This window comes from Lactuca sativa, chromosome 3 (assembly GCF_002870075.4).
Source record: "Lactuca sativa cultivar Salinas chromosome 3, Lsat_Salinas_v11, whole genome shotgun sequence".
Lineage (NCBI taxonomy): Eukaryota > Viridiplantae > Streptophyta > Magnoliopsida > Asterales > Asteraceae > Lactuca > Lactuca sativa.
Genome location: NC_056625.2, coordinates 49,527,821 through 49,599,909, shown reverse-complemented (window position 1 = coordinate 49,599,909; position 72,089 = coordinate 49,527,821). Strand labels below are relative to the sequence as shown.

Genomic DNA, 72,089 nt, shown 5'->3' with positions numbered 1-72,089 from the left:
GTTTAAGGCCATAGATGGATTTCTTGAGTTTACAAATATGAGTGGGAAACTCGAGATGAGCATAGCCTGGAGGTTGAGACATAAAAACTTCTTCATGGAGAGTGCCTTGCAAAAATGCATTGTTGATGTCTAGTTGTCTCAATGGCCAATTATGTGACAGGGCAATAGAAAGTATGGTACGAATGGTCATTGGTTTTGTAACTAGGCTAAAAGTATCAAAGTAATCTCGCCCGTATTGTTGAAGAAAACCTTTTGCAACAAGGCGGGCTTTGTATTTGTCAATGTTGTCACCAGGTTTGCGTTTGACCCGGAAGACCCATTTGCAACCAATAGGAGTGTGGGAGGTAGGTGGGAAAAGTTTCCATGTTTGATTTTATAGAAGGGCATTGCATTCCAAGTCCATGGCATTGCGCCATTTTGGATCCTTGAGAGCTTGGGTATGTGTGGACGGTTCAAGAGTAGAGAGAATTGGGTGAAGAGTAGTGGAATTAATGAGAAGAGGATTAAAGTATTTGGGGTTTTTGTCTCGATGGCGATGTGGCGGAAAAGGACTGGTTCGATGATGACTGAAGGTTGAGGGAGGGGGTAACGAAGGTGATTGAGGTGATGAGGGAAAAGATTGGGTAGGAGTGGAGGAGGGATCATCAGTGAAGGATGAGTGTGAGGCCTCATTAGTGGCTGTGAGAGTCCTTGTAGTTATCATAGGTAGAGGTAGGGTTTGGACATCGAGTTAGTGGGTGTTGGTTGAGAGGTAGCAGAAGTGGTAAGGAAATAATCTATGGTAGGTAGAGGTGAGATTTTAAGGAAATAGAATCAGAAGGGAATGTGTTTTCAATGAATTTAACATGTCTTGAATGGTAAAGTTTATGAGATGTGGAATCAAAACATTTGTAGGCATATTTGGAGGGAGAATAGCCAAGGAAGATGCATTTGGTGGAGCGGGGTTGAAGTTTGGTGGATATATACGGGTGTAGCCAAGGGTAGCATAGGCAACCAAAGGGTTTGAGCTTGTGGTAACTTGGGGCATGATTGTACAGTTTCTGGCAAGGTGATAAGAAATCAAGGATAAAGGTAGGTTAACGATTTATAAGGTGAATTGCAGTTTGGAAGGCATGTGACCAGAAAGTTAAAGGTAAGTTTGCATGGTGTACTAAGGAGAGACCGGTTTCAACAATGTGTCTGCGACGTCTTTCAGCTACTTCGTTCTGTTCAGGGGTGTGGGGTGGAGTGGTGAAGTGAGAGATGCCTTGATTTTGAAGATACGATGTAGGTGCAATGTACTCACCACCATTATCTGTAAATAAAGAGATTAAAGGTGTTTAATGATATTTTTCTACCAAAGTTTTGAATTGAGGAAAGAGAGTAAATACATCTAAATTTCATTTCATAGGATAGAGCCATGTATATCGGGAGTAATAATCAACAAAAATAACATAGTAACTGTATCCATCATTAGATCGTTGAACATGGCCCCAAACATCGGAATATATAAGTTAGAGAGGTTTGGAAACAGAGAAAGAGTTGACACCACATGGTAGTTTATGACTTCTATTAATTGAACAAGCATCACAATGAAAAGAAAATTTGGACATTTTATGAGAATCTAAATTAAGACTTCTAAGAAATTGCTTAAAAACTTTGACAGATGGATGCCCAAACTTGTGATGCCAGGAGAGAAGTGAATATTTGGAAGTGGTAACAGAGTGGATTCGAGGAATTCTTTGAAAGGAGTTGATAGCCGCATATTAGATGTGATTAACGTTCACTCCCCACATTAGGCACGCCCCCATGTTCAGATCCTTAACCAAGAAATAAGATGGGAAAATTCAACATAAACTCTGTTAGATTTACATAACTTGGCAACTGAAACAAGATTATTGCGTAATTTCGGAACGTAAAGAACATCATGTAATTTTAGTGAATGAGAAAAAGTAGGAATAGAAGAATTACTGGTGTGAGAGACAAGGGGACCTTTACCATTTCCTAGGACTATCTCATCGGGGCCACCGTATTCTGATAGAGTATGAAATGATGCAGGGGTGGAAGCAACATGGTGAGAAGCACCACTGTCAAACATCCATGGTGGTGGATGAAGTTAGTCTGGCAGATAAAGTATTCACTGATTGTGAAGCAGATGATTACGTAGAGATGGTGATGTAATTTTCTTTTATAAAACGAGCAAGTTTCATGCATTCTTTGGTGTTATGGCCAAAGATTTGACAAAACTGACAACAGATACGAGTGTCACGTGATTTGGAGTTATTTCCACTCGCTGGACCTTGAAATAATGACTGTCCGGGTCTAGAATTCTGAAATTTGTTGGAGTGACGATTATCATTGGTGGTTGGCTTAGATTTGTATCAAGATTGAATCCTTTGGGTATTGTTGACTGTGGCTATAAGTGGTGCGGATGGAGTATCCTTGAGTGTTCTTTAATGGTCAAAAAGTTTGTCGAATAGATCAGGGAAAGTAATTGTTGTATCACGGACTTTAAGAGTTGTTGCAATGTGTACATAATCTTCACCGATTTGACTCAATATGTGAATAACAAGATCTTCTTCATTCAAAGGGAGAAAGAGCCAATTCATCTGCTATTTTTTTCATCTCATCGAGAAATTATGCTATAGGGCGAGTTCCTTTAGGGTTATTAGCCAAACGAGATTTGAGGGAGATAATTATGGATCGAGAGATGCTATCATAGCTATCAGTCAAACACTTAAAGGCTTGATAAGAGGACTCAGCAGAGGAGATGATGGGTTAGATTGTATCGGAGCAGCTGCCTAATAGAGCGCCAAGTATGATCAGATCTTGGCGGAACCAAGGGCGATATGTTGGATTAGGTTTCATGGGATCAGTGGCTAGGACCTTTGACGACACTTCACCTGATCCATCGACATAACTGTCTAAGCCAAGACCAATTAGGGTTGTCATGACTTGTTTTTGCCATACAAAGAAATTGGTGGCAGTGAGCTTGATAGGAAAGTGGGTGCGTGTGGTAACTTCAATAATTGTCGACATCTTAATTGTAATAGAGAAGTATTTGGATCGAAATAGAACTTAGGGGATCTATGAATGCTCTGATACCGTATAAAGGTATGATTGAAAGTATATCTCTATTCAATGAATACATGCCTTTAAATAGGCTAATTACACAGTTAGATGAAGCCTCATATACTAGAGAGATAATAGGATCTAAACTATAAATACAACAAAGATACTTGACTAAGCATATACATGTGATTGTAATCACTTAAAGTGACCCAATAGATCCTGGTGACCCATACTCCTTGATAATAACAAATTATAATCTTGGGCCTTGAGGTAGTTAATTGTGTTTTGAAGTGTATATTGTTAGAATCAGTGAAATCGATGAAATATCTTTTAGAATAATAGATTGGATAATCTGTTGACAATAAATTATGATAGTCTATGCACTAGTATTGGGCATATGCTTATTTATCTCCATACCAAAATAATGAATCATTTCCACATTCCTTTGAATGTGAGTTGTGAGGTGATATCATGACCATTAACCATCTACGATGGAAAAATGTCAAGTTAGTCAACTACGTAACCGCAATTGTATTTCCTATCACATCTATTGGAGATGGCAAAAACATAAAACATATAGTCGATGCCATAGTGTGACATCCCCATTTTTATGGCAAGAAAAGACCGATTTCGTTTATGCTTTATAATAAAATTAGAGTAACCATTTAAAGAAAGTGTTGCGGAATTTGTTCCCAAAATTAAATATGATAAAGATTTATCAAAGCATTTCCAAAGAAATTTATTTCATTATATTAAAACCTCGGGATGTCATCGTTAGTACAGATCAAAAGCATAAACAGTACAACATAGGTTTTACAACATTTATTTATATCTACTGGCCTATAATCTGTAATCCGCTCGTCAAGTAATCCAACTATGCTCTTGCCACTAACTGTAATACAAGAAACTGATTGGGTCAGGCTTAGGAATCGGGTGAGCACATAGGGTTTTCAACCCACAGTAAATAAGTTTATTAATTTCATCAAACCAAACAAACCCGATTACCCGTTCCCGTTATCCTCACTTTACGTCTCTAAAACGTCTAATATAAGGGACCTAGCCTAAGGATTATCATTGGGGTAACAACACTGCTTAGGGGATACCTCAACAATTTATGTCAAATAAGGCAACCATGAGGGGGATGGAGTGGTGAACAATGAGTTCAAATAAACACCTATAGGTTGCGAGCCTGCTAGCGTCCCACTAGACTGTCTAGAAAAGTTTGTTGTCGTCATCTATACTCCGCTAGATGACTGGATCATCGTCAATATCGAGGCCTCTCATCATTTTATTTCATCACACACCAACTATTTCATCTACCCATGTTTTACCCAACATATTTGTAGATATAAAATACATATACAGTTAGATTTGAAAAACGAAGTTTAAATATTTCCTACAACATAGATCTCAAAGTATAATATATATATATATATATATATATATATATATATATATATATATATACACATTTTAGATCTGAAAAGTCTAGATCTGAAATGAGAAAGTCTAGATCTGAAGGAAAAAAGTTCAGATCTGAAAGAAAGAGTTTAGATTCGGAAGAATAACTTCTGATCTGAAAAGAAAGAAGTTTAGATCTTTCATCCAACATTGATCTCAGACAAATTAATGTTTACTTTAAGGATACTTTTGGAATTTTATCGACAAGTTGTCTTTATCCACATTGTCAATTATGTAAATTGGCATTGTACTTGCAATGCTCAATTAATCATGGAACATCTTATTTTAGTATTAGTGCGGTAATAACTATGCACTAATATTTTATATATACCTTATCATATTTTAACAGTACAGCACAAGGGCATAATGGTAAATTTTGTATAGGGCGGAATGTGTTTTTTTTAAGCGCAGATTGGTCATTTTCCATTGGTTGTATATTTTACGATGACAATAAACAAAAGTCAATGACAATCGTTATCAAGCGTGGGTTTGTTTTTTAGACAACCAATGTTTACTCATTACTCATAGACACTTGTATGTTGCATTGTCCAGAGTTAAAAACAATGATTGATTGAAAAATATTAATTTTATACAATGACAGTAACCTTAGTAGTAAGAAATCTAATATTGTATTCAAATAAATATTTGAAAGTCTATAATTCATAACAATTATTTACAATATGTCATTACTAATTTTTATTATTTTGGGTTCAGTTACATATTTATTTATCAAAGCCTTTCGATATATGTAAAAGTATTACTATAAAAATTGTTTAATATTTATTTGTTTAATAAATTCGTGTAATACACGTGTCTCACACCAAGTTTTTAAATAAAACTTGGTCTTTCAAGAATAATACCCTTCATTTTTTAGTATTTTTGTAATTATCAATTGAGAAAATTACATAAATGGTCCCTATAGTTTATCAAAGTCTATAAACTCAATCATTGCAAATTTTTTTTTACGAACATAGTCTTTGTGGCTTTCCAAAATTTGCATGAATGATCTTTTTTGCTAACATCATTACTATCCGTCTGTTACTGTGAGAGTAATTTAGTCTTTTAGGTAGTAGAAATTGATTTTGTGACCATCGGTAAACCATAGGGACCACTAAAATAATTATAAATGATTTAATATCTATAAATGGGAAATCATAAAAATTGATTTAATTATTATAAATGGTTAAAACTAACTAAAAATATTAATAATTAATAGCAACATAAAAAATATATATTATAGAAAGTTAGGTTAAAAACATTGGTTGATATTTCTATGATTATATTTAATTGTATTAATAAATATGGTTATTGTCATTGTAACCCAACAATGTTTCGTATATTGGTTTAAATGGTCCCTCGTGATTTTTTTTTGCCTTTGAAGGGTATAAACTCATGTTTTAGGGTTTAAAAAGTCATTTTGAAAAAAAAATGAAGGGTACACCCAACATAGATATGGAAAAGTGGACGCGGGAGGGTTTGAGAAGTACGCCCAACGTAGTGTGCAGGATACCAAAACCCTAATTTCAAGGGTTGGCTCACTATTTAAAGCACCTTAAGTCCAAGGGGTGTGCCTCTCTTTCATTCCCCAATATCTTAAGCCCTAATTTCGAGTGGTAGCTTCATCCAAGAGTGTTGTGAGTCTTGTGGGTTAATTTTTGGTGGATCTTGGTGCATTTCAAGAAGTGGAAGCTTAGTACAAGGTGGTGGTTCAAGGAAGGACTTGTGGATCTGGGCTTCTTGCTACATTTTCAGCTCATGGAAGGTAAAAAGTTTTGAGCTTGATCACTAGAAGTTGATATTTATGAGTATGTGGGTTTTTGGTCCCATTTTGGCCTCCTAAGTGAGATCTAGTAGTTGGACACCACTCCAGGGGATTTGAGTTGCTACTCCTAGCATTTTCGAGGTTATAAGTCCATAAAGTTTACATCTTTGAGGCTAAAAACCATTCATACATGTTCTAGATGGGTATTATGGGGTTAAGATAGTCATTGAGTCCCTTTGAGTCATGCAAATGCATAAAGGTGCCGACTTTATGCATTAAGAGCTTCATTTGGAGGTTTCCTAGAGTTTAGACGCAGAGTGCTTAACTAGTTAAGTCACAAAAAGGCGTTTGGTGGGTCTGAGGGTACGCCCCATGTAGGTTAATGTACGCCCCGCGTACCGAGTCAACGACCCCGTAGACAGTCAATGCGAGGCAAGGGTACATCCCGTGTACGCCTCTGATTAGAGTTTCGGATTTTAGGCTTCGGGTGTAGGCCATATGTTTGGTCTTAGATTCTCGGGCCCTAATGGACTATCAGAATGGTTGTGTTTTGAACTAACTGGAGGATTACACCATAGCATAAGGCCCAATAAGGATTTTGGGCCCAATTTGGAAAATTGGGCCATTAGTGAACATTTATGGATCTTATCGTTTTGGGTTTGGGCCTTAGTTACGTGTCTTATTGAACCAGGGGTGAAATGGTCATTTTACCCCAAGTATGGATTATGGATCAAGGTTTAGAACCTAATTGCTAATTGGGTGATATCGTGCTACCGATAGCCAGAGGAGTTTCCAGGACAATAATTAAGGATTTCTTGCAGTGGACTTCAACAGTGCGAGGTGAGTTACCTTCCGGTAGGAGTGGGTCGAAGGCACCAATGTCGGCCCACTAGTAGTTGTTCATGGTAGAGATGATTGTCTTCGTGATAATTTTCAGGTGTGTCGTTATCTGTTATGATTTACGTGCTTATTGCTATGTTATTATATGGTAGTGGTAGGGTGAAATAGTCCCAGTAATCGGTTGGAATACACCGGAGGGTAGGTCGGGCACCCAAATATGCCTAACAATATGTTTATGCTATGTTATTATGTGGTAGTGGTAGGGGGTGACCGGTTGAAATAAACCGGAGGGTAGGTCGAGCACCCAGATATGCTTGACAGGGTAGGTCGGGCACCCAGATATGGTAGGTCGGGAAACCAGATATGCCTGGAAGTATGTGATTATGTGGTATGATGGGGAAACTCACTAAGCTTCGTGCTTACGGTTTTCAATTTTGGTTTTAGGTACTTCTTCTTTAAAGGAAAGGAGTTGGCACGATCGCAGCGCCTCTCACTATGATTTTCTGCAAATGAGATCTTTGGGAGTTGTACTCTGATAATAATTTCTGTGACATGTTTGGTTAATTGACATATTGGTTTTGATATGGATTGGCTCTAATGATGTTTTAGACTACTGGTTTTTATAATTACTTAATCAAAAATGAAATTTTTAGTCATTTTTGGGATGTTACATTATCAGACACATCCCTTATCAATTAAGATCTCTCTCTCTCTCTCTCTCTCTCTCTCATCCACACACCGTCGTAAAACCCTAATCCCCCGTTTCCTTCCACCGGTGACTGTTATTATTCCCTTTACCCTTTGTTCCAACACCGCCACTAATCCACCATCATCTGCCACCAGAATCGTCCACCAGGTTTAAGAAAAAAGATTCCAGATCCAGTTTAGGATTTTAAGCTATTGAACTAGTTAAATTTGTTGTACCTCTGTAAGGCTCTTTGAAGGTAAATGGAAGATTGGCTCATTCGACTCAATGCCAAATGAATTCAAGTATGATATATGGACCAATGCTCCTACAAGTGTGTTGGATTAGTGTCTAAGCCTATAACCATATTTGGTAAGTACTTGACCCGGTTGTGCATGGTCCTTTTGGGTTGCCTTCACCAAAACAACTTGACTGGATAAATAATAGAGAAAGAGGTTATTATGGTTTATTAATATATTATATGAATAATATATTAAAGGAGAAATCATATTTATTTAGTTAACATTGGTCAAGAATTAATTAAGAATTAATTTTGTGATTAAAAAAAGTTAACTAAACTAGGGGCTGAATTGTAATTATGTGATAGTTGCAAAATAGGGCAATGGATGCCCTATGGGATAGGGTGGACAAATTCAAGGGGATAAGGCGTTAGAAATCATCCATGATAAGGTTTCTAGGGTTATCCTTTGGACTGCTTGGTGGGCAAGTAATCATATAAGGATAAGGATTGAAACCCTAATCCCTGTACCTATAAAAAACACCCCTTGGCATATGGAATTCGTCTATACTTGATATCTAGGTTCCTAGAGCCGAATTTCATACCTCCCCTCTCTCTTGCCTCTCCATTTGCTCTTGGTGTTTGTGAGCCATTAAAGGTACTACACTTGTGGTACTTGCTTTCAAAGACAAGAAGATTCAAGATTTAAGTTGTTATTACAATATAACAACAAGAGGTACGTATTTCATCCTTCTTTGTGATTATCGAAATTGCTAGAAGCATACTAGATTTCTTTATGTGTTCATAATGTTGTATAACTAATAGTGATAATATAGATCCAACTCTAGGGTTGCATGCACACATAGGATTATTTGTATAAAACCCATCAGTGGTATCAGAGCCATTTGTTTTTGTTTTCAATTAGTTTTCTATACAAAAGTACGAATTTGACATATTAGGGTTTATAGCCAATAAACCCTAAAGGCATGACTTTCGAAATTAGGGTTCATAAACCCTAAATTTTGAAATTTGGTTAGGGTTTCCCAAATCCTTTCCTTAGCCTCCGAGATTTCGAATTCTAGGGTTATCCAACCCTTGAATTTCGAAATTGCCTCCTTCCCCAAGATTAGATCCTAAATTCTAGGGATTTGGATAATGCCATATCTTGTAATTATCTTTTAAGTGTTTAAATTTGGTAATTAAAGATTTTAAATTATCCCATCCCATAACTTCAAATTTTAAGGGATTTAAGGGATTAGGTTAAATTAATTGTTTAATTTAATAGATATCCTCCAAGATTTAATAATTCAAATTAATTGTTTAATTTTGGATAATTATTAAATCAATGTTTTAATATTTAAGATTTTAAAAAATTTAAAAGTTTGATTTTTCGAAAAATTTTAAATATAATTAAAACCTAATTGTTTTGAAAAGTTTCAAAACTTGCCCTCAAGTTTTGGAATTTAAATTGTTTGATTAAAAGTTTAATTTTTGAAAGTCTAAATTCTAAAACCCTAATTTTGAAAAGTTCAAATTACACCCTTATGGTTTTATTAAATTAATTAAGTGTATAATTAAAAGAGAGTTAATCCATAATGATATGGTTTATATTTAATTAAATTAAAAGTGTAATTTATAAAATTAAACCACCTAGTATTTTAAAAGTGTAAAATACACCCTTATACTATGTATAACATTAAAAGTCTAATATTATATATGTATAACTTAAATGCTAGTCTTACCGTTAGTAGGCATCTTTCACGAAGCCGATCTATAAGGGGGTATAAGGTTATGGCCTATAAAATGGCCGTTTAATGGGTGTCCACTCTCACCCACCGCTTCCTTGATTGGTGGAGGGTCGTTAGCCGAACGGGTAGGATAGGGCAAACCCTCTCCTCATTAAAAGTATAATGAAAAATAAAGTAGCTAAATGTTTTACAAAATTCCCAATCTTAGTTACTTTAGGCAAAAGTAAATTGATGCAATTCCATGGAGTTACACTTTGTACCCTTGCTAAGACGTTAGTGGAGCGTGTGTGGTTAACCGGCACACTAATTGGGTTCTAAGAAAACATGGCAAAGGGTGACTCGATGTTTGTCATAGTTTGATGGAGCGTGTGTGGTTAACCGGCACATCGAATAGGTGACTGTAACATTGGGGGCACCATGTATATTTGCATGGTTATTCACACCCTGTTTTGTGATCCTCGGCATCCCAGTTACAAATCGAGGGGCATATCGAGATTTAAACATGCCATTGAAAAGTTCAATGAATCTTAAAAGATCTAGGAGTTTTCAATACATTTAAAACTTAAATTCCTTTTTTGTTTTTCATGGTGTAAAATTAGTGAATCATCATTCACTTACCTTCAAATGTTCTGCAAGTTGGATTACGACATCCCTCTTCCAATTTGTAGGATGTTGTGTTGGATCCTAGCCTTAATATCTCATTTGGGTGTTTTATTAAGGATTCAATCAACTAACTTGAATTTTCTCCCGTTTTGTAGATGTCTAATTCTAACCGTCGTCTTCCTGAATCCCAAGGAAAAGGTGTTCCTATTGAAAGTGAAAGCTTGTTCCAAAGTGAAGGATCATCGTGGACTAGCTTGATTTCACTTCCTCCTCCTCCTCCTTCCGTTGTTCTCCTTGACCCACAAGAACGAAACCTTGAAAAGTTCAAGGTCACCGAATCCCTATTGGCAATGAAACATGAAGATGGTAAACTCGTGTGTGCTCACGTTCTAAGAATGAAATCACACATCGATAGGTTGATAATGCTGGGTGGAACATTTCCAAAGAAGTTGGTTGTAGACTGGGTTCTTCAGTCACTCATTGAATCATATAATGAGTTCATAAGAGAGTATTATATGATGGATTTTAATGAAACCCTCATTGACCTGACTTACATGCTCATTGCTGCTGAATCAGAAATGATTTGGCGAAGCAATGGAGCAATCTTGTCTGGAAACTCAACCTACCATGTTTCTGTAGATACTCCAGAGAAATCCACTTGTTTCCATTGTCATGAAATGGGGCATTGGAGATGAAGTTGTCCTGTGTACCTAAGAGATATAAGAGATGGGAGAGTCAAGACGTATGGCTCTACTTCAGGTAAAATCCACTATCTAACTCTAGTAAATTCCTATTCATTGATTCTTAATACATGATGTGATAAGATTACATTTGGATGTTTTGCAGGATCGAAGAAAAGAAAGGAAGCTTGATGGAAGATCAAAATGAGTCTGATCACGAAGAAATGGATTACGATCGCATGGATTCGAATATCAAAATTTGAGCTTAGAGAGTTATGATAGATTTGTTAGGAATATTTAGTTACATAGTTTTTCAATTTGATTTTGCATTGTAAGGACATGTTTTTCCGCTGCTTTTATAAATAAGATACATTTTGGTTTGACTTATTTATTTATACCCTTGCAATGAAATCGTTATGAAAAATTGATGTTTGCGTATTTCTAAAATAAATGGATGTGATTCTTAATTAAATTATTTATTGGAAATGTTGGAATTTTCTTAGTAAGGAAAGATTCCCATCGCCCTAGTTTCAGTTGGACAGAATCTTGGAATCATATGATTTGAATCATGTGATGTATGAAAATCTTGATAGTTAGAAATTTTAAGACTAATTCCTTGACAAAGAGTCAAGTGAAGGACTAAAAGGTCTGATACACAATGTTGTGCGCTAGTCAAGTCCACCATAAATAACAATAAGATTGTTCGTCATATTTACTAGAGGATTAGTGAATATCGTTATGCTTATAGGATTACGCATGATTCTAAACCATTGAAAAGTTTCAATGAATGGCAGAACGAATAAGAAGAATCAATTAGGCAGAAAGATAAGAAGTTTCTCCAATCTAAGAAGAAGGGAGAGTACTTCTATATCAAGTTTTATGATCGTCTTAATAATAATAAAGAACCATATTACAATTCATCCTCTAAGAACACCTTAGTACACTAGTTTGGCTAAGAAGAGGAATCAAGAATTGCTATAGTGGTTAAGACTTTGAGATGAATCATACTTCGTTCCAATATCAAATAATAAAGTTAAGATTGTGACATCGAGTAACACATCTTAAGCAAGTTTATAACACTTAAATGTGGAATAGAGAGAGTTTTCTTATACCTACACATTTAAAATTTGTAAGTAGTGATGTCTTGAAGAATACAAATACCAACTAGAACAAATTAAGTTAAGTGTTAGTCTTGATAGAATTTCACGCTAAATATTGAATATTTGTTTTGTCAAGGAATGTTTCTTGAAAAGAGAATCATATATGTCAAGATGTCAGTGGGAGTCTACATGATCTTGAAAAAATTTCAAGAACTAATCAAGAATAAACCTGATCAATAATCACTAGCACACGACTTGAGGTTCGTAACCTATCATGTTAACATATTCTCATTTATGTTCCATTCCAGTTTAGTCAACTATGCATGTGAGTTCTATGAGTTCTCAATGAATTGCATAGGGGCAAGGCACCTTGATCAATGGAAAGTACATTGAAAGGTAGGGGTGAGTTGCTCAATAACTTGGAAGCAATGGTGGGACCCTTGATGGCAAGAAATCAAGAATAAACAAGTTTTGTCCATAACAATTTGGATCTGTCACTAACATTATCTTGTGATTATGGTTATGACAAATTCACATGGATAAGAGCACATACACAATAAAAATCTAAGTGTCATAAGGTTTCTCTCCTTCATGAAAATAATTGTGAGGAAACACTTTCACTAAGAAAAGTTTTGAAGATAGCATTGTGTAATTTGGATTTCTCAGATTCAACTATGATTACGGCATCCCTCTTCATAGTTCGCATTGTGGGAAATGGAAAATGGTTCTGAACATTTTAGACTTATTGCTTTGAGTTCTAGAATCGTTTAGACACATACATATGAGCTGTCTAAGGAAAGGTGTATGAGTTTGAGAAGCTTAAATAAAGTCTTATCGAAGCATCTAGTATTAGAAATATGAACTTAAGAAATTCAATAAGCAATGTTTTTCTAGACGGACAACTGTTTTCTGAATACATGTCAAAGCTAGTAGGAGCATAAGTGTTATGTTGTTATGAATATAATCATCATGATAGTGGGAGCATGATAATTATGGCAGGTTGCAAGTTAGCAATATTAATTATAAAAAACAAAAGGTTTCAATTCGCAAAGTTGCGATGTTAAAAAGTTGTTTTGCTATAATTAAGGGAGAGAATTGTATACTTCGTTTTGAAATCTAAGAGCTTAGATCGAGAAATTTTAATCAAATTTAGTCAAATATATGAATTGCACTCTCAAAATTCGATTATGATTACGGCATCCATTTTCTTAATTCGAGTTTTAAGAATATGGCAAATAAAATTATTAAGGCAAAAGACTAGTAAAGTATCATGTCTTTATGTAAGACATTATGCTTCGTGTTCCATATGCTTCGAGTATAGGATCGATCGCATATTCTTTAATAATTTACTGTTCTAAAATTTTCCAAATGCTTAGGGCATTAAGAGGGAAAAAGGACTAGAATCGGACATGACAAAATCTATTAAACAACTATCAAAGGACAATCTAAGGTTCACCAAGGATTGGTTGTTTGTGAGTAGTTGAAAGTATAGTATTGGATGGACCATATTGACATTATTATTATTAGATAAGATTCTATTAATAATGAGTTGTCATATGGCAAATATGGAAATGTTTCTATATTGGAAGTTAGACGTTAAGAATCTATATGTCTAGATTAGAAACTTTTATGCAAAAAGAATGTTCAAAGGAATGTACTTTGAATATGAGACTTCGTATCTAAGGAATTGTTTTGCTATAATTTCCAATAGAGGACCTTGTAATTTCATTCGCAAAGTCTTTGCGACCTTGGAGCTATGCATTATGAAAGGATTGTTGCATAAAATGTTAGAATCTAACATATTCTATAAATAGCAAGAATTTGGTATTCTTACACTTTTGGTAAGGATTGAGAGTTGTGAAATGAGTATGTTTGAAAATGTGTTCAATTAATCTATTTCACAAAGTTAGGACCATAGGAAAACATAGTGTGCATGCTAAGAGCATGGGACAACTGTATTTATAATTCAAGTAATAAGTTGATTACCCGAAACAACAAATAATGAGTAACCAATATGGTGATAAATAAAAGATGTTTTATCTATACTCAAAAGTTTGGGGCCATATATGATTAGTATTATTCTTGTGTTTCACTTTGCATGTTTTGACTTCCTAAATAATTAAATTAATTTAGAATAATCAAATTATTCGAATGTTCCACAGTCACTCATACTTTAGGAGTAGATATGAAAGAAGATTGTTGTGAATTGGTGTGTAGATTGTTTAAAGTGTATTAAGCATGGCAAAGGTTTGTTGCAACGTTCATGAGTGCTTAAGAATATTATTTGAGCATTGGATTAAACCCACACTCACTTGGATCGCTTCATGGATTTTATCATGAGCGATTGGTGAGACGATAATATCTTATATTCTTGAAACGGAGATGTGTGAGTCGTATCTTGCGAGTCGGTTGCACATTGATAATATGTAAACGCACCCGTAACTTGGTGTTATAAAACATATTGTTGTGTCATGTGTGTAATTTGGTTAGTGAGTGCAAGCGAGCATTGAGTCGAAGTTTATCTGTTCCTTTTACCCAAAGTGGGATAAAAGCGATATCGGTGAGCCCCTCGATGATTTAGTGATGACAAACATAAATGCTCGGCCGGGCTAGGGCTAATTTGATTTGTTCAATTAGTCAGTCATCGTAAATCGGAAATCGGGAAACAACACATAGACTGAGAGGAATATATGATCCCTTATCTAAAGGACAGGTTACTGATAAGATCAGAGTTCGACAATGTCTTTGAGAGCTACGATTGCTAATCGAATTGTACTTGCATTTATGGTTACTAGACTTATTCAAGTGGGAGACTGTTGGATTAGTGTCTAAGCCTGTAACCATATTTGGTAAGTACTTGACCCGGTTGTGCATGGTCCTTTTGGGTTGCCTTCACCAAAGCAACTTGACTGGATAAATAATAGAGAAAGAGGTTATTATGGTTTATTAATATATTATATGAATAATATATTAAAGGAGAAATCATATTTATTTAGTTAACATTGGTCAAGAATTAATTTTGTGATTAAAAGAAGTTAACTAAACTAGGGGGATGAATTCTAATTATGTGATAGTTGCAAAATAGGTCAATGGATGCCCTATGGGATAGGGTGGAAGAATTCAAGGGGATAAGGCATTAGAATTCGTCCATGATAAGGTTTCTAGGGTTATCCTTTGGACTGCTTGGTGGGTAAGTAATCAGATAAGGATAAGGACTGAAACCCTAATCCCTGCACCTATAAAAAACACCCCTTGTCATATGGAATTCGTCTATGACTTGATATCTAGGTTCCTAGAGCCGAATAATACTTCCCCCCCTCTCTCTCTCTCTCTTGTCTCTCCATTTGCTCTTGGTGTTTGTGACTCATTAGAGGTACTACACTTGTGGTACTTTCTTTCAATGACAAGAAGATTCAAGATTTAAGTTGTTATTACATTATAACAACAAGAGGTATGTATTTCATCCTTCTTTGTGATTTTCGAAATTGCTAGAAGCATACTAGGTTTCTTTATGTGTTCATAATGTTGTATAACTAATAGTGATAACATAGATCCAACTCTAGGGTTGCATGCATACATAGGATTGTTTGTATAAAACCCATCAAAGTGTTCTCTAACGAAAACATACTTCCTTAGATTAATTGGTTTAAGCTCTGACGAAAACGATCAAATTTTGTGTACTAATGCAGTTGAAGACGATGTGGTGATATGGGAAATTGAAATCGAATATAGAATTATGCAAACCAGTGGAGGTGTGTTGAGAACCCCCTATTGAAGAATATGAATACACCACCACCACTGTCTCAACTATAAAAGGGTTAACTACTGTTGCCGACACCTCCTCCAAATGAATTTCTAAAAACTTGATGCCTCTTATGACAGACAGATCTGCACTGCTTCCCACTCCCCTGAACCTCGATAAGGTGTGAAAGTTTCATCGCCACATAGTAAAAGGGTTTGTCTGATTTGAAAGATTTAACTAATTCAAGAGATTTGTTTCTTGAGCTTTGTAAATTACCCGAAGAACAAACTGGGTGTTTGAAGCATCCATTTGGTGCATAAAAAATGACCTGAAAGATTGAATTTGGAGAAAGAGAGAGAAGCGAAAAGACAAGCAAGTTGTAAATTTGAAGACAGTTTTCTTTAATGAACTTGACCCATCCATCCTTGAAGTAGTATTTGTCTTTGATTTTAACATATTTGATACTCCACTCAACAACAGATTTGTTCTTGAGAACAACTGTTGCTCTCCTGTTGTTGTCTTTTTCTGAATACTTCTCGGTAAAGGCAGGCGACAATTGTTGCAAAATATGATGAATAACTGAAGATCTATGTAATGAGAAGCAAAAAAATGGTTCGTGTGTGTGTGAGAAAGAGGTTGTTGTGGTTGACTAAATGAGCGTAATAACTCTTGGCTTATGTGGCACGATGAGTCGACTCACTATCGAGTCATTGTTGACTCACCTGCTTAGTAGGCAGTTGACAAAGCAGTGTAACCTTCAAAAATGGGTAAAAGTACGAAATTAACCGGTAAAATACAAGTTTGTAACATTCAAAGGCAAAAAAAGTCAGGATGAACTATTTAAACCAATATACGATTCATTGTTAGACTATATTGACAATAACCTTAATAAATATGATCAAATAAGTAATTTTGAAACTAATTATTGATAACATAATTTAAATGTAACATTAAATCAAATATTATATTACTTTATTAATATGTCAAGTCGTGATTAAAATTAATTGAATAATATTATTCAAAGCTGTAATTTTATACGGTATATTAATTTAGTATATGATAATTATTATTTTAATAATTAATATGAGTGAAATAATCTGTATCAACAATATATTTATTAAAATTAAAATTACATGATTTAGCAATACTATCCGGGATAATTACCTGAGAAGGTAACTTATTTTAGCTTTTGGTTATATTTGGTCACTAAATTATTTTTCGTGATTTATTAACCCTTGAACTTGTTGAAATGTATACATTATATTAGTATGACCGGTAATAGTAGGTTTTGCCGGTTTCCGGCGTTGTGTCCGGCCAAACATGAGTTTTCTGGTCATCTTCTCCGGTCAAACTCGATTTCCCGGCGTTGTTTCCGGCAAGGACCAAAAATTTTCTGGTCACTCATGAAAACCACTGAAAACGGAGTTCAAACCCAAAAAAATCCACAAAAAAACATAGTTGTCTCAGCAAGTGTGTGATCTGTAGAAAAACATCCACCAAAAACAAAGTTGAATTTTTTTTAAGAACTGAAACATGGATTTGCAGAAAAAAAGGATGAATAGGAACACAATTTCAAAATTGTTTTTTGATCTGGTTTGAAGATTCATCTTGTTATGTGGATTTTTTGGGAGGAAATCGAACTCGAAAAACCTGGAGTTTTTGTGTGTTCATGTTCATGTTCATCTTCATCAGCATATACTGAAAGATGAAGAACATCTTCACCTTCATCTGAAAACCCTTCATCTTGAAGAGTTTTTTGTACATCTTCATCTTTTGGTATATTCTTCATCCAGATTCGAGTTCCTTCAAACTTTGATTTGGTTCCAGATTGACATTCCTTCAAACTTTGATTTGGTTCCAGATTCGTAGGCTAGGGTTTCTTAAAAAATAAAATTGTTCATCAGATGTGTGTTTGAGATTGATTTCGCTTTCAGGTGTGTGTTTGCAATCAATCATCAGTATCGTAATTATACTTCAAAATCGAAATCAATTCCAAATACCATGAAGATGAATATGAATGGGTCTAGAAACGAGGCCTAAAATCTGCCATATGTGAACTGGAGACGAGTTCGATTCTTGTTAGGCTTTCTTCATCATAAACTAAATCGATTCCAAATGTTGAAGGGTTTAAACTCGAGGATTTGAAGGGTTTAAACAAAATTGATTCCAAATATTGAAGGGTTTGAACTCAAAATCTGCCATGGATGAACTTGATTTCACATTTGTTTCAGATTTGTTCCAAAAACATGTATGAACTTGAGTTTACATGTGTTTCATATGTATATGTTCCAAAAATCTACCATGAATGAACTCGAAATCTGTCATGGCCGAAAAACTCATGCTTGGTAGGAGAAGATGATCAAAGAAGATGACCGGAGCGCCAAAAATGTTGCCGGAGGTGGAACTCAGCCCCCACAACAATTTTTACCTACTATTATAGGTTATAATGGTATGTTTTAAACAAACAAACAAGTTTAAGGGTTAACAGTGCACTAAAATAAGTTAAGTCACCAAATATGTATAAATATATAGTTTGTTACCATCTCAAGTCATTATCCCATATTATCCATCGTTATTTTGATAGGGATAATGACTTAAAAGGGTAATATATTTTTCGATTTGTATATATTTAGTCATTGAGTTTATTTTTCGTCCACGTTTACCCCTTTAATTTGTTAAACTGTACATATTTAGTCCTTATGACCGGCTACTCCAGGTTAGCCGGTAAAAATGACTTAATAGGGTAATATATTTCTCACTTTGTACACATTTAGTCCTTAATATTTTTGTACACATTTAGTCCTTAATTTTTTTTGTTGCAAAATAAATCATTTTTGTTTTTGTATTAATTCAGTATTTATGAATGATTTCTTTAGGTTTTTCTCATGACATCTTATGTGAGATAGTCATATGGTGGTGGGATAGATTGAGGTGGTCCTGCTATATGTTTAGGCCAAGATACCTGGTGCAGGTCGGCTATAAGATATAGGCACGGAGACTCGAGAAGAGCGGTTGGGTTAAGGCGGCATGCCAACAAACCCTAGGTAATGACTAATTGGACCTGTTGCATGTTGACATTCCAGTCTGATGACTGATTGGGCCAATGTATTCCAATCTGATGAGTGTGGGTCTGTTATGCATGATAATACGTTTGTTGTGTCGGGTATTTTGGGGGGAAACTTAGTAAACTTTGTGCTTACCAAATTGCTTATGTTTTCAGGTTCTATCGTTGGTCGTGGGAAGAAAAATGCATGACTGTAGACACTCATCAACAATATTGAGGATTCCTCATTTCTTATATCACTCTGATTTTCGATAAATAAATTTTGGAATAAACGTTTTTTTCTTAATAACAGATTTACAATTAGGAAGTTTTGCCTTATTTAAAAATGAAATTTCTTTGTTGTGAAAACAAGACATTACACATAAACATCCACATCCACACCCACTTCATCAATGATTGTCTCACGTAAGATGTCGTGAGAAAAACCTAAAGAAAACATTTATAAGTACTAAATGTGTATAAAAACAAAATTGACTTATTTTGAAACAAAAAAATATTAAAGACTAAATGTGTACAAAAATATAAGGACTAAATGTGTACAAAATGAGAAATATATTACTCTATTAAGTCATTTTTTTCTGGCTAACCTGGAGTAACCGGTCATAAGGACTGAATGTGTACGGTTTAACAAGTTGAAGAAGATAAATGTGAACGAAAAAAAAACTCAATGACCAAATATATACAAATCAAAAAATATATTACCTTTTTAATCATTATCCCTATTTTAATATTATCTTAAATATTTGCTAGTAATTTTGTGGCAAAGAATATTTTATAGTATTTTTTTATAACTTAAATTGATTGGAGAACGTGGCTTGTACATGTCATCTTCACTTTCGTCTGAGTCCTCTTATCGTCGATAACGTCTCAGCATTTCATTACCCAATCATGGATACGCTAATGGCATCATCCTCTTCTACAGCAGCCATTCTCCACCGTCCGCCGCCCCTTCCCTTCCGGTCCTCCAATTCCTTATTCTACACCGGTTCTTGCTCCACAGGTACGGCGGCGTTCTTCCGGAAGCCCTTATTCAGCAATCATGGTGCTCAGAGAAAACTAATTCACTCGTTCCAAAATTCTTCATCTCAATCTTCGTCGTCGAGTGTGAAAGTGCCGATTAAATGTGGAGTTACCGAGATTAACGAGAGCCAATTCCCGGAGGTAGTATTGAAATCCGACCGTCCTGTTCTTGTTGAGTTTATTGCCGGTTGGTGCGGACCTTGTCGATTAATCGCTCCCGCCATCGAATCCATAGCAAAGGTTCACATCGCTTCTCGTTTTATCTTTTCTGAAATCCTATTGGCATGAATTGTGTTTTCAAATCGAATCATGAATTACTTGGTTGATTTGGAGCGAAGGAACCCTAATTTAGGGATTTTAGCTCATCTACTGTATTGTATACTACAATTACATTGTTCATTTAGTTTTTCGACCTTTGATGATTAGTTAGGGTTTCAGTTGTTTTTGCTAAACACGTTTGCTAAAATTCAGGAATACGAAGATAAACTATTGGTTGTAAAGATCGATCACGACTCGAATCCAAAGCTAATCCAAGAGTACAAGGTGTATGGATTGCCTGCTTTGATTTTGTTCAAAGATGGGCAAGAAATTCCACAAAGCAGAAGGGAAGGTGCAATTACAAAAGCAAAGCTGAAGGAGTACATTGATGCACTACTGAAATCGGTATCAGTTGCTTAACTCCATGAATCATCACTTGTTTTTCTCACAATTTATGAGCAGCAGGGGAATTGTATAAAGGTGTAAATTTAAACGTATTACAGATCTTCAATTTCTCTTGCACATTTTCTTAATAATATTTAGGTAAATTAAACAAAATTGCAAATGGATTTTGGTTTTTACTTTCATTAGAGTATTTATAAAAAAAAAAAAAGAACATGTCAATTATATATTCTTATTGATGCTCTATGAGCCCATACTTTGTAGATGTTTTGGAATGCCTGTATGAAATAAGTAGATGTGGAAATTTAAAACAATTCATATGAAAATGAGTTAGAGCATTCATGGTATGAGCTTATTGGAGAGTTTTGTCAGTCAAGTAAGGGCTGTTTGATATTGTGCGCATTTTATGGCTGACTCGGTCTGATACATGCAGAATATGCTTCTGACCTGGTTGACACTTCCCGACTCGGTTCTATAGAAAATAGAAGCTGACCAAGTAGCTGATGGAATAATGACATTTGTGCCCTAATTTACAAGCTCTAATTAGAGTTTTTTTCACAAAGCCTTTTCGTTGCTTGAATTTACAAGCTCTAACGTAGAGTTTTTTTTCTTCACAATTATAATGCTACTCAGTTCGTTTTACATAGTTATTTAAAAAAAATCTCGACAAGAGTCATAAATAAGCTCTATAAAAAAACGTTATTATAAAGATATTTGAGTTTTTTTATTTGTTGAGTTGACGCCAAAAAAAATTATTAAAAAATGTTTTCACTGCGATTATATTTTATTGATGGGGGATAATAATAATAAAAAAAAAGGCTAAAGAGAAAAAAAAAAAGTCAAATTAAGGGGTGTTTGACTTAGCTTTTGAATGGCCAAAAGTCCTTTTAGAAAAAGTTCATAGGCAAAAGATGTTTGACAAACGACTTTTAAAAGCTACTTTTGGATTTTGGAAAGAAGAAAAATCAACTTTTTGAAAAAGCCAGGTAACTGACTTTTTGTAACTTTTCTAAAAAGATCTTTTGGCCTCTAAAAAGCTAAGCCAAACACCCCTAAAGACATGTTTTAGTTCACGGATTTAAAAGGAGTTTGAAAGAATTAGAATGCATTAATAATGGTTTGGTTGAGAAAATCAATCAAATTGGAATAATTTAAATTCCATTAAATTTTGTGTTTTGGTTAAAAAACACATTTTAGATTTTATTTTTTATGATTTATTGGAAATACAATATTGTCTTGTCACACCCCATCCACACACATATGTCACTGGCAATGCTAATTCATATGTCCAAACCAATCATGGATAACACATATATCGAGCCTGAAACATTCGGGACTAGTTTCAGGTAGGATAGATAGTTATGGGAACAGGTACAAGGTTTTTTTTTTTTTTTTTTTTTTTTTTTTTTTTTTTCAAGTCATGTAAGCATGCAAGAGGAGAATTATTATTAAAGAAAAGTAAGCAAATATTTGGTTTAGAACTTTCACTAAATAAATAAGGATGATTTTTGAGACTTTAAAAAATCTATCATAACCCATAACTTAAGAGATAATAATTCAAATCTCAAACAATCAAAAATCCTAACAATCCTTGTTACTTACCCACTTTATCGGGAAAAATGGCTATGTAGGAAATACTAAGTTATTTATAAGTTTTAAAATACAAAACCTTGATGCGATCATTTTTAGGGTTGTTAATTTCGTTATAGAATATAAGTTGTTTATAAATTTTTGAATACAAAAACTTGATGTGTTCATTTTTAAAGTTTTAAATTTCATTAGAGAAATAGATAATCGTATATAGAAATACAAGTTGTCATATCATATCGATTTTACTAACTTTAAATTATTATGTAATGCTATTATTGTGAAATCCTTGAATTATGTTTTTGTATGCTTTACTCTACCAAGTGTAAACACTGCATACCCTATAAAAAATTTCTAGATCCGAGTCCAAAGGCCAGGAGTGAACCGGATTTTTAAATTCAAGTGCAAGAGTCATCCAAAAAATATGAGCGCTCTTGCACTATACTTTTTTGCGTCACCTTATCTTGCTGGAGGCAGATTTTGGCCACTGTTTAGAATGGTTAATGGTATTATGGTTATACTCGTCTGATTAGATATGTATTCAATTCCATTTATCTCCATTTATGTACCCATTTCATAATCATTTATATTTTTAGAATACTTATAATATATGATTTTAAAGTTATATTATAATATTATATATGATAGTAGAAATAAAAACTTTGTTATGCAATTACTATTTAATTCTTAGAATAGAATTTGGTGATTCTTTTTTTTTTTATATGTTATGATTTTGACTAGTTTATCAAGAAATCAAATATTATAAATTTATGTAACATTTGTTATATATTAAACTTTTTCATGTTTAACATGCAATGTAATTATTAAAAACTTTTGTGGATGAGATTGTGATTGCGTTTTAGGTAATGAAAATTCAAATGGATAAACATTGACATATTTAGGATCATATATGAGATAACAGATGCCTGTAAATCCGACATGTGTATTTAATTAGAGGATACCTGATAAGACGAAACCGAGTTTGGGATGACATGAGATTTGAATCACCAATACTCGTTCCATACCCATCTCAGTTCCATGCCTAAAACCAATACAAAACTCCAAACCATACGATGCATTCCAAATTTTCCAACCGGCCAATTTGGTTTTTTCGAATGGTCTAGTCAACAAAAGTTCAAGAGAACTAAAGTTATTAACGTATCATTTGTTTTTAAATAGGTAAAATGTATTTATTCTTTATCCATATCCATAGAAAAAATAATGTGAACAAATAGTTTTTATCCATATATGTCGAAAAAGATGTGAATCAGAAGTCTACGGCCAACAAAAATACTTTTTTTTTTTTTTTTAATTTATGAAGTCTGTAGTATGATTTGGGCAAACAATCTAACAAGAATTTTTATAACGACACAACGTACAAAAATCTTAATAAACGATCCTAAAAAATTGAACACAATAACTCAACTACACAAGTGATGACAAAGAGATGGCTGGTTTTAATAAATAAAAATTTATTACACAAAAAAGTAACAAAAAATAGAAAAAAATGTAAAAGGGATGACATAAAAATGTAATTACACAAAAAATATAGCAAATGTGGCAAAGACATCAGAAGGAGTGAAACGATGCTGGTCGACGACGAGCATCGTAACCATCATCGTCATGAAGGGCTGAAGGACAAAAGTACAAAAATGAAACTTATGTGAAAGTGGTTGAAATTGTATAGCAAAGAGATGGTGATCAGAAGTTGGGTCGCTAGTCGGTTAGAGACGATGGGGGAGGTAGGACTTCGTCGATTTTTATGTTAGGATATGAAATCTCAGTGGCTTGTTTAGGGTTAGAAAAGGTCATCAAAAACCAAAAAAAATATCATTTTATCTTCTAAAAAATATAAAATTTCGTATATACCCTTAATAAACATCAAAATATCATATTTGTCCGACCTATTTTTTAAATATCATGTTTACCCATCTTAAGTTGTCAAAATATCAAATTTGCCCAAAATCTTTTTCTTTAACATTTTTTAATCATTTCTTGTATTTTAAAATCATTCAAAGTGAAAAAGAAATTTGAATGGACTATATTGCCCTTGCTTCTAAATCACAGGAGCTCTTTATGCAATATATGTACAGGATCATCTTCGCCATTCGAACCTGAAATTCAAGTGTTAACCTCTCGTCGTCTTACCTCTTGCCCCACTCTGCCTTCCTTCTTGTAGACGTCTATAAGAATCAAGCAATTCTAGGTAATTCTGGTGTTAACATCTCAGAATTTTAAGGATTTCTTTGTGAATTTATATATCGTTGTATGAGCTTTTGATCTATTTCAATATGTGAATGCAATCAATCAATATCTGCTCTTTTGATCAATTTTGTTCTTAATATCTAAGATGAGTTGTTGATTGCATCACTTCCATTGGGTTTTAGCTTACATGAGTTGTTGATATCATCATACTATCATAAATACTTTGCAGTGAGTTATTCTTAAACGAAAGACTTGGATGATCAGGTTTTTTTCTCCATAATATTGCATCAAACAATTAGTATTATTTAAGAATTGATATTCTATCTTGGAGGATCCCAATCCCAAAAAGGAAAAAGAAAAGAAAAGAGAACCAACCGATTGATCTTCTAAAGTTTTGAAAAGAAAATAGTTGCAACATATCATGCTTTTATATGAAATAAAGTTAGATAGATTCAAACAGAGGTTAATAATTTGAATGGTGGTTGTGTTCTTTATCAATCTTAATTAGAGACAAGGAGAAAATGAAACTGTAAAAAAATAGTTTTTGGAATTCCTAGTGGTTTGGTTTTATTTGGTGAGTTAGACTTGTATAATGAGGCATGAGATTTCTTTTTGACTTTAATGTTGTTAAATGAAACAAATTTAGTGGAAAGGTAATCAGTTTTTCCCCTGATCTGCATGCCATCTAAATCACATTTTTTGAAGTACTGGTTAAATCAACAAAAGAATCAATCACTTTATTAAAGCTTTTAAATCCTGATTTGCATGCCATCAGTTTTTGTTTCAAGATTTCTAAAGTCTTGCTTATTAACATGTTTTAAGTAAGTTATTACATGTTTTTACAGAAATGCATAGAAAAACGTCCGCACTTTACGTGGTGATTTTGTATAATATTTTACAATGTGAAATGATTCATAAACTTTAAGTAAATTTCATCAAATAAAGTAGTTTGAACTTATATTATTGAACATTTTTTATTGATTCTAGTTGCATTGGTCTATAGACTTCAAGATTCCATATTGTTATACCTTACCATTATCTTAGATTATTGACGTATTGGGGATACATATGTAATCTGGAGAATATTGCACTAATATGATGTTAGTTTGATAATTGATATACCTGTGTTTAACGTCGTACTCTTACAAATGGTCTTAATTAGACTTATAATCGTTCTTACAGCACCCCACATGAACAAGATTGTATCTTCTAGTTTGTGAAGATATGTAAGTGTTTTGTATGATGTACAAGGGTAATGCATTAGTGGTTTGGGATAGTGAGACTTCATCAATGAGCTTGTCGGTCAACTTATGTCGACTAAAAGAATCAAGACGATAGCCATATTTTGAAAAGAGACAATTACAATCAAACATAGTTTTTGGTATTTTGGATAAATATGATATTTTGAAAGTTTATGATGATTATAAATGATATTTAAAATTATATTTATAAGAGAGATATTATAGTCAATTGATAAAAAAAAGAATTAAAAATGATTAAAAAATATTAAAGAAAAAGATTTCAGCAAATTTGATATTTTGATAGGTTGATAAGGATAAATGTGATATTTACAAATTAGATTAGACAAATATAATATTTTGACGTGTTATAAGGGCATATTTGAAATTCTCCCAAATATTATTTTATATTTTACAAAAAAAATGTTTTAAAATATCTTTTTTATGTTTATTGTCACTTAGAAAACAAACGTTTTTTTTCCGCTATAACGTACACCCGGCCACGAATACAAAAAGATGAAATATATATTTTATACAAAAATAAACACAACCTAAGTGTTATTAAAAGCTGACTTGAGTCACTGGGACTTCATTTTGGTGCATTCTAGGTTTTGTTATTAGAGCAAGAGGAGGAGCAAGTTAGCAAGAAAGACAGAAGTATCCACTATTCCAGTATAGTGGAACCCTTAGGCTTTGCGGCATGGTATCTTGGAGGCTACGCGTGGAGCCTACGTGGCAAGGTCATATACACATGAACACCGCGCCCCAGGTGTGCGTAGGTGCCTTGTGGCGTAGTGTCTTCCACGGACGAAGACGACAAATGAAATCGAGAGAGAGAGGGTAACGACTGTTTTTTTGACCGTTTGGAGTTTACAAAAAAAAATTTAAATATAAATAACATCTTATATATATATATATATATATATATATATATATATATATATATATATATATATATATACACACACACACACACACAGACACACTTTCACTCTTCATTTTACACTTCGAAATAATAAAAAAATACTCCTACTTTTTTTCACTTTTCTTCAAAAAAATGGATCCAAACCAAAATACTCCACCCACTCAAACACCCCAAACACTCCAAGTGATTATCAAGCATATATGCAATTGTTGAATTCTCCAATCCAACAACAACCTTTATTCACTAACCTTCCATACAACCCACAATTTTTCCAGCAACGACGACCACAACAACAATTCACTCAACCTCAATTCATTCATAATTCCAAGGTTTTCAACAACAAGTTTCTCCAAAACTCCAAAGATAATCATCTCAAGTCCCATTAATTCAATCCCAAACCGTCAACCTCAACAACGACGATGAACTGGTCCAAGAAACACCACATCCATCTCGAAGAAGGCAACCAAAAGGAAAATGGAAAAAGAAAGTAATGACTTGGAACGAAGAAGAAGAAGAAGCTTTAACAAAAGCTTGGATTTTCATATCCTGTGATTCGAGAAGAGGCAACGCGCAATCTGGAGAAAGTTTTTGGAATCGTGTTTTGGACCACTTTCACGCGCTCTTTGGAAGGAAAATGGATCGGTCGTATGACGCAGTCAACGGAAAATGACGCGATCTTCGTGCGATTTGCACAAAGTTTAATGACATATTTGAAAATCTAAAAAATATGCATAAAAATGATTCCAACGATTTCAACATTTTATCAACAACGTGCTACCAATTCAAAGTGACCAACAACGGCAAACCATTTGGTCACCAAAAAGCGTGGGAAGTTTGCCGTCAAGGTCCAAAATGGGTCCTTAATCCAGAGACATCGCATTCGGACTTGACCACCGGCTCCAACAAAAGACCAAGAACTTCTGATTCGAATGCGGGTTTTGGGTTAGACCTCAATGATGACGTCGATGTTGCCGAGGGAGAGGGACAAAGCAAAACGGGCGTCTTCAAGCGGTAAAACAACCGCAACCAGCGATGACGGGTTTGTGGAATCCATAGATAAAACTTTAAGTTTTCTAGAAAGAAAATACGAATCAACGGAGGAATCTCGTCGCCAAAAAATCGCTCTTACCGATCTTCAAATCATAAACTCGAAACCCCTACCGGATCTCGACCCAAAAAATCTCACGATATTTCTCAAAATCCAACAACGTGTCTGTGCTAAGTATGAGGATTAGGTGCTAATATTTATTTTTTAGTTGTTATGTTGTGTGTTTTTTTTAAGTAATTTAGGATAAATAAGTAATTTAAGATTTTTTAAAGTATTTTAGGATAAATAAGTAATTTATGATTTTTTTTTGTTGTTTTTTAAATATTTTAGGATTTGAATTTGTGTGCTTTAAAATTAATGCAATGTGTTTTAATTTAATGTTTTTAATGTGTGTTTTATTTGAATTATTTTTTTTAATTTAATCTAATATTGTCAAAAAAAAAAAATGATGTGGAATGGTAATCATTTCTAAGGATTAGTGGGTCGGCAGTGGGTTTGTAGTGGAGATGATATGACGTTGATATGACATTATTTTTTGAATAGATTAGGTGTGACTATACGGTTTAGCTTTAGCCTTAGAAGTCCAAAATATATATGAAACGTTATAAGAAAAATGATTTTTTTTGTATAGAACATGGTTTGATAAAAGTTAAAGAGCATGGATCGTTTCATAAATGATCATGGACCACCATATTTAATTTAATTGATTTCTATTCACATTTCTTCCCCATTGAGACCAATATTGGATAATGTTAATATTAATTTCTATATTTGATTTTATAGAAAACTAACAAATTTAAAAACTTTCCTTTTGGTTTTCTTTTAATCATCCCTACATTCTTAGTTCTTATAAATAATTTATAAGTAATATATTTTGCTTTTGTTTTATTATTTAATATAAAAGCATAGGTTAGAATATAAATAAATAGGTGAGACCCATTTATAAACATTTGGAAATCTTTATAGATAGTGATGATAGATTTATAAAATGTAGAAGTTTACGGAGGGCGTGATTGCTTATGTAATATGTTTATTAGCTTATTTGTTTGTCTTTTATTTTTAACACTAAACCTTCTATCTAGAAATCCGTTTGAGTAATATTGTCTGATTTGAAGATGAAACACATGTTGCTTAGATGGTTAGTAAATCATGCATTTTACTTAAATAAATCAATTATGATTTTTTTAATGCAAATAAAAAACAATGCCTAGCATATATAACAATTCAACATACATGTAAACTGAAATGAGGTCGATTTAATCATGACATCCTATATCTACATTAACATAATCACGAGAAAATACTCATATTCCAAACATATAATCATGTTTTTACTGCAAATGAGATTACACGTTTGCTATTCCAAGCATTAACTTATCGTTAATTTCATTAACATTTATAAATTTGAGAAATTATTACAGTTGTTTAAATATTAGCATACTAACTCTTAAATACTAAAATATAAAATCATGAAAACTTATAACTTTAAAATAACATATAAACCACGAAAAGGAAAACTATACCCTGCATACTGTTTTTCTCTTTTATGGCAAAACGAAGGTGTTACAAATGATAGATCTTTGACATGTTAATGAATTCACACGGGATTATAACAACAATCAATTATTTAAAAATGAGTAGTCAGTGTTTATCACAATTTTATTTATTATTTTTTTTTGTCAAAAGCAAATCAATGTATCAAAAACTTTAAAAACTTACATTAGGCTACACTGTATGGGAGGGAAGTTTTTGACATGTTAATGAATTCACACGGGATTATAACAACAATCAATTATTTAAAAATGAGTAGTGAGTGTTTATCACAATTTTATTTATTATTTTTTTTTGTCAAAAGCAAATCAATGTATCAAAAACTTTAAAAACTTACATTAGGCTACACTGTTTGGTAGGGAAGTTTACACATGAAAGCTTATGTGACACATTAGGAGCGGCTCAACTAATTTATAGGCTCTAAGAAAATCAAAAAGTTAAGGCCCTTTAAATAAGCAAAGAGTTTTAAACTTGAGACATTTAGTTTTATAAACCAATGTTTTTACCACTAAGCCAAGCTTCAACTTGTCTTTATATCCCCAAAATACGTATATATATATATATACATGTATATAACATAATAAACTTTGAAATTAGGGGCCCTTTAAAATTGGGGACCCTAAGCTCTTGCTTAGTTTTTCATAATATAGAGTCGGCCCTGTGACACATATTCTTACTCGTAAGCACCATCCCAACGAGGAGTAATTGTCTTATGGAGGGGCTGCCTTCACGGATGATCACGGACCATTTGATTGGTGGAGACATCATTTTTTCTATATCTCTCTTCTTTTACCTTTTTCTCTCTCTTGTTCACTACGCGTTCACCGGTGAACATCTCCCCCAAGGCTAGTAAAGGTGTTGTGGAATAGCTACCTTGATGATGTGACATGTTCTTCATTACTTTTTTTATATGTGATGATAATTGATAGCCTTATGTCATAAACACAAACGGTTATCAATTTAACTAGTTGTCTGAATTTATATTATTTTTACATTTAATAAATTAGGTGATTACATAACGTCCGACCCAAATCCAATCCATATCTAACCGGGTCCTTAACCAATAACTCGTTCCTAAAGACTAGATGGACCAAGTTTCCTAATGTGTGCACATTTACGTTTCCATTTTTCTAGGACCAATAGACCATGATTTCAATTCTTTTCTTTTATTGCTCCTAAGGCCTTCCGGTATGGTGGCCACGAACCACGACCATGCACACCATCCAGGTGGCTCGCCGTGGGTCGTGGTCGTGGACTTTCGTACTCCGGACAACGATCTCAAACGCCCAATCAATTCATTTCCTCTTTTGACCTCCAATGACTACTTTCATTTATTTTTTTCCTCCGATATTTACCTATAAATATTACCACAAATCTTAATTTTCACACATTTCTTCTTTCCCTTTAGTCATATTCATACATTTTTGTTGTTTGAGCTTTTAAAAACTATACCTCCCAAAAATAAGAAATGGTCAGAAGAGGAAGAAGTAACATAAGCATTGATGAGGGTTTTGGAAAAAGGCGCTGGTCAAATGTCTGGTTCTTTTTGGATAATTGTTGAAAGTGTTTTTCATGGTTTAATGTGCTGTGCAATTCAAAATGTTGATGCAATATGATCGAAGTGGCGTGATATGAGGGTCAAATGTTGTGATTTCAATGGAATTTACAACTTTTTTATAAACAAAGTACACGAAGCCAATATTGATCCAGGTAATATGGCTATGGAGCAATATGAAACACAAATCATGAACGTTTTGGATATGTCAAAGCTTGACAAAAGTTAAAGAATTCCCCAAAATGGAATAACCTTACTTAAAACACAAATCATAAGTTTGGTATTTTTAGGTTTTTTATTTTAACTAATGTAATTTTTATTTTTAATGTAAAATTTTTTTATTTTAATTAATGTAGTTTTTATTTGATGTAATTTGGTATTTAAATTTAATGAAAAACTAGTATTTAAAAAAAAACTTATATGATTTTTATGTATTTTTTATTTAAATTTAATTAAAAAATAAAGTGAAATGATGTGTTTAGTGGTGATGATGTGATACCCATCATTATAGTGGTTAGTGGTGGGTATAACCGCTGAAATAAAGATTAGTAGGTAGTGATAGGGCTGTAAACGACCCGAACGAACACGAACGGAGTTTGTCCATGTTCATTCATTTAAGTTAGCCGAACAAATAAACGAACACAAACGGATAAACGAACGAGTTTTCTTGTTCATGTTCGTTCGTTTAACAAATTACATTGTTAATGTTCGCGAACATGATAAACGAACATAAACAAACGATAGCTGGAGATACATGAACATTAATGAACATATGATACACTAATGTAATCAAACACAATTAGACATATCCTTATTCTAATAAAAGAATAATTTTATTCTCCTTTTGACATGTGTTACCATATTATGTCTCCTAATTAATGCATATTTTATTCTACATTTATCATGTGTCACCTTATTATATCTCCTAATTAATGCATACCACTTGGAAACATATTGGTTTTTCTTTTCAAATTTCTAATTATAAATTTCTACTGTAATTATATTAAATTAATAACATTAGAACAAAAATTAAAATAAAATTAATATAAATTATAAAGTGATATAATTTCACATGTTTATTTAAATAAATGATTATAATTTTATATAACTAAAAAAATTCGTAATTAATAATTTATTTAAAATAATTGATTACTAATTTTGAATGTAAAAATTTGATTAATTTTATAAAGGTTCCACGGTATCAACTATCAACTAGTATATAATATAAAAGAATATAAACGAACCATAAATGAATGTTCAAGTATAAAATTGAACGAAGGGAAAATGACTTATTAAGGTAACTAACTATTTCAGTTGTCCATATATAGGTAATGTTTTTTTTTTTGTACAAATTAAGATAACTAACTTGTTTTGTTTGTTCACATTTAGGTAATATGATCGACTATCACCTGTTTTTGCTTATGTGGCATCCACCTGACATATGACTTGAAGACGTTGTACCTACGTGGCATGGTGCATATATGGGAAAATGACTTATTAATGTAACTAACTATTTCAGTTGTCCATATATAGGTAATGTTCTTTTTTTTGTACACATTAAGGTAACTAACTTGTTCTGTTTGTTCATATTTAGGTAATATGATCGGCTATCACCTGTTTTTGCTTATGTGGCATCCACTTGGCATATGACTTGAATACGTTGCACCTACGTGGAATCCACCTAGCATATGACTTGTTTTGTTTCTTCTTCCTCATCTTATTCTTCAAAACGACAAGATGAATTTCAAGCTGATCATCCATGTGATTGCGACTTACCATCTCGTGTGAAGATTTCAAGAACTCCTGACAACCCTGGAAGAAAATTTAGAGTTTGTCAAAACTCGATGGTAAATCAATATTGTTGAATATGTTGCAGGAGTTCTTGAAATCTTCACACGAGATGGTAAACCGCAATCACATGGATGATCAGCTTGAAATTCATCTTGTCGTTTTGAAGAATAAGATGAGGAAGAAGAAGCCATCGTCGATCAATCTAGGGTTTAGAATTAGGGGTGGAATCGTATGACACAGTTATAGTGTAATCGAATGAAGACAATATATGCACCATGCCACGTAGGTGCAACGTATTCAAGTCATATGTCAGGTGGATGCCATATAAGCAAAAACAGGTGATAGCTGGTCATATTACCTAAATATGAACAAACAAAAAAGTTAGTTACCTTAATGTGTACAAAAAAAAAAAGAACATTACCTATATATGGACAACTGAAATAGTTAGTTACCTTAATAAGTCATTTTCCCATATATGCACCATGCCACGTAGGTGCAACGTATTCAAGTCATATGCGAGGTGGATGCCACATAAACAAAAACAGGTGATAGCCGGTCATATTACCTAAATGTGAACAAATAAAACAAGTTAGTTACTTGTGTAAAAAAAAAAAAAAAAAAAAAAAAAAAAAAAAAAAAAAAAAAAAAAAAACATTACCTATACATGTTCCCTTGAACGAACGATATAAACTAACATCTACGAACTTCCCAACGGTTCATGTACAGTTTGAACGTTCAGCATTTGTTGGGAATAAACAGCAAAAATTTCTTCTCATTTCTTCTTGGAGATTACACTCTCAAAACGGTTATATCATAACCAGTTTAGTTTCCATGATTAACAAGCAATTCGCCATCAGATACTCATCGTTGAAGCCCCAATTTGATAACCTTGTAATCAAATGCAAAAGCATTAGGCAATTCAAACAAGTACATGCTCAAATAATCGTTCATGAAGGTTTTCTTCCTCATGAAACCTCACTTCCAGAATTGTGTAGGCTGGCGTCTTTTTGTGCGATTTCACCTCATGGAAACTTATTTTATGCTAAAACCATATTCGATCAGCAACCAAACCCCACCGTGCAACTCTATAACGCAATCGTTAGAGGGTTTTCGGCATCCCCTACCCAGCCTCAAGAAGCCATCTTCTTGTTCCGTCAAATGCTACGTAATGGTGTAGGACCCAATAATATGACTTTCCCGTTTGTAATTAAGGCATGTACGTTGTCTTCAAGCATTGAATTTGGGATTTTGGTTCATACCCATATTTTGAAATGTGGCTTTGAGTCTGACTTTTATGTACAAAGTTCGTTGATTAAGTTTTATGCGGATGCTAAACGTTTGCCTTCTGCAAAGAAGTTGTTTGATGCGCATCCAGAGAGAGATATTGTTTGTTGGAATTCAATGGTCGATGCATATGTAAAATCCGGTCACATGGACCTTGCAAGGCAAGTGTTTGATCAAATGCCACACAGGGATGTGATTTCTTGGAACAGTATGATCAATGGCTATGGAATTGTTGGGAATCTTGGTGAAGCAAAGAGGCTGTTCGATCAAATGCCTAAGAGAAACATAGTCTCTTGGAATTCAATGTTAGCTGGGTATGTGAAATGTGGCAACGTAGAAGATGCACTCAGAATTTTCCGCCACATGCCTTACAGAGATGTGGTTTCATGGAACGCCATGTTGGCTTGCTATGCACAGAATGGAAAGCCAAATGAGACACTTGCATTATTTGATGAAATGAAATTAGCAGGAATAAGGGTGGATGAAACTACAGTTGTTAGTGTATTATCTGCCATTGGTCAATTGGGTGTTTTAGATAAAGGTTTGCACTTGCATTTCTACATAAGTGAACAAGGCATCAATATTAACCTAATTGTTGGTACTGCATTGATAGATATGTATATCAAATGTGGTAACATTACAGAAGCTTCAAAGATATTTAACTCAATGCAAACTAAAGACATTCTAGCTTGGAATACCATGTTAATTGGCATGGGGATGCATGGTTATGCAAAGGATGCTCAAAATCTATTCAAACAGATGCAGAAAGAAGGCATTGCACCAAATGACATGACTTTTGTAGGTATGTTTATTGCTTTCTGTCATGCTGGAATGATAAAGGAGGGTCAAGAACTATTGTCTTCCATGGAAGGTGCTTATGGTGTTGAACCAAAAGTTGAGCATTATGGCTGTGTTATTGACTTACTATCTCGAGGTGGAAGATTGGAGGAAGCTTTGGATCTCATAAGGAAAATGCCTGTGGAGCCCAATGCTTATATATGGGGTGCATTGCTTGGTGGTTGCAAGATTCATGGGAATGCAAAGGTGGCAGAGGAAGTGGGAAAGTACCTCCTAGATTTAGAACCACAACATGGTGGACGGTATGGGGATTTTTCTCTTACTATTAAATCTTTTTCATATATATATAATATCATTAATACGTATAGAAACTGATGATTGAAACATATATATATTTCAGATACATACTTCTTTCAAACATATATGCTGAAGCAAAAAACTGGGATGATGCAAGAATGATGAGGGATCTTATGGAAGCCAAGGGTGCAGCCAAAGTGACAGGATTAAGCTTGATAGAGTCGGAGGAATATATATATCATAAATAGTTTAGCTTTCATGGAAAAAATGGACTTGGCCATATGGGATTTGGGTTACTAACAAACTGAGTCATCTCATACCCAGGAGCAAGACTCAAGTTATGTTGAGATGGATTATTGATCCAATCTGTGAACCATTGAGTTTGAGTCCCCCTTTGCATCCCATCCATATAACCACTCACCTTATCCACCACCATAGCTTGTTTATCCAGTGCATGCATCACAACTCCTCTTTTCTTCATTTCATTAGTAGCATTTGAACTTTTACCAACACCAGTGGCCCATGGTGGTGTAGCTACAGCTTTACCGGGAATGGCTACTTTGAGAGAGTCAATCCTCCTGCAAATGTCTTTGAGGGTTTGGTCAACTAACGCACCCAGGTCATTCAAATCTGGCATGGTCAAGTTTTCTATTGAACCTTTTCCAGTCAAACATTGATACATGACCTCAGTCATCTCTTTCTCTCGATTCTCCTTCATCTGTTTCTTGAGCTGCTGATTGGATTTGGTGATCTGTTTCCTGATGAAGCTCTCCTGAGTCATCATGTTCTTGCTTCTCTCCATCTCTGGTATCCTCTTAAACTGAGCAAGAACATGTTGGATACTGATATTGTTGGGCCATATCTCGGGTTGAGCTTCATATGGGCTGTATATGATGGCACATGCATCGATGCCACATAAGGTACTCAACTCATTCACCTTCTTCATCAAACCTTTCTTCCTTTTCTTGTATGTTGCTTTCCTTGATGAGTCGTTGGTTATGAAAGCAAGCTTCACTTTCTTTCTAGTCATGGCCACAGAAGCAAAGAATCGATAGAAATATGGTATTTTTGTGTGTGGGTTGCTAATGGACATTGGTATATACATATTACAGGTACAGATTTGGCAAAATCATAATATTAAAATCTTATTCTTTTATGGGAAATCATTAATTCAAAGATTTCCACAAAATCTCAAGTAATGACCACACATTAAGTGTGAATATTACAATCCAAGATTTTTAATTGCTAGCGTCGTTAGTAATGAATGTGTTGTGATGGAATACAAGAATGTTGTTACCATGCTATTATAGTTCTCACCTGTTAATTTTTTTATTTATTTATTTATTTTTTTTTTGTAAAAAGTATTTTTGGGCTACATTGGAGATAATATGGTTTTCGTTAGTGAGGGACTTTCCTGTTTCCTGTGGTTTTTTTTTGGCATGAGAGGTATGTTGATGGGGAATTGTAAATGTAGTGACTAGTGACTCAATGTAACAGTGAATAAAATTAAAGAACAATGGATTCAGGGAAGAAGAAGATTTGATATTATGGAATGATTGCCAAAGATACAAAAATAACCAACTCCAGGGAATCTCTCTCTCTCTCTCTCTCTCTCTCTCTCTATATATATATATATATATATATATATATATATATATATATATATATATATATATATATATATATATATATATATATATATATGCTAAGAGCCAATGAAATTAATTACAACTTTTGTCCTAATGACAGACATCAATCCCAGTCAAGTGCATGCCAAATGTAGTACAACTGTTCTGTCCTATCTTGTGTAACAATTGGGCCTTAAGAGTGAATTAAATTGTACTTTAAGAGTGATTCATGTATTTTCTTCCGAATTCATATGTGTAACTATAAGTCAAATATTACATACGGGAAGTAACATCTGTAGTCTAGACTACATGATTATCACCTTGACATATAATGCATAAGGGGCTTTTGTGCGTAGGCTTAACACTTCTTTAGCCACGACAAATTGTGTAAGATATCTCATACTATTAGAGAAACACCAAGTGTTGTATGAAATTTCCCACTGCGATGCCACAAACATTTTGTGTTTCTGTGTAAAATGTATGACAAAGACAAACAGGTTTGTAAAATATAAAATTCTTCTCTGCTAATTGGCAATCAAGTTTTTGAAAAGATATATCTTGACCATATTAGACCAGATTTCATAGTGAATTTAGAAGGCGAGGTTTCCATTCATTACAGACTCGATGACTTAAAAATGAAGTTACATGATGTTCCACAAGAATATTCTTGTTTCCATGAGTTTGAATTATAACTATCAAGTGTGTCCAAAATTTCTAAAACATGAATGATGCTGATAGAATCGGTTTCTTTCAAGAAAATACATTCAAAACAGGAAAATATATATAAGTTTAACAATCAGGGAAAAATGGATGTGGCCATATGCGATTGGGACCAAGACCCAAATTTTGTTCAGACGGATTGTTCATCCAATCTGTGAACCATTGAGTAGTTTGAGTTCCCCTTTGCATCTCATCCCTACCACTCACATTATCCACCACCATACTTGAACTGCTACCACCAACAACCGCCTGTGGTAGAGGTGGTGCAGCAGCTGCAGCTTCATTGGGACTGACTATTTTGAGAGACTCGATCCTTCTTGAAATGTCTTTCAGGGTTTGGTCCACCAATTCCCCCAAATCTTTCAAATCTGGAAGGGTCAAGTTTTCTATTGACCCTTTTCCAGTCAAACATTGATACATGACTTCAGTCATCTCCTTCTCCCGATTCTCCTTCATCTGCTTCTTGAGCTGCTCATTGGTTTTTGTCACCTGTTTCCTGATGAAGCTCTCCTGATTCAGCATGTTCTTGCTTCTCTCCATCTCTGGTATCCTCTTAAATCGAGCAATCACATGCTGGACACCGATGTTGTTGGGCCATATCTCGGGTTGAGCTTCATATGGGCTATATATGATGGCACATGCATCGATGCCACATAAGGTACTCAACTCATTCACCTTCTTCATCAAACCTTTCTTCCTTTTCTTGTATGTTGCTTTCCTTGCTGAGTCGTTGGTTATGAAAGCAAGCTTCACTTTCTGCCTAGTCATGGCTAATGAAGCAAAGAATCGATAGGAATATGGTAGTTTTGTTGTGTGTTGCAGATGAGTTTTGCTATATATATAAAACAAGTGCCAGATTTGACAAAATCATAATAATAAAATCTTGCTGTTTATGGGAAATCATTAATTGAAAGATTTCCTTAAAATCTCAAGTAATGACCACACATTAATTGTAAATATTATGATTATGGAAATTTAATTGATAGTGTCTGTCATTATCATGACTCATGAATGCCTCGTGATGGAATACAACAAATGTTGTTACTATTCTATTACTTGTTAATTTCGTTTCTTTTTTTAGTGAAAATTATTTTTTTCAAAACAAATGCAATATAAGCATTTGGTTTTTATTTGCTTCACATGTTTAGATATTGTCTATATTCCTTCTGACAAGTGTAAACACAATGTACAAGAGTATCATGGATACATGGAAACTGAAGCTTCAATTCAAGTTTGAAGACTAAGATTGTTAGTGATTTCAATCTTGTGGAATTTAAAAATACTAATTTACTTGAAAAAGCAGTTCCTAGAAAGTTAGAAAGTTATATATATATATATATATATATATATATATATATATATATATATATATATATATATATATATATATAGAGAGAGAGAGAGAGAGAGAGAGAGAGAGAGAAAGGTTCAAATGAGAATCAAAAAAAGTTAAAAACTCTAAGAACTAATTTTTTTTTTACCTTGCGTTTACAAGTGGCTGCTATAATATAAACGAAAAACACATTAATGTTTTGCTTTGATTATTTTGTAATTATACAACGTACAAAAATAAAATATTTGTGGTAAGACTTGAATTAAATAGTGGTGAAGCAAAAAAACATTTGTATTTAAACACCAACAATCTTTCTACAATACAGCTTTTTGCAGCTTTAACTTATAACAATAATTTATTCTTGTCATATTTACTATGTCTCGAACCAAGAAAAAGAAAGGTGAAACAAAATTAACTTTTTATTTTCCTTTGTCCTTTCTTGTTAAGCATAAGAAAAAAAAAAGTTGTGCATATGTTTATTGAAAACAATTTGAGAGACATGGTTTTACCCACTCATAATTAAGTCTCTCCTATTAAATTTTTTATTTTCTTTTAGAGCCAATAACAACCTAGAAGACAGAAGTAAAAATCTAGAATATTATTTGGACAATCAATTCATTCGTTTACGATTTAATATAGAAATTTATATAGAATTTACAATTTAATACAATAAATTCACAATTTAATTCAGTTTATTCACAGTTTAATTTTCAATTTATTCACAACTTGATACACATAATTCACAACTTAATACATATAATTCATAACTTAATACAATATATCCACAACTAATAATTCACAATAATAATATGATGATCCGATTCAATTATAAAAATCTTATTTTTTTTTGTAACACCGTGAATTTTCACAAAATTTTCATTTTTAAATCACATAATTCTCATAACACATTTCACAAAAATCTCATTTATTTAATTTACAAACGCATCTCCATAATTGTTTGATTAATAATCCAGGATCCTCAAAGCATAACTCTTTCTCTGGTGTGTACAATCGAGCCGGTGCCTTCCGCGATCCTGAGAAAAACCTGAAACACATATCACATAACACGGTAAGCACGAAGCTTAGTGAGTTCCTCAAAATATCACACATATCCCAATCGCCTCTTATGGCTATACTTAGATAAGACCCTCCGGTCAATGTGTCTCAGTGGGACCCTCCGGTCCCAAAACTCGGGTGGACTCTCCGGTCCTAACTCAATAAGCTCATAATAATAATACTTAACATAAATCACAAAGACATAATGCAGAATATCACAATACACAGATAAGCACATAAGACATCTCAATCACACAAAGATACCACTCATGGTATGTATAGTGAGAAGACTTACCTCGGATGATGAACATCCCCTATAAACGTTGTTGCTATGCACCGACCTCGAACTCTGAGCCAAAACCACAATTAACCCAATTAGGAACTAAGTCCAAACTCTCACTCCTTAGGTTTAAAGGTAGTCCACTAACCCGTTCATCAATAACCTAAAACCCATTGGGCCCACCAAGGCCCAATAATAAATGGGCTCTCCTGAGGCCCAACTCTCAAATCTAAATGGCAAGCCCAACTCAAGGGCCCAAAGCACATATATATAATCCTCTTGTCTAAAACTCTATTGCAACAAGCCTAAACTTTAGGGCCAACACTCAAGGCCCAAAAATGAGACTTAGCCCAAAAGTCCACAGTGAGGTTACACAGGGCGTACCTCCCTTGGTACGTTCAGTGTACTCATGAATCCAGATTGGCCATCGGGGACACTGGGTCAGTACGCAGGGCGTACTGGAATTACGCTCAGCATACTTCCTAGATTCACTCTTTCTACTCATTTGGTCTTAATCAGTTAAGACCTTGGCTCATATCACAGATCTGGACTCCCTAATAGCTCTTACTCCATAAAGTCAGTGACTTTAAGCCTTGGCATGGTTGAAAATGTCACAAACACACAAAACACTCACTTTTCTATCACAAAATGCTCATATCTCATGCATGGCTTGATTCCAACGTCCAAGTCTTGATTTTTATGACATTACACCACTAAATACACTCAAAGGGGTTGATCTAAGTCTCTGGAACTCAATATCTCATAAAGTCTCCAACTTTTGGGACAAAACCCTACAACACTCTACTAAGATGCACAATTCAAAAGAGTGAGAAAGCTTGAAGCTTTATACCTCTATATGAAGCTCCCAACTCAAATATGCTCAGATCCAAGGGCCTAGACTCTCACTTCTTCTACAAAGCTTTTTCTTCACTCCAAGAACACACAAAATCACCCAAAGGCTCTCAAATGCACTTACAAGCTCTATGAACGAAGGTTTAGGGTTTAAGAGAGTTTGCAATCTAAGGATGGTGACCAGGAATGAGGCCATCTCATTCTTTATATAGGGACACCCCTCAACTAGGCTTTTTCATTAAGTGCCTAGTACGCCCAGCGTACTAGGTGGCTCCACTTAAAAATCATGCACATGAGTATGCTAAGCATACACACATGTACGCCCAGCTTACTCGGCTGCCACCTTTCTCAAATAAGGGACTTATCCTACCAAAACTTCAAACTTCCATTACTTCCTCGATATAACTCCGTTTCCACTGAACCTCATATCCACGAAAAGGTGACGAGATGCCCTACGCTTCTAGCAACTCGTTGCAACCCCGAGACTTCCTCATGCCCGGTTTGCAGCCTACGAACCCTAATCACGAACGATCTGAAACAGGATGTTACAATTTTTTTAATAAACAACAACAAAAACATAATTTTTATGTTTCACCAAGACATATTCAAAACATAAATACTATATTCAAAATTCAATAAACATATTAATTCACACGTTCACAATTTAAATAAAATCCATATAAACTTCATAACTTAATACAGTATAATCACAACTCGTTCAGAGTAAATTCACAACTTAGTAGAGTCATTCATAGTTTAATTCATCCAATCATACATCTTTCACAATTTCAGACAAAACATTCAGAAAATTTAAAAAGTATTTACTTTGTTTTTAAAACGCACATAAAAGTACAAAAAGTAAAAACTACAAAAAAACACAATTTAGTTTACACATTTCACAACTTAATCCATTCATTCACAATTTAATTTAGATTATATTCATAGTTTCATGCACATTTTATTCACATTTTATTCATAGCTTAATTTACAGTATTCACTATTTAGACTCTAAAAGAAAACTTCAATGTAGCATTTCATCAAACACCTTATATGCATCTTTTTTCCATATCTTCACCTTTTAATCTATACCACCAGAGAACAAATCTGAGAGAAATATATCAAAGAGACGAGGAGAACATATCTGATGAACAACAAAAATGAGTTTGAAACAAATCCGAGAAATAAAAAAAACGAGTTCTTGCGTAAAAACAAGTAAGAACAACACTTGTATGTTACGATGATGACATTTGCGATTTAAGCTTTGTAATGCTCCAATGGCGACAAAAATGACAGCAATAACATATCTGATGTGGATCAAACGACGCTTTAGGTGGATGTTTGTCGTAACTTTGTCAAATTTCGCCTGAAGTTTGTCAATCTCGCCAAAGTGTTTTCGATGTACTATATTTTTCAGATCAACAGCGGCTAGGTCTTTTGCGGTGGACGAAAACAATAGTTACGAGTGAATATGGAGTAGGATGACGTAGATCTAACTATTACACATCATATTTGCATATGATCTGGTAGAGTTTTGTGGATAGGAAGAGATAAATGGGGGAGAAATCAAAGAAGGTGGTAGATCTGGTGGTTTTTATTGGAAATTAGAGAAAAATATATGTAGATGTAGTGTAAGGCGGCAGCGCACGACGGGATAATGTTGGCCGGAAAAAATGGCTGTCGGATTTTGATAGAGAGAGAAAATGGTTAGGGTTTCTAGTTGTTGAGTGAGAATATGTGGTAGATCTCAGATTAGATCTTTATGAGTCTACACTATGAGTAACTGCTAAAAGTAATGGTTCTTTGGGTTTTTAATTTTTTGTGTTCTTATTTGATTTTCTCTCTCTCTCTCTATATATATATATATATATATATATATATATATATATATATATATATATATATATATATATATAGGTGTGACATCCATGTATTACATGATTTAGGTAAAAAAAATTAAATATCAAAATGTAAACATTAAATATTTTTTAAAACTAAATTTTAAAATAAGGAAGGAAAAACGTATTTGTTATATTTTATGATAATATTTATTATATTTAATACTTTACTTATATAACTATATGTATTATGTGGTTTTTTAATTTTAAAAATTAAAAAAACCTAGAAATTGACATGTAGATGTTATTTATTTCAAAAATATCATAAAATGACAAGTGTCAAAACTTATGAAATATTGATATGTGACAAATACATCTTCATTTATTAGAGTACTATGTGTAAGACTCATGTATCACATGGGTTAATTAAAAAAATTAAATATAAAAGTTTAAATATTAAAATACTTTGGACTTATAAGAAAATAAGAAAAATAATAAATTATTAAATTTGATTTTTCTTTTAAATTTAAATAAATAAACAAAATAAACTAATGAACTTTAATTTAAGAATTTTAAAATAAAAAGGTAAGTCCATTAATGAAAATGATATTCATTATTACTATATTTATTGTAATTATTACATTAAAGTATCATGTGGAAATTATTAAAATAGAAAAACCCATAAAACGACATTTGGAAAAGAAATAAATTCAAAATAACCATAAAATGACATTTGGCAAATTGAATGAGAGTGTGACATGTGGCAAAAAAACCTTCATTTATTAGAGTATATATATATATATATATATATATATATATATATATATATATATATATATATATATATATATATGAACAATGAAGTGGTGATTTGTTCAATGTTCATATAAACCGAATTAAATTATGAGTAATATTTTCAAATCAACAACACTTTTGTTTCTAAAGGTCAAATTTCAAACACGTATTTTCAGTCATCTATCTAAAAAAAATTTATTATTATATTTTTCAGCCAAGAATACCCAATGATAATCTTTATCATTTAAGCTATTATTATTACATGCTAAATTTTGTGTGACCAACATCAAATATATAAAATGTTCTAAAGAGTATGTCATGACAACATGTCAACCCGCTATTTCGAAAACCTTTGAGGTACTGCGCAAGCCAAGACAAAGTAAGGCACGTGATGGTGCATTATGACAAGAGTTTTTCATACAACACATTTATCGTTTTTTTATCGGGCATCAAACCATTATGTTTTTGTTAATCTTTTGTTATTAGTTGTTGATATAACAAACCCTAAAAACTTGATATATTTGATATAAATCTCTAATTATGTGTTTCTAATGACTAACTCCACACCCTTAAATTTACTCTTTGGTCTACATAATTGTACCAATCGATATGTCTCCTCGTGACTCATAAAACTTGAGACTTTGACATTTCTGTCACGCCTTAAATTGTTTGGAACCTTGGGTATATCATATTGGTCTGTTTGGAGTGAACATTGGCATATTTTGGAGTGGACCATTTTAGATTAAACTCATTTCATTCGGATTAGATTACATCCATATTTCTAACACCTAACCATTACTAAAAGCTAAATAACAACTTAAATGAAAATATTCAAATTATCAAATGTTTTCTCTTTTAAAATCGGTTTTCAGGTGAAAGATTGAAAATGTAAAGTCTTTTATGAAATTTTCACTTTTCAAAACGATAATGTGATCTTAAGAATAAAATCATCATCCTAAAACTTACGATTTTTAAGTAATTTGCATTTCTCCTTGACAAGTAATTTTCTTACAACTCATTAACTACTTTTTTAAATCTGTTATCCAAAACAGAATGCTACAATTTCAATTCATGATATGACACATGTGTGCGTATTTGTGTCTAGTGTAAAAGCACAGACGTGGGTCCGGTTGTCTTTGTTTTCACAATTTGACAGGATATTAACACATGTTTCTCATGTTTTCTATGATTAATCATGAATCAAGTAAACTAATGCATAATCGTTATTTTATGTTTAATTTGTCATTTTTTAATTGGTTCTTTTTTTTTGTTAGTAAAAAAAGAACAGAACAAAGTTGCATCGTTTTCGTGTTATATAAAGAATTGCAGTGTCGTGTGTCAAATAAAAACACAACACGATTACCCAATTTGACACCCCTAACTTGACGGGTATTAGTAAGGCAAGAATAAAACTTGCCCAATTATTCAAGTTTCATCAACAAATTGTAAATGTATATTAGCCTATGCTTCTTTACCTCTCCATGCATATTATTCTATGAGTTGCTACAAAAAAATGCAGATTGTAAATGCACATTCACTCGTTTATGGGATTGATGTTGAGGGAAGCCTTCAATTTTGCAACCAAATGTGGCAATGCCTTGACATGTTCTTCAACTGTCTGATTATCACATGATTCCATATCCTTTGTTGCATCAGTCCTCATCTGTTGCATCTTTGCAGACTCAAACTTATCTTGGCATACCATCAGTGAACTATTCAATCGTTCCTGTATTCCACAAAACATATGTTTGTGATCTCTGAATTCACTACAAATCAAGATGCATAATGCTAAGAAGATTCGGTTTTCATAAACGACGTAGATAACAAGATTAATAGTGACAAAGTACCAGAAACTTGGTGAGTTTGAATTCAACGAGATTCTATGAGCTTGAAGAATAGGCATACTACAATTCTCAGCACACATGCTTATGTCTTCCTGCCTCCTCCTCCTGTCAAAGCACTCGTACGCACCTCTAAAGTACACTTTCCGCAAATCCCCAACTTCAAAAATTCCAAATCAAGTGCGTGCATATATATATATATATATATATATATATATATATATATATATATATATATATATATATATATATATATATATATAGGCTTAGATATTGTATTCTAATTAATTATTATGTGGATGTAAGGATGAATGTAGACCAATGGTTTTAATTATTTTGAGTAATTATTTACCTATCTTTAAATTAGTAGACACATGTTTAAATTAGGAAACAAATGTTTAATTAATGAAAATTTCGGATTTTAAGGGATATTGATTCTTTTAATTTTGAATTGTGATTTTTTTTAATTAATTCATTTTTAATTCTAACATAATTATTAATTATACTCGATTTTATTCTTTTAGAATGCAATTCTATTAGAACGATATTCTATGAAAATGCCAGAATATATTATGATAGAATACATATTTTTATTGAAGTAACTTCTTGTAGAAAAACAACATTCTTGAACATTCAGTTGAAATATAACATGATCCTTATATATTCAAAATTTGTAATGCAAATATAGATTCACACATATTCTTACAGAATAATAGTCTAAATAACATCATTAAATATACAATTATTGAACAAATAGATTTGATTACTAAAATTAATTAATATATAACATTAAAAATTTACCTTATTTAATTAATTCTTAAACTATTTTGCCTAAATTAAAGGATTAATTAAATATTTATTTATTTACTAAAATTAATTAATAGATAACATTAAAATTTTACCTTATTTAGGTTTTGAAATGATTGGCTTACATTGATTCCTACATCCACATAATAATTAGTTAAAATACTTGAACCTCTCTCTCTCTCTCTCTCTCTCTCTCTATATATATATATATATATATATATATATATATATATATATATATATATATATATATATATATATATATATATATATATATATATATATATATATATATATATATATATATATATATATATATATATACTAGACGAATGTATGCGCGTTGCGCAAAAACACCTATATAGTTGAAGTCCTTACAAATATATGTTTTTTTTTAAATATAACAGTAACGTTGTTGTTAAATTCGATATAATAATTTTTATACTAAATTGATATAATATATTGATTATTTTGAATTATATGATAATATACACATCTAGTATAACTTTTTAATCTCAATCGTTTGAATAACTTCTACATGCGAGTTACACATGGATAAAATTAAACATAATATACAGTTTAATGTTATTTATAATTGTTGTTATTGTTAATTAATTTTTTAAAATTTATTTGTTTAATGTTTTAATTTCTATCATTATAATTATTTAAAACATCAAACATTGTTTTTTAATTTTAAAGGTAACAATATAATCATTTTTATACACTTATTTTTAACTATTGTTATTATAAGTTATTTTAAGCTATTTTTGGAAACTTTTAACGATTATAAAAAAACATTTAGGAAATATTTTAGTTAAATTGAGATTATAATTTAGTTTTTGCATCTATCACTATAATTTATCACTTTTACCTATTTACAAAATATTCTTTTCTTTTTTAAGTGGAAGTGAAATTTATATTTAAGTTGACATTGTAATACGTAGAAACACATATATAGTTGAAGTTTTTACAAATATATCTTTTTTTAAAATATAACAATAACGTTGTTAAATTTGATATAATAACTTTTATACTAAATTGATATAATATATTTATTATTTTGAATTATATGATAATATAAACATGTATTACAACTTCATAATCTCAATCGTTTGAATGACTTCTACCCGCGAGTTACACATGAATAAAATTAAATATAATATATGATTTAATGTTATTTATAGTTGTTGTAATTGTTAACGAATTTTTTAAAATTTATTTGATTAATGTTTTAAGCTACTTATTTGAAAACTTTTAACGATTATAAAAATATATTTAGGAAATATTTTATTTAAATTGAGATTACAATTTAGTTTTTGAATTTATCACTATAATTTATCATTTTTAACTATTTACAAAATATTATTTAGTTTTTTAAGTGGAACTGAAATTTATATTTAAGTTGACATTGTAGTGTTATATTTAAGTTCACAATTTAAGTATTTTGTCCAAACTGTTCAAAAGTTGTAGCTTTAAACTGATAATGGTTTACATATAACAACATATTAAATCTAATAAATTAATTATAATATGTTAAAATTTAAAGACAAAACTTTATAAGTAGAAGTAAAGATATTATTTTAAAATTGAAATTTAGTTTATTATGATTACACTTTAGGTTTGATATTTATTTAACCTTATTAACCAACTTACAATTATTATTAGAAAGACGCTACAATTTACCACTTTTAACTATTTACAAAATATTACTTATGTTGTTTAAGTTTAACTAAAATTTATATTTAAGTTGATCCTGTAATGTTATATTTAAATTAATAATTTAATTATTTTATAAAAATTATTCCAAAATTATATCTTTAAAATGATAATGGTTTACATCCAACAATATATTAAAACTAATAAATTAAGTATGATATGTTATAAGTTAAAAACATAACTTTATTAGTAGAAGTAACGATATTATTTTAATACTGAAATTTAGTTTATATATGATTACACTTTATGTTTGATAATTATTTAACCTAATTAACCAAATTATAATTATCATTAGAAAGAAATTGAAAAGTCATGGGAGTTTCAAATGAATGTGGTGAAAGAAAAAATATATAAGGGTTTCAAATGCATGAGATTCAAGAAAAAATGCTATATATATATATATATATATATATATATATATATATATATATATATATATATATATATATATATATCATACATACTTATAAAGCTAGTATTTTTTCTTGAATCTCATGCATTTGAAACCCCCATTCTTTTTTCCTTTCACCATATTCATTTGAAACTCCCATGACTTTTCAATTTCTTTATAATAATAATTATAATTTGGTAATTAGTTTAAATAAATATCAAATCTAAAGTGTATTCATATATAAACTAAATTTCAATATTAAAATAATATATTTAATTCTACTTATAAAATTATGTTTTTTAACTTTTAACATATTATACTTAATTTATTAGTTTTAATATATTGTTGGATGTAAACCATTATCATTTTAAAAGTATAATTTTTGAACAATTTGTATAAAATACTTAATATATTAATTAAAATATAACATTATAGGCTCAACTTAAATATAAATTTTATTTAACTTAAACAACCCAAAGATTATTTTATAAATAGTTAAAAGTGATAAATTGTAGCGTCTTTCTAATAATGATTGTAAGTTGGTTAATAAGGTTAAATAAATATCAAACCTAAAGTGTAATCATAAATAGACTAAATTTCAATTTTAAAATAATATCTTTACTTCTATTTATAAAGTTATGTCTTTAAATTTTAACATATTATACTTAATTTATTAGATTTAAAATGTTGTTGCATGTAAATCATTATCAGTTTAAAGTTATAATTTTTGAACAGTTTGGACAAAATACTTAAATTGTTAATTTAAATATAACATTACAGTGTCAACTTAAATATAAATTTCAGTTCCACTAAAAAACCAAATAGTATTTTGTAAATAGTTAAAAGTAATAAATTATAGTGATAAATGCAAAAACTAAATTGTAATATCAGTTTAACTAAAATATTTCCTAAATATATTTACATAATCGTTAAAAAATTTCAAATAAGTGGCTTAAAACAACTTATAATAACAATAGTTAAAAATAACTCTATATAAATGATTATATTGTTACATTTAAAATCAAAAAATAATGTTTGATATTTTAAATAATTATAATGATAGAAATTAAAACATTAAGCAAAAAAATTTTAAAATATTAGTTAAAAATCACACCTATAAATAATATTAAACCATATATAATATTTAATTTTATTGATGTGTAACTCACGAGTAGAAGTCATTCAAACGACTGGGATTATGACGTTATAATAGATTTATATATTATCATATAATTCAAAGTAATCAATATATTATATCAAATTAATATACGAATTATCATATCAAATTTAACAACGTTAGTGTTATATTTGTAAAGACTTCAACTATATAGGTGTTTTTGCGCATTACAATGTCAACTCAAATATAAATTTCAGTTTCATTTAAAAAAACTAAAGAATATTTTGTAAATAGTTAAAAGTGATAATTGTAGTGATAAAAGCAAAAACTAAATTGTAATCTCAATTTAACTAAAATATTTCTTAAATATATTTTTATAATCGTTAAAAGTTTCCAAATAAGTAGCTTAAAATAACTTACAATAACAATAGTTAAAAACAACTCTATATAAATGACTATATTGTTAGCTTTAAAATAAAAAAACAATGTTTGATGTTTTAAATAATTATAATGATAGAAATTAAAACATTAAGCAAATAAATTTTAAAAAATTAATTAACAATAAAAATAACTATAAATAACATCAAATCATATATTATATTTAATATTATTCATGTCTAACTCACGGGTAGAAGTCATTCAAACGATTGAGATTACGAAGATATAATAAATGTATATATTATCATATAATTCAAAATAATCAATAAATTATATCAATTTAGTATATACAAATTATTATATCAAATTTAACAACAACGTTATTGTTATATTTAAAAAATCATATATTTGTAAAGACTTCAACTATATATGTGTTTTTGTGCAACGCGCGAGCATTCGCCTAGTATATATATATATATATATATATATATATATATATATATATATATATATATATATATATATATATATATATATATAGAGAGAGAGAGAGAGAGAGAGAGAGAGAGTTGAAACCTGGAGGGTGAAATTGACATGGTCCTGAACAACGTGGAGTTGGGATTGAACAGCGGAATTAACCTCATTGAGCTTTTGCATGCCTTAATTTCTCTGTTACAATTCGTTCCTCCGATGCGGTGATTTGATCCATTCGATGGATTCGAGCAAGGGTTTTAGTATGCTTCCTGAGTTTTGACCCTCCAACTTAAAACATAGGACTTAATTTTTTAGCTTTTAAAAAAAATTGAATTAAAAAAAAAAACTCCATTTGAAAGTAAGAAGTTAAAGCTTTAATTTAGATTCATAAAAAAAATCTCTAATCCAAAAGCTATTTCCACTAGCATTTATGGTAACAAATAACTAGGTTGCCTTTGAAAGAATGGTGTATCTATTTCACATGTCCTTTTTGTTGGATAAGGTGTCTAAGTCCATAACTATATTTGGTATGTACTTGACCCGAACTAGTATGGTCCATTTGAGTTGCATGGCACCATGCATTTGGATAAACTAAAATGAGAGAAATAACACTTACGGTTTATTAATATATTATAAGTTCTAATATATTAATAATATTATTTAATTAGTATTGATCAAGAATTAATCTAGGATTAATTAAGTGATCAAAAGATGACTAATTAAATATATGGGTTGATTATGTAAATCATCCATAACTTGTATAGTGGGCTAATGCTCCATGGATTATCAAGTTGGGTTAAAACCCATAGGATGCTCCATGGGAGTTACAAACCCATGAGTCATGGAAATGAAGAGTCATGTCACATTAGGGTTTACATGGTGTAACCCTAGATGTAACACACTATATAAAGAACATGTTATCATCCAAAATCAGCTACACTAAGAAAAGAAGAGGGAAAGTCGTTTTTAGAAGTGTTATACATTCTCTCAAAGTTATTACAAAGCACTTGGTGCTGTGTGAAACATTTGAGGCATCACACTTGGGGTGCTAGGCTCTCAAGGTTTTCAAGGAATCAAATCAATTACAAGGTATGTAATTCTAGCTATCTTTTATGTTAAAAGTTCCCCATGTATGCTAGATAGGATTATGAACCTTGGAAATCATATTTTGCATGTATTTTAGACAAACATAGATCCATGGTTTTCTAGGGTTGCATGTAGACGTAGGGGTGTTAGAATGCTCATTACCCATCAGTGGTATCAGAGCCTAGGCTTGTTTGTTAATACTTGATGCAAAATAGTGTAAAAAACGAATTTTTGAGCTGCTGCATAGGGGACTCAACGATTCCATGGGGGGACTCGACGAGTCCAAGTGAAACTGCATCCAACTCGGCGAGTCAGTTCGTGCACTCGACGAGTTGGCCAGGCAGAGAGCAAAATTTCGATTTTTGTTGCTGGAAATGGACTAGAAACATTATCCTAAATTGTTTTGGTGTTGTAAAACTTGTTTTAGATGGTGTAATGGTTGTTCTAATCCATTTACAATGGTTAATATCAAAATTACATGATTATATGTGCTCATATGTTTTTGAAATTTCGATATGAATATTCATGTTCTTATGAGTTCTTGATAGATCATAGGAATTACTTGTTTAATGCTTAATTCGTGATCTTTATGTGTTTTAATGGAGTTATGGATAACCAAAAGTAGCTTTGTATTAAACCCATTAAAAGAGCACATAAGTTACAAAAATGAAGAGTCTTCCTTTTAATAACTCATAAGTTATGAATTGAAGAGTTTTGTTAAGTTACAAAACTTTCCCTCAAGTTTTGGAACATGTAAAGTTATCTTAATAAACTTTAGTTCCTACCCCTAGATTTTTAAAAGTTAAAAATCAACCCTTATAATTTATAATATTATAAGTTAATAATATATATATATATATATATATATATGTGTGTGTGTGTGTGTGTATGTATAAGAGCAAGTCGTCTTACCATTAGTAGGCCTCATTCACGAATTCGGTCTATAAGGGGGGTATAGGGTTGCTGCCTATAAAATGGCAGCCTAATGGGTGTCCACTCTCACCCACTGCTTCCTTGATCGGTGGAGGGTCGTTAGCCGAACGGGTAGGACAAAGACTTATAAAATTCTCATTAAAAGTATGATGAATATTATAAAGTAACTAAATGTTTTACTAAATTCCCAATCTTAGTTACTTTAGGAAAATGTGAATAAAGTGCTAATCCATGAAATTACACTTTACATTTTGTTTAAGTCGTTAGTGGTAGGGATGAAAGTGGGTCCAAACCCGAACCGGATGGACCCGGACCTGGAAAACCCAGAACCGTTTAATGAGATTTTTTAGAACCAAAAACCGGACCGGTATATAGGAACTGGTTCCGAGTATGGTACCGGGTAAAGTGGGTCTAGAACCGAAAAACCCGGAAATAGGAAAGTGGGTAAGGTGGAACCGGGTAAAATGAGTTTAGAACTGGAAAACCCGGATTTTTATTTTTATTTTTATTATTACTATTTTTTTTGTAATTACCTCAATCGCATAATCTTTCAACCGTTATAAAAAAAATTAATAAACAAAAAATTACATTAAGGTTATTGACGACATTGATTTTTTTTTTTTTAAAAGTAACGTGATATAACAAAGTTGGTTTAATATTATTGTGAAATATGAGCTTTTAGTTATGTGATTGTAATATATAGTGTATCTTCATAGGGATGAGTTAATTGTAACATGATTAGAGGTTCTAGTTAAAAAAAATAGTTAGAATAATTAAACAACAAAATGAATATATAACACCTTTTGTAAAAGATCCACCGTAAATATAGGCTAAATGCTTATAGAACTTTAACAAATTAAGCCAAAAAAACAAGTTGATACTAAAAATAATAAAACTTTGGATTTCACTCTTTTTTTATCAAATACACTATTATATAGTCAAATTCACTCATACTTATTACAAAAGTTATTACAGTATAATGTATTTAAACGATTGCATAAGCAAATTTTTTAAAATTTCCTACAAGTGACGAAATCACAATTTTTAATTAAACCATTCTTTAACATATAAAACCAAACTTATAACCATTTATCTAATATTAATATTACATATAAATTATGGTTCTTACAAATAAAGTTCATCAGAGAGGGGAATGCGAGATAGGCTGAGATTTTGTTAGATAAATGTCATGCTTCATGAGTTTTCTATTACTTCAATGTTTTCTCTTTTTATTATTATTATGACAGCTCATGTGCAAATTGAGATTATGATAAACAACCATCTCCAATCCTACATCCATTTTCTTTAGATAAAAAAATATATAAATAATACTTTATCTTTAACCGACACTATTTTTTATACAAATTTCTATACCAAAAATATATTCCTAGTATATTCATTTTTTAAAACTTATATAGATTATGATAAAATACTCATCAACTTATAAGTGTTTTTACATATTTATTTATATTTCCTATATAAAGCTTTATAAAACGTACAAAAATCGGTTCCGGTCCATTAAACCCGGTTTCGGTTTTTTTACATATCCGGTTCCAAAAACCGGTTCCGGTTTTTTTACCCGGAATACCCGGACCCATTGGACCCGTACCCGAAATACCCGGAAACCGGATAAGACTAAATTTGGAACCCAATACACGGACCGTTTAAACATTTTCCGGTTATACCGGTTCCGGTTCCGGTCCGATTCCGGTTCCGGTCCGGTTTTTCGGTTTTATAACTCATCCCTAGTTAGTGGAGCGTGTGTGGTTAACCGACACACTAACTTGGACTTAACAAGGTAGGTAAAGGATGACTTAAGGTTTATTATAGGTCGGTGGAGCGCGTGTGATTAACCGGCACATCGATTGAGTGATAAACATTAAGGGTACCAAGTAATTTGCATGGTTACTTCACACCTCGTTTTGTGATCCTCGGCATACCAGTCACAAAACTTGGAGGGCAGACTCGAGATTGAAACATGCCTTTGAAAGGTTCATTGAATCTCAAAATAATCTAGGAATTTCTAAGAACCAATTAAAACCTAATATTTATATTTTGTTTTTCATGGTGGAAATTAGTGAATTGTCATTCACCTACCTTTCAAATATGTTATAGCTTAGATTACGACATCCCTCTTCTTAGTTATGATATATTGTGATTGGATCCTAGCCTTAATATTACATTTGGGTTTTTTTTTATTAAGGACTATCATTATATCTAAACTAAACTTGTTCTCTTCTTTTTCAGATGTCTTCCAACAACACTGCTTCTGGCTCAAACCCTACTGGCTCCTTTTCCTTCATGAACCTATGTGGGAGGGTCATCTTCGATGGTTCCAACTTTATGGATTGGATCCGGAACATCAGGATGGTGACTCGCTACGAGGACAAGGAATATGTCCTCGATAAGGAGCTAAAAGAGATCGATGAGTCTACTACTACTCCCCAGGAGATCACTGACTTCCGGACTCATGAAAGAGATGCCGCCAAAGTGGCATGCATCATGATGGCCACCATGACAGTTGAACTCCAGAAGTCCTATGAGGATTGCTACCCTTTTGAGATGCACCAAGATATGATGGAAAGATACCATCAGAGTGCTCGTCAAGAGCGGTATGAAATAATCTCCTCCATGATAACAACCAGGATGAAGGATGGAGAATCCGTCACGAGCCACATGTAGAAACGCAAAGGTATGTCGATCGTTTGCTGAAGCTTAATGTGAACTTCCCCGAGGAGCTAGCAATAGATATCATTTTGCATTCCTTACCCTCATGTTATGATCAATTCCGCATGACATACCACATGAATAAGGAAGAAGTCACACTCAACAAACTTCAAGGACTCCTAAAGACCGCAGAAACAAATCTTAAAGGTAAGTCGATTGTTAACTCTCCTACTCCTACTCCAAACTCCGCCCTGTCTTGGCAATCGGGAAAGGTAAATGGAAGAAGAGGAAGAGCCATTCGAAGGGTACCAAGGGTAAGACCCTTGATGGCTTTTCTTCAAGTGGAACCAAGAAAGGTTTCGTCACTCCTTCTTCTGACCAAAAAGAGGTTGAATGCTTCTATTTCCATGAAAAGTTGCATTGGAAGCGGAACTGCCCAAAGTACCAGCAAGATGTGAAGGATGGGAAAGTCAAACCCAACCATGCAGGTATTTAAACTATTCTATCTAATAACTCGCCCTATTCTAACTCTTGGGTCCTTGATACCGTTTGTGGTAGTCATATCTGTTCTGATTTGCAGGGACTAAGAAGAAGTGAGAATGTGGAACATAGAAATATAAACTTGATTATGGGGAATAGGAAAGCTTCACTTGTCACCAAGATTGGAGTTTATTCTTTGTTGCTAAGTAGTGGGTTTACTTTAGATTTGAATAAATGTTGTTATTCGCCAGAAATGGAAAGAAATATAATTTCCTTGCATGCATTGTACAAACAAGGGTTTACCTTTTCTTTTGATAATGAAATTGGTGCAATAAATGCTTTCTTTAATAATGTTCTTTATTTTAAAGCATTACCTTGTGATGGTGTGTATGAACCTGTATCTGTTGTAGATAACCTAGGAAATAATGTGTTGTGTATTGATTCTTCTAGTAATAATAACTTGGATAAAGCATCATTATGGCATTGTCGTCTTGGACATGTGAGCAAGAAGCGCATAGACCAACTCCAAAAGGATGGAGTCTTGGAGTCATTTGACCTAAAGTCAGATGATAGTTATGAATCATGCTTACTTGAAAAAAATGACAAAGTCACCCTTCATTGGTTCTTGTGATAAGGGTGAATGTTTATTGGATCTGGTACGCACGGATGTGTGTGGACAATTCAAATCTGCCACAAGGGATGCTAATCGTTATTATTTGACTTTTACCGATGATTATAGTAGATATGGATATGTCTATTTAATCAAGCATAAGTAAGAGACTTTTGAAAGGTTTAAAGAGTTTAAACAGGAATTCGAGAATCAGTTAGGCCGGAACATTAAGATGCTTCGATCCGATCGTGGTGGTGAGTATCTTAGTACAGAGTTCCGGTCTCGACTATCTTAAGAAATGTGGGATTATCTCACAATTGACACCTCCCAGGACACCACAGTTGAATGCTGTGGCTGAGAGGCGTAATCGAACCTTGTTGGATATGGTTCATTCCATGATGAGTCGAGTTTCGCTCCCAATCTCATTTTGGGGGTATGCCTTAGATATTGCCGCCCATATCCTTAATCTGGTCCCTACAAAGAAAGTTGCCAAAACTCCTCGTGAGATGTGGACTGGTAAAGTTCCTAAACTAGACCACATCAAGATTTGGGGTTGCGAGGCTTTCGTGAGATGCGAGACTCATGATAAGCTCGAACCTCGAAGTGAGAGGTGTATTTTCATCGGCTATCCACAGAAATCCTTTGGTTACCTCTTCTACAGAGCTAGTGACAATGTGGTCTTTGTAGCAGGGAGGGGTGTCTTTCGAGAAAGAGAGTTCATAAGCCAAGGAAACAGTGGGAGGCAAATTGACCTTGAAGAAATTAAAGAGTCAAGTGGTGAAGGAACTTCAAACCCTATCACTCAATCTGAGGAGGAAACTCCTGTTGAGCCAATTGACAAGTCTGTACCTCTGAGGCGTTCCACAAGGGTTAGGAATGCACCTGAGCACTACTATAGTTTCCATATTACTGCAGAAGGTGAGACACTTATCAGTGATGAGACATGGGTAAGTCTAGATGAACCTAACAGCTATGCGGAAGCCATAGCAGGCCCCAAGTCTGCTAAGTGGAAAGAGGCAATGGACAGCGAGATACAGTCCATGTATAATAATCAAGTTTGGAACTTGGTTGACAATGTACCAGGTCGTAAGATAGTTGGGTGCAAAAGGATCTTCAAGAAGAAGACCGACATGGATGGTAATGTACACACATATAAGGCGCGACTGGTTGCAAAGGGATTTTCTCAAACTCCGGGAGTTGATTATGATGAGACCTTTTCACCAGTAGCAAAGATTAAGTCCATTAGGGTTCTGTTAGCCATCACTGCATTTCATGATTATGAAATATGGCAAATGGATGTGAAAATCGCCTTCCTTAATGGAAGTTTGGTTGATGATGTTTCATGAGTCAGCCAGAGGGTTTTGTCAGTATAGAATACCCTAATAGAGTGTGTAAGCTCGAGAAATCCATTTATGGATTGAAACAGGCACCTCGCAAATGAAATCTTTGCTTCGATGAGAAATTCAAAGAGTTTAGCTTTTCGAGGAGTGAAGATGAATCTTGTGTCTATGTCAAGGCTAATGGAAGTATAGTTAGCTTTTTGGTACTATATGTGGATGACATACTACTCATAGGAAATGGCATCCCAACCTTGCAGGAAGTGAAGTCCTGGCTTGGGAAGTGTTTCTCTATGAAAGACCTAGGAGAAGTTGCCTATATTCTAGGGATAAGGATTCTAAGTGATCGGAGTAAAAGACTAATTGGACTTATTCAAAGTACCTACTTGGATAAGGTGCCGAAGAGGTTCAGCATGCAAAACTCCAAGAAAGGAGAGTTACCCATCCAGAGTAACGTCGGGCTGAGTAAAACTCAGAGCCCGAGTACTGAGGCTGAGATAGCAGAAATGAGTTGAGCACCTTATGCTTCTTCAGTAGGCTCGATCATGTATGTTATGACCTACACTCGTCCTGATGTGGCCTTTGCCTTGAGCATGGTCAACAGATATCAGGGGAACCTTGGCAAGGCTCACTGGACTATAGTAAAGAATATCCTCAAGTACATGTGGAGGACTAAGGATTGGGTCCTTACCCTCGGTGGGAGTGATGACTTGAGAGTTTTAGAGTATAGTGATGCTAGCTTTCAAACTGATAAGGATAATTTCCGCTCTCAGTTAGGTTGGGTCTTTCCCTTAAACGGAGGAGCAATCACTTGGAAGAGTTCCAAGCAGGAGACAGTGGCTGATTCAACTTGCGAATCAGAGTATATAGCAGCAAGCAAGGCAACAAAGGAGGCGATATGGCTGAAGAACTTCATTGGAGACCTTGGAGTTGTACCGACTATAAAGGAGCCAATGGAAATTTTCTGTGATAATGAAAGTGCAGTTGCCTTAGCAAAGGAACCAAGGGATCACAGGAGATCCAGACACATCAACAGAAAATACCATTTCATCATACATCAAATAGAAGAAGGACTCCTCGTGGTAAAGAGGGTATCATCGGATGAGAACCCAACAGATCCGCTCACGAATGGACTGAGTCGGGTTAAGCATCTCCAGCATGCTCGGAGCATAAGGCTGAAGGATGATATTAGTTTTAGTAGTTAGATAATTTTGAAATTTGTAAAGTGTAATTGACATTTGATGATGAATAAAAGTTATGTTTATTTATGAGTAAAGTGTTACTATCTTTTGTCAATCGTTTACTATATTTCTTTTGCATGTTTTGACTTCCAGAATAATTATGTTTGGTGTATCATATTATTCGAATTTTCCACAGTCGGTCATATGTTGGAAGTAGGTATGAACCAAGACTGTCGTGAGTTGGTTGCAGAGGTCTAAGTTGTTGGACATGGCTACAACACTCATGAGTGCTCATAAGTTTTGAGCATTGGATTCAACCCACGCTTACTGGTATCAATTCATGGAATTTATCTCGAGTGATCGTGAGACGGTAATATCATATAAGTCTTCAAACCTAGAGATATGCCTTGTTGCCTATGAGTTGGTTATGCATTGATCGTACGAAAATGCATTGGTAACTCGATGTTATAAAACGTACTTTTGTGTATGATTCAACAAGTAGTAGAACAAGCATATGAGTCGAAGTTTATATGTTCCTTCTTGGATTAGAAGCAGATATCTGGGCCCCTCGATGATTTTTTTTTGACCTATGTACCGGGCCCGGTCAGAACCGAATTGATGTGTTCAATTTAGTTCTATGTTAAACAAATCGGAAATCGGGAAACAAACTGTTGGACAATAAGTAAGACATTGTTCCATGTATTTGTCCGGCTGATATCTAGAACAGAGGATTATATGATCACTTATCTTAAATGGCGTATCATCATCTTCTCTGTTCCGAGAGACCTTGAAAAGAGCTACGATTGCTGATCGGTTCCTGAAGTCATACATGCAGTTATACTTATTAGACTTATCCAAGTGGGAGACTGTTGGATAAGGTGTCTAAATCCATAACTATATTTGGTATGTACTTGACCCGACCCGACATGGTCCATTTGCGTTGCATGGAATCATGCATTTGGATAAACTAAAATGAAAGAAATAACACTTATGGTTTATTAATATATTATAAGTTCTAATATATTAATAATATTATTTAATTAGTATTGATCAAGAATTAATCTAGGATTAATTAAGTGATCAAAAGATGACTAATTAAATATATGGGTTGATTATGTAAATCATCCATAACTTGTATAGTGGGCTAATGCTCCATGGATTATCAAGTTGGGTTAAAACCCATAAGATGCTCCATGGGAGTTACAAACCCATGGGTCATGGAAATGAAGAGTCATGTCACATTAGGGTTTACATGGTGTAACCCTAGATGTAACACACTATATAAAGAACATGTTATCATCCAAAATTGGCTACACTAAGAAAAGAAGAGGGCAAGCCGATTTTAGAAGTGTTATACATTCTCTCAAAGTTATTCCAAAGCACTTGGTGTTGTGTGAAACATTTGAGGCATCACACTTGGGGTGCTAGGCTCTCAAGGTTTTCAAGGAATCAAATCAACTACTAGGTATGTAATTCTAGCTATCTTTTATGTTAAAAGTTCCCCATGTATGCTAGATAGGATTATGAACCTTGGAAATCATATTTTGCATGTATTTTAGACAAACATAGATCCAAGGTTTTCTAGGGTTGCATGTACACTTAGGGGTGTTAGAATGCTCATAACCCATCACTTTTATGTAATTATATAATTTTCAAAAACATACAAGTGCAACTACATATCATACGTTGTTTTGTGTCATATATTCCACATGAGAAAGTAAAAGAAGGGATCAACTCTTTGGAAGATTAGCTCGCGAGGAGATGAGAGTGCATGTAGAAGATCCTTTATACTAATGATCAACGTAGTACCCGACTCATACCATGTTTATTCTTTTTGTAATATTAAATTTGGGCATTTATTAGAATAAACTTGTGTATATCAAAGTACACTTTGGATAAATTAAGATTTAAAGGTCAATAGGTGTACTTTGATACAAAAAGTGGGGTGTTACAAGCTTCATGAATATTAAGGTACTTAAAAGGGCTACTGGGTACAAGGACCCTCATAAGCAAGCAAGGAGTGGATTTCGATTTGTTGTCCTTAGACTACGTAGAAGACGAAGATGTAGCTAGAAGTACCTCGATTAAGTGTTATGTATTCATGTTAAGTTATGACCAGTTTCATTGTCATAAATATCCAATAAGCAACCGATTGTTACCCTTTCAACTATTGAAACTAATCTCGTAAATGTTACTGCTGCTGTTGCTCAAAGTTGAGTGGATGAGAGAAGTGCTAATGGAATTAACTCATGATCAAAGGAGCAATACCACTATCATGTATGATAATACCTCTAAAACAGAACTTTCTATAAACTTACTACTTCACGGAAGGAGTAAACATATCAAAGTCTGTTTCATTTCCCAAGAGAAATTGCAAAGATGAAAAAGTCATGTTAAGGCACTATGGAACTAGAGAACTAATCGAATTTAGCAAAGGCGAAAAGGTCAAGTTAGTGTAATGTGTAACTAAGGAGAAGATCACTGCCATGATGACTAAAACTTTGAAGTTAGAAGTTTTCCAAAAGCTGAAAAAGAAATGGGAATAGTCGATGTACTTTACTAGCCTATTTTTATACTTTAAGGTCTCTGTAAAGGCTCTGTTTAAACAATCATAGCTAAGGAATAGATCAATAAATCAGGAGAAGCTATCAACTGAACTTAGTCTCTTGTCATCACTTGAAGATAATTTGAAAATTGAACATTGAGTATTAGGAATTCGTGAACACTAATTCATTATGTTACTATTGCAACATCAAATGAATACCACTTTGTATCTGCCATTTATTGGAATAGTGGTCGATCGTATCCATATGTTAAGCATAATAGTACTGATTTAATATCCATGTTTGAGTTATTAGTTTAACCAATTTGAGAAGTCGCCACTAACCCTGGGGCTGATCATACTAATTGAGTTTTTATACTATGAATTAATAGATCGAGTCTAGGGGAGCTATCATTGTTGGTAGATAACTTAGAATTATAAGATTAGTGACTTGACCATCCGATCTAATTAATTTAGGAATCGATGAACAACATATCAATATTTATTTAGGTGAAATTGTCATTAGAATGAGGAGTGGTTAAATACAAATATGAGTACCTTCAAATTATGTTATTTATATAGTTAGCCATGGTTATTTGTGTAAGCGTATGAATTTTCCCATGAAACCCTCTTTCATTAAACAATTAATACATACATACATACATATATATATATATATATACATATATATATATATATATATACACACACACATATACAAAATACATTATGTGGGCCGACAATAAGCAAGGCCACATATGGGCTACATAACCAATTATAAAATACATATAATAATATGCTAACAAACGCCTAGTGACCGAACAATCACCCAGTCTGCATCGGAGCAGGAAATAAATCACACAAATGAGAACTAAAGAGTTGCAAGCCATGATGTGTAGTACCACGAATATATCTCAGAATATGCGATGTCTGGTCTAGTAAATGTAAGATACTTGAGAGCACCGACTAAACTGTGATATAGAGTAGGATTGGTGACAGGAGGTCCTGATCCGTCGAATTTTGCAGACAAATCAGCATGAGTAGTAGCAGGTTTATAGTTCATCATAGAAGCATGTTCAAGCATCTCATTTGCATATTTGTGTTGAGAAAAAAAATAAGCCATCAGCAGTTCTGGTAGCAGATATACCACAAAAATAATGAAGATCACCAAGGTCTGACATGGAAAACTCGAACCTAAGAACCGAGATGATATGTATAAAAAGTTGAGATGATGTGCCGGTAAGGACAATATCGTCAACAAATAATAAGAGATAAGCAATATGAGGGCCCTGCCTATAAATAAACAAAGAAGAATCACATATGTTGTTAACAAAACCAATACGTGCAATAAACATAGTAAACCGCTGGAACCATGCCCTTGGGGCTTTCTTGAGACCGTACAAAGATCTCTTAAGGAATCAAACATGATCTGGTAGAGAAGAGTCCCAAAATCCAGGTGGTTGTTGTATATAAATAATCTCCTAAAGGTGCCCGTGAAGAAAAGCATTCTTCACATCTAACTGTCTAATAGGCCACTTATGTGTGACGACAATACTCAAGACGGTACGATTAGTGGTCGTCTTAACCACCAGACTGAAAGTCTTATTACAGTTGATGTCAGGTCTCTGACTGCGGCTGTTGGCAGCCAAACGAGCTTTATGTCGAGATAAAGAGCCATCTACATTCAACTTCTTTTTAAAAAGCCATATGTAATTAATAACATTTGCAATAGTAGGTCGTGGCACCAAAACCCAAGTTTTGTTGGTGATAAGAGCAAAATATTCTTCTTACATTGCATTTAGCCAAGATCGAGAAGTAGGAGAAGAGTGATCAACATGGAGGTTGAGTTTTTTGATAGGTTTCTTAATGCCCTTTTTTAAACGAGTGAGCATAGGATGTTGAGATTGGGGTTGAGAGACAGAAGGAGGAGGAGATGTCGTGGTGGTAGGAGGAGCAGGGGGTAATGACATCACAATTGACGCCATCAGTAGCAGGAGGTTCGGGAGATTAAGTATCATTAGTAGTGACATCGTCAAGAATAAAAGAGTCACCGAAGACAGGAGAGTCAGGTAGAGTTGGAGAGGAGATAGCATGTGATTTAGTAGTGGGTGAGGGGATGTGATGTATAGGAGCAATGTTTTGAAGAAAGGAATACGAGGGAGCGGAAGATAGGGTCATGGACCCGAATGGAAAAACGGTTTCATCAAAAATGACATGGCGGGAAATAATGATTTTCTTGGTATGAAGATCAAGACATCGATACCCCTTGTGGTGTGAAGGATATCCGAGAAAAATGCATGGTGTTGATTGAGGTGAAAGTTTATGAGGGGAGACTATGTTAGAAAAATAGAGACACCCGAAGACACGAAGATGCGTGTAAGTAGGGAGTTTATTATAAAGTTTATAAAGGGAGTATCGTTGTTTAGAGTAGAGGAGGGAAGGATATTTAAGAGATGTTCTGCCATATGTAATGCCTCAACCCAATATGTGGGAGGGAGACGAGCATGAAGGAGAAGGGTACGAACGATGCTATTAATTGTACGTAACATACGTTCCTATTTGTTGTTTTGTTGAGAGGTATAAGGACAAGAAAATCACATTTTAATACCATTTTGATCACAAAGATTATGAAATTGGTAATTATCAAATTCACCTCCGTTATCACATTGAAAAATTTTAATATCGGTGTTGAAGTGATTTTTAACGAAAGTACGAAAGTGCATAAATTTAGAAAATACCTCAGATTTGGCACGTAATGGGTAAATCCATACAAAATGAGAATAATTATGAAGAAAGATAACATAGCATTTAAGCCCACTACAACTCATGACCGGTGATGTCCAAACAACCGAATGAACAATATGAGAAGGAGAATGAGAAACGGAACTGGACAAACTAAATGACAATTTAACATGTTTGCCTAACTGACAAGGTTCACAAAGACTCGAAATTTTATTTGTAGAACAATGAATAAAATGACTATCAACTACATGCTTGAAAATGTGATGACCGGGGTGACCGAGACGTTGATGCCAAACACACAGAGTAGTGGAAGGAAAAGCTTGAGGTGTTGGAGTAGTGACTGGATATAAGTCATCTGTGCTGTCACATTGCATGAGAGTTTGTTTGGTGCGAAAATCCTTCACAGAAAAACCAAACGGGTCAAATTCAATAGTGCATCTATTTTCACGAGTAAAACGACGAACATGAATAATATTTTTAATGATTTGAGGAGTGATCAAAACATTTTTCAAGACCAAAGTGTGATACAGGTTTGGATGTGGAAGAGTGGAGTTACCGACTTTACTTACAGGAATTGAAGGAATTGAAGATCTGTCCCCAACTAAAACATATAAAAATATATTTTTATAATGAACTGTGTTAAGTATACTTGCATCCGTATGTAGGTGAAATGTTGCGTCAATGTCCATATACCATCCTCCGTTGCCAGGATCACTCATTGAGGTAGTTTGGAATGCTTATGGAATAGCAGTAGGTTGTTAAACATTTGAGAGTGAGGGAGAAGTCTATGAATGTTGATGAGGGTGAGAAGGATTAATGAAAGCTTGCTGCTCTTGTTGACTGGACCCAACTGGTGGGCAAAAAAATTAAATGGTTGGAGGCTTGCTTGAATAGACCCACCAGCAGACATTTGGGTTGGCGCATGTTGATAGGATCGTGTGATAGGGGTAGGCAATAGGCCTGCTTGTTGATGCTGTGAATTCGGTAGAGGATACCATCCGAACCCCCATCCATGGGGTGCCAACGAGTGTTGATGCCGTTGACCACCACCAAATAGGCCACCGTCGTTTCTGCCTCCCGACCCCCACGACCATTCCAGCCTCCACTACGACCACCACCTCGATATCGATTGATTAACTGTTGCGTTGTTCCTTTAGTGGCAAGAATTATCGGTGAGGAAGAGTGATCAGAATGAGTTTGAGGCGTATGCTTTGTTAAAGTAATTCAGAGTTGTGATAAAAGTTTTAGTCTTTGCATGTGTTTTTTTGTAGTATTTGAATGGAATAAGTCCATCTGAATATGGACTAAGTGGTCCTGGTCTTTAAGTGATAGTGGAGTCAGTTCCTTATTTTCTGCATTAGTCTACTTTAAAAAGGGCATGATGTACATTGATGGGTAGTCCCTGTGTGTGTTTTTCTTTCACTTTGATTGTGAATAAAAGTACAATCTTTTGCCCAGATTGCTCTGTTGTTCCCTGTTTAATTACTTCTCTGCATTATTCCGATTTTACCCTTCCCTGTGATAGTCCTGTTTTTGTCCCCTGTTAAGTCTACTTTCCTATTCCCTATTTCTTAATTGGTGAAAAAGGCATTTTCACTCCTGCAAAAGCTAACACTTGGTATCAGAGCATAAACCTGGTGTATGCCAAAGTACCAACCACGTAAAGAGATGACAGGGAACAATGGAAATGGTGAGAAAGATGGTATTGTTACTCTTCATTACCCGATGCTGTCAAGAAGTAATTACTCTGCATGGGCCATAAAAATGAGGGTCTTCATGCAAGCTCTGGGAGTGTGGGATGCAGTGGAACCTAGAACATCCAACACCGTTGTAGAAGTCAAGAAGGATAAGATGGCCCTAGCAGCAATATATCAAGGCATACCTGAAGACCTATTGTTTTCATTGGCTAAGAAGAAAACAGCCAAAGAAGCATGGGAAGCTTTGAAGACCATGTTCTTAGGAGCAGATAGAGTGAAGACAGCAAGAATTCAGACTTTAAAAGCAGAATTTGAAGCCTTGAATATGAAGGAGTCAGAAAGTGTAGATGATTTCACTGTGAAGGTGAGCAATATAGTAAGCACCATGCGTGCTTTGGGTGACACCATGGAAGAAGAATATGTAGTGGAGAAGCTACTAAGAGCGGTTCCATCTAAGTTCCTTCAGATTGCTTCTACACTGGAACAATTTGGAGATTTGACTGTGATGACAGTTGAAGAAGTAGTGGGAAGATTAAAGGCCCATGAAGAACGCATGAAAGGGCATGGTGAAATTAATGAGAAGAAACTTCTATTGACCCACCAAGAATGGTCTGAAAGAAATAAGAAGAAGGCTGAAGATGACTCGAAGCACACTCACAAAGGAAACCGTGGTGGGTTTGGAGGCTCACGAGTACGGGGTAGAGGTCGTAGCAGGGGCGGCAATTATGGTGGTCGTGGTGGTCGAGGCAGAAACGGATCACACCACCAGAAAGAAGAAAAACGGGGTCAATCCAGCAACCAAGACAAAAGTGGAGTCCAGTGCTACAATTGCCAGGAGTTTGGTCACTATGCTGCTGAATGCAAGAATCCAAGGTGTGAAAGAAATCAAGTGAATAACTTGATTCAAGAACAGTTCGACAACGAACCAGCACTATTATTGGCATCTTTTGATGAAGCTGTAGCAACTGGTGAAGTCTTCCTAAATGAAGAAAATATAAACCCACCATTGAAGACAAAAGGGGATACAGTGAAGCAATCAAATATGTGGTATCTGGACACAGGGGCCAACAACCACATGACTGGGGACAAGTGCAAATTTAGAGAGCTGGATGAAAAAAATTCAAGGCTATGTGAAGTTTGGGAATGAGTCTAGAGTCAAGATTGAAGGCAAGGGCAAGATTGTCTTTCAATGTAAAAATGGAGAACACCGAAAACTTGAAGAGGTTTATTATGTCCCAGACTTATGCAGCAATATAATAAGTCTGGGACAACTAGCAGAAGGTGGAGATGAGATTAGAATAAAAGATCCATTCTTATGGGTGCATGATACTGCAGGAAGGCTGTTAATGAGGGTCCAGAGATCTCCAAACCGGCTTTACAAGATCGAGTTGGAAGAGGTGAAGTCAGTGTGTTTAGTTGCTGAAATCAGTGAACCTTCGTGGCTTTGGCACTCTAGGTTGGGCCATGTAAACTTTCACTCGCTAAAACTCATGTCAGATAAGAAGATAGTTGAAGGAATGCCAAAGATACTCATCCCAAATCAGCCATGTGAAGGTTGTCTGGTAGGAAAGCAGTCACGAAATTCCTACCCTTCACAAGCAAGTTACAGGGCAACGAAACGGTTGGAGCTAGTACATGGTGACTTGTGTGGACCGGTCTCACCTCCTACACCCGCTGGAAACAGGTACTTCACGTTGCTTGTTGATGACTATAGTAGAGTGATGTGGGTGTATCTCATAAAGACAAAAGAAGAAGCTTTTCAAGTCTTCAAGAATTTCAGGTCAAAGGTTGAAACTGAAATAGGTGAGAAGGTCAAAGTCTTGAGAACGGATCGAGGAGGTGAATTTGTTTCAAATCAATTCACTTCATACTGCAGTGAGACTGGTTTGACACGCCATTATACCGCTCCATACTCCCCATAACAAAACGGAGTTGTGGAGAGACGGAACAGGACGATTGTGGAGATGGTAAGGAGTAGCTTGAAGTCGATGAATGTTCCTGATGTGTTATGGGGTGAAGCCGTGAATCATGCGGTATACTTGCTGAACCGGGTCAACACCAAAGCTTTGAAAGAAACTACTCCATATGAAATGTGGACTGGGAGGAAACCACATGTAGAACATCTCAGGGTATTTCGCACACATGCTAATTGAAAGGAGTCATCTAAAGAAATTAGAAGACAGAAGTAAAAGGCTTGTACATCTTGGAGTTGAGAAAGGAACGAAGGCGTATCGGCTATTGGATCCCGACACAGGTGCGATGTATGTGAGCAGAAACGTTGTCTTTGAAGAAACTAAGACTTGGCCGTGGGAAGAGACGAGAAGAATCAAAAGGATTCCAGGGATCAGCTTCACCATCGCAGGGTTTGACCTCGACGAAGTCAATGACGTTGAAATTGGGTCTACGCCTTGCACTCCAGATGATCACACACATCAAATGCCCCAAATAAATATGGATTGGAACGCAAGTGGGTCTCAACCCACTAACCAATTAATGGACCCACAATTAAGCCCACTTGATCTGCACTCAAACCCACCATCGACTCCTAATTCCCCAATTACGCCAAATGTGCCAGTATCGCAAGACAACTCCCCTGGTACTGCTTCGAGCTCGACAGGTGGTGGTGCTCCAAAGCGCTATCGGCTACTCACAGATTTGTATGAGAGTACCGAACAGCTGATGATGATTCACGACGATGAGGAACCTGCCACATATACAGAAGCATGAAAAATTAAGGAATGGGTCAATGCTATGAACTTGGAAATAGCCTCGATCGAGAAAAATAAAACCTGGACCCTGGTTGATCTTCCAAAGGGACGAAAAGCAATTGGCTTGAAGTGGGTGTTCAAAGTAAAAAGGGATCCAAGTGGGAAGATCGTGAAACACAAGGCAAGAATTGTCGCAAAAGGCTATGTTCAAAAGCAGGGAATAGACTACGATGACGTATTTGCACCAGTGGCGAGAATTGAAACGGTACGTGTCATCCTAGCCCTTGCAGGTTCTAACGGTTGGCATGTGCATCATCTTGATGTGAAATCAGCCTTCTTGAATGGTAAATTGAAAGAGGAAGTCTATGTTACACAACCTGAAGGTTACGAGAAGAAAGGTGACACTAACAAAGTGTACAAGTTGTCAAAGGCCCTCTATGGGTTGAAACAAGCACCCAGGGCTTGGAATGCTTGTTTAGATAATTACTTGAAGAGTTTGGGATTCACGAGGTGTCTTCAAGAATACTCTGTGTACACTAGGAAAAAGGAAGGTGATACCCTGATAGTTGGAGTGTATGTAGATGACCTACTGGTCACAGGAAGTTGCCAAGAAGACGTGAAAAGGTTCAAATTGGAAATGAATGCCAAGTTTGAGATGAGTGATCTTGGACTTTTGACTTACTATCTTGGAATTGAGGTAAGTCAACATGAATCAGGCATCACTTTGAAGCAAGAAGCATATGCCAAAACCATTCTTGCCAAGACCCGTATGCTGGAGTGCAACCCCACTAAAAGTCCAATGGAACACAAGGTGAAGTTGAAGAAGAATGAAGATGGGGAACTTGTAAACCCCACAGAATACAGAAGCATAGTAGGAGGTCTCAGGTATCTAACTCACACTCGCATGGATATAAGCTTTGCAGTTGGTGTAGTTAGTCGATTTATGGAGAGACCAACCATGAAACACCTCCAGGCAGTGAAGGGGATACTAAGATATATGAAGGGCACTTTAAATTATGGGATAGTCTACACTAAAGGAGAAAGCAAAATCACTATCACCGGATATTCTGATAGTGATATGGGAAATGATGAAATTGATAAAAGAAGCACAGGAGGGATGGCTTTTTATGTGAATGGCAATCTGGTCACTTGGGCATCACAGAAACAAGGAGTAGTGGCACTATCCTCTTGTGAGGCTGAATTCATTACAGCTACAATGGCAGTGTGTCAAGGCATCTGGTTGCGCCGCCTTCTCACTACTTTAACTGGTCAAAACATACCTCCTGTAGTCTTGTATGTAGATAATCAATCAGCCCTTGACCTCATGAAGAACCTGGTGTTTCATGGACGAAGTAAGCACATAGACATAAGGTTTCACTTTATTAGAGAATGTGTGGAGAATGGTGAGATAATAGTGAAACATATATGCAACAGGAACCAAAAAGCTGACATTCTCACCAAAGCAATGGCAAAAGTGAAACATGAGGAGATGTGCAGTTTGATTGGAGTCAAGCAAGTGGTCAACTCTGAATTAGGGGGAAAAATGTTAAAGTAATTCAGAGTCGTGATAAAAGTTTTAGTCTTTGCACGTGTTTTTCTGTAGTATTTGAATGGAATAAGTCAATATGAATATGGACTAAGTGGTCCTGGTCTTTAGGTGGTAGTGGAGTCAGTTCCTTATTTTCTGCATTAGTCTACTTTAAAAAGGGCATGATGTACGTTGATGGGTAGTCCCTGTGTGTGTTTTTCTTTCACTTTGATTGTGAATAAAAGTATAATCTTTTGCCCAGATTGCTCTGTTTTTCCCTGTTTAATTACTTCTCTGCATTATTCCGATTTTACCCTTCCCTGTGATAGTCCTGTTTTTGTCCCCTGTTAAGTCTACTTTTCTGTTCCCTGTTTCTTAATTGGTGAAAAAGGCATTGTCACTCCTGCAAAAGCTAACATGATTTTGTTGATCCTGAAGCATATGTTGTTCTTTGACAAGTAACATGGAACAAGTTTTCATGAAGGTGGTTAAGGGGCTGCGATGACGAATTGTGGTAGTGATATAGTGAAACTTCGGTGACAAGCCGTTAATGGTGTAGGCGACGAGATTCTTTTTTGGGACCAGAATGTCCAGATTTTCGAGCAAATCCGCAAGAGATTTGATATGGGTGCAATAGTCAGTGATAGAGGAGTCACCGATAGTGATATTACGGATTTCGTTATCAAGCTGAATTGATTTGGAGTCTTTGTTATCTCGGAACAACTTCTCAAGATCGTTCCAAACTCCGGAGGCAGTGTTTTTCTTTTTGAGAATCATGTGCAAAAGAGATTGAGAAAGAGTGCTGTAAATCCATGATTTCACAATGGAATCCAAACGTATCCATTCATCGAAGGGAGCAAGAGACTTTTCTGTTGAAGGTGAAGGTGATCGAAAACATGTAGCCAATGCAGTGAGTTTCGAACAATTCACGCCATATATCGTAATTCATACGATCAAGATCGAGAACAAGAGGAATTGCGTTTTTTATGTTGATCGTAGTGGTGGGTTTGTCTGCAATAGTAGATGAGGGAGGGGTGCTAGTCATGATTGCTTAAAGAGGAAGCAGAAGCAAGCAGGAGAAGAAGAAAGAAGAAGGAGAAGGAGAAGAAAACTGTATGAGCGGCTAGGGTAAACAGGGATAATGAGAAAAAGTCGGAGCTTTAGTTTTTCTCTCTGATACCATGTAAGCGTGTGAATTTTCCCATGAAACCCTCTTTCATTAAGCAATATATATATATATATATATATATAGGGTTAGGTTATTTTGTTTTCACTATCTATTGTGTGCATGTATGACTGATTCTGGACCAATCATTTTAGTTATTTTAAAAAAGTAATTAATGCATATTACATGTTGAAGATATAATAGGTATTAATTACATCTTCAACATTTAATAAGCATTAATTACTTTCTTAAAATAACTAAAATGATTGGTCCAGAATCAATCATACAGTCATACAATAGATAGTAAAAACATTTGAACCTAACTCTCTCTCTCTCTCTCTCTCTCTCTATATATATATATATATATATATATATATATATATATATATATATATATATACTAGTTTATAACCCGTGGAAACTACGGTTACAAAATTAATTAAATTTTAATAGTAACTTCTTAAAATTATTAATCAATTATTTTAAATAAATTATTAATTAAGAGATACTTTTTAGCTATATGAAATTATAATCGTTGATTTATATAAATATGTGAAATTATATTACCTTATAATTTGTATTAATTTTATTATAATTTTCATTATAATATTATTAATTTAATGTAATTAAAATGAAAATTTTAAAATTTGAAATTTGAAATGGATAATTAATGACATTACATTAATTAGAATGTCTAATAAGATGACACGTGTCAAATAGAGAATAAACCTATTTTTTTTATTATAGTAGGGATATATATATATATATATATATATATATATATATATATATATATATATATATATATATATATATATATATATATATATAGAGAGAGAGAGAGAGAGAGAGAGAGAGAAAGAGTTAGGTTCAAATGTTTTTACTGTCTATTGTGTGCTTGTAGGATTGATCCTGGACCAATCATTTTAGTTATTTTAAGAAAGTAATTAATGCATATTAAATGCTGAAATTCTAATTAATGCTCATTATATTTGTAACATTTAACATGCATTAATTACTTTGTTAAAATAAATAAAATGATTAGTCCAGAATCAATCCTACATGCACACAATAGATAGTTAGAACAATATAACCTAACCCTATATATATATATATATATATATATATATATATATATATATATATATATATATATATATATATATATATATATCTTACTATATTATTATACAAATCTTACTATTTCTAAAAATAGATTTAAAATGTTCAAACCATTAAGCTTTAATTACAATAATT

The 72,089-nt window shown here is 33.6% G+C and overlaps 5 protein-coding genes across 5 annotated transcripts; 2 read left to right on the top strand and 3 right to left on the bottom strand.

Annotated features, from left to right (window-relative positions):
- The first annotated feature begins 19,794 nt into the window (after positions 1-19,794).
- Positions 19,795-20,881, top strand: LOC111884391 (thioredoxin X, chloroplastic). The gene is made up of 2 exons (XM_023880708.3): positions 19,795-20,234; positions 20,466-20,881. The coding sequence occupies exons 1-2, from the start codon at positions 19,863-19,865 to the stop codon at positions 20,670-20,672; spliced, it is 579 nt and encodes a 192-aa protein (XP_023736476.1). The 5' UTR covers positions 19,795-19,862; the 3' UTR covers positions 20,673-20,881.
- A 12,392-nt stretch (positions 20,882-33,273) lies between these two features.
- LOC111884349 (pentatricopeptide repeat-containing protein At3g29230) lies at positions 33,274-36,096 on the top strand. The gene is made up of 2 exons (XM_023880656.3): positions 33,274-34,938; positions 35,037-36,096. The coding sequence occupies exons 1-2, from the start codon at positions 33,386-33,388 to the stop codon at positions 35,179-35,181; spliced, it is 1,698 nt and encodes a 565-aa protein (XP_023736424.1). The 5' UTR covers positions 33,274-33,385; the 3' UTR covers positions 35,182-36,096.
- Positions 35,190-35,963, bottom strand: LOC111884350 (agamous-like MADS-box protein AGL80). The gene has a single exon (XM_023880657.2). The coding sequence runs from the start codon at positions 35,961-35,963 to the stop codon at positions 35,190-35,192; it is 774 nt and encodes a 257-aa protein (XP_023736425.2).
- A 1,254-nt stretch (positions 36,097-37,350) lies between the features above and the next one.
- LOC111884450 (agamous-like MADS-box protein AGL80) lies at positions 37,351-38,083 on the bottom strand. The gene has a single exon (XM_023880776.3). It carries the CDS (start codon positions 38,047-38,049, stop codon positions 37,351-37,353), a length of 699 nt encoding a protein of 232 aa, XP_023736544.1. The 5' UTR covers positions 38,050-38,083.
- A 31,959-nt stretch (positions 38,084-70,042) lies between these two features.
- LOC111884427 (uncharacterized) lies at positions 70,043-70,712 on the bottom strand. The gene is made up of 2 exons (XM_023880754.1): positions 70,619-70,712; positions 70,043-70,536 (listed from the first exon to the last, which is right to left on the bottom strand). The coding sequence occupies exons 1-2, from the start codon at positions 70,710-70,712 to the stop codon at positions 70,043-70,045; spliced, it is 588 nt and encodes a 195-aa protein (XP_023736522.1).
- Between the last annotated feature and the right edge of the window lie 1,377 nt (positions 70,713-72,089).

Coding starts and splice junctions, on each gene's coding strand:
- LOC111884350 (XM_023880657.2), bottom strand. CDS start 35,963: ATGACTAGAAAGAAAGTGAAGCTTGCTTTCATAACCAACGACTCATCA.
- LOC111884427 (XM_023880754.1), bottom strand. CDS start 70,712: ATGACTAGCACCCCTCCCTCATCTACTATTGCAGACAAACCCACCACT. Junction 70,537..70,618: donor TCTTGTTCTCGATCTTGATC/GTATGAATTACG, acceptor CACCTTCAACAG/AAAAGTCTCTTGCTCCCTTC.
- LOC111884450 (XM_023880776.3), bottom strand. CDS start 38,049: ATGACTAGGCAGAAAGTGAAGCTTGCTTTCATAACCAACGACTCAGCA.
- LOC111884391 (XM_023880708.3), top strand. CDS start 19,863: ATGGATACGCTAATGGCATCATCCTCTTCTACAGCAGCCATTCTCCAC. Junction 20,235..20,465: donor CCATCGAATCCATAGCAAAG/GTTCACATCGCT, acceptor GCTAAAATTCAG/GAATACGAAGATAAACTATT.
- LOC111884349 (XM_023880656.3), top strand. CDS start 33,386: ATGATTAACAAGCAATTCGCCATCAGATACTCATCGTTGAAGCCCCAA. Junction 34,939..35,036: donor GAACCACAACATGGTGGACG/GTATGGGGATTT, acceptor TATATATTTCAG/ATACATACTTCTTTCAAACA.